The 72,089-nt window shown below is 38.7% G+C and overlaps 2 pseudogenes; one reads left to right on the top strand and one right to left on the bottom strand.

Moving 5' to 3' along the window:
* The first annotated feature begins 47,900 nt into the window (after positions 1–47,900).
* LOC124964258 (rho GTPase-activating protein 29-like) lies at positions 47,901–51,656 on the top strand (annotated as a pseudogene).
* A 2,600-nt stretch (positions 51,657–54,256) lies between these two features.
* Positions 54,257–55,308, bottom strand: LOC124961501 (growth arrest-specific protein 7-like; annotated as a pseudogene).
* Between the last annotated feature and the right edge of the window lie 16,781 nt (positions 55,309–72,089).

The following is a 72,089-nucleotide window of genomic DNA, read 5'->3' as shown; positions in this document are numbered from 1 at the left end:
AGAATTGTCTTGTTGAACCATTGGTCCCTGGCAACAGCACAGGACCCTTGGGAGATGCTGACATGCAGTATAGAAAGTGGCCAACTGACCTGTGCAGAAGATTTTTAGGAAACGTTCATTTGGGGAGTAGCAGGCCTGCCTGTGTGTCCTGAAAGGTGCTGCCTCCCTCTGTTCTCTTCCCTGCCAGGTATGTAGGAAACAACCCTGTTTTGGTGTCTCCTGATAGTTCCGCCCCAAGGGAATGGCATTCCATGACATATTACAAAATGTCCTTTTTTTGACCTTCAGAGGTACAATGTGTCCATATTTCTTGTAACTACCATGAAATTTATACCCAGCTCTTTATCTTCCAGACTCTCTTATACACTGATATCTTCATCTCACGGTCAGGGATTGAGTGCTTCCATGTGCCACTGACTGTGCTGGGTGTCGGGATGATAATACAGAAAAGAAGCAGCCCTCCCCCAGGTTCAAAGGCATTCTAGCCCTGTGGGGAGTTAGAGAGATGCGTGAATCAGTGCTGAGCTAGGAGGGAGAATTGAAGTTGTCTGGGCCATGGATTGGGAGCACAGAGGTGAACTGGGGCACCCCACCTGGGAGGGAGTACTAGGCTGTGCCACACCAACTCGGGCTTTGGTGTGCAGTCCTTGATGATAATAGCTGCCACTTACTAGGCACCACTGTCCCTGGCATAAAGTGCCAGGTACTTACATTACTTGTCCACCTACTTTAATTCTGATGACCATTCCATGAGGAGGTTGTTACGGGAACTAGTCCGTGGACCACTTTCAGAAGAGTGCCTGACTTAGGGGAAGAGGTTCAGAGCTCAAGAACCCAGAGTCCAAGCCTATGTTGGGCAAATTTCCAAGGAAGCCCCCAAAGTGGTTCGAGTTTCCAGCACAGCAGAGTGGATAGGTTAAAAGTGGTTGGTTCACACAACAGGGTCCCGGGGCACAGACAGAGGCTTGGATGTCAGCACCCCGAGTGTGGGTAAGCAGGCGGCTGGCTCCTTGGTTTTTCTGCAGGGGCTTCTCCAGCAGATGGCTGCCTGTGGGAATGGAGACTGAAAGACACAGTAGAATGACCTGCTTGGCGTCTGTCCCTCCTTCCTGCATCTGGAGGCTGGAAAGGTAAAGTGCACCTTTCTCAACTCCTTCCCTGGTGTTGGGTGTGGTGAGAGTTCCCCATTCAGATGTCCTCACCAAAGACTCCAAGTCAGAACCGAGTGAAAGGGGACCCAGGTGGGGTCGCCTGTGTTTCGGAGTTGCTGAGGCAGAGCTGGCACTGATCATGACGACTCCTGGTCCCGGCTTGTGGTTAGGGTGATGGGACCTTGGTGCCAGCAGTGTTGTGGGTGCCACTCCTGGGGGCCTAACCCAGAGCCCCTCCCCAGGGCCTTCTATCTCTTTTGGGATCACCCAATTTCCTGTCACCTTTTACTGCTCAACCTAACTAGAGCTGATTTCCCCTGTCTTTTAAAAAATCAGATCTCAATGTGAAATCTACTTTGTAAATATGAACATGGGAAAGGTACCTGATCTTTCTGAGCCTTGGTTTCCTCACCTATAAAATGTCTTCTGAAACCACTTTCTGTAGTGCAGGGTTGCATAGACACCATATGCAAAGTGCCTGTCCTATGGCAGCTGCTATAGACAGAAATCTGCATGGATTTTGTAGAAACCGAATTCCAATCATGACCATGCTGCTTACCAGCTGTGTAATCATTTAAAACTTTCTGAGGCTCTGGTAAATGCAGCTTATAAAGTATCTAGGACCGCATGGTCTTTGGGTGTTTGGGTGAGGACTCGAGAGCTAATATATAGACAGATGCCCAGAACGAAGCTTCTCTGGCACATAGTAGGCTCTTCTCAAATGTTAATTCCCTTTCTTCTCTTCTCTCCAATTCACGGTAGATAAGGAGGATAGTTGGAAAGAAACAAATTAGGTAAACAGTTAAAAAGGATGCAATTGCACAACCAGCCATGTGCTTCCTGATAGGAGACGGACACGTTTTTCTCTCCAGAATACAGGAAATAAAGTTATCTCTGCCATTTCACCCGGTGTTTCTGTGTGCGCTGGAGACTGTTCTGTTCACACCTATTTCCTGCCACTAACTGTCCTTTCTTCTGCTTTCTGGAGTCATGGCTTTGCTCTGTTTCATAAGATAGGACTGTCACTCTGGGTCCCTGGGGACTGCCAAATGAGATAGGAGTGGACTGGGGCTGGAGATGCCCTCTGAAAGCAGGAGAAAGTGTCAGTGAGGTGGAAAAGCAGAGGAAAGCGTGTCACTGGGCCCGTCCTACATGTGTTGGCTGGTTTGCTGACGGGGTTGTAGGAGCCTAGTGTTGCATATGGAAGAGTGTGGTCAGGTGCAGATAGGAGAGAGTGCGAGCTAGAGAAGTGTTGATAGAATAGGGGAACGACTGGTTAGTTAAAAATTATGCTTTAGACACCATTCTTTCTGTGAGACATACTGCTTGGCAAGAGAAGTAATGGATGGAAGGGATGGAATCCACTATAAAAGCCATCATGAACATTTATGTTGGGTTCTGCCTCTTGGGTACACCTGAAACTCCTGTGAGCATTAGAGGGAAGGACAGTGGTTTTGTTTAGTTTTTGTTGTTGTTACTTGTTTTGTTTTGTTATTTTGTATTTTAGCTTCTAGAACCTAGCGATGGTGACTGGCCCGGTAACTGACACACCATCTGTAATTTATTGGAGATGGGCCTCTCGTGGGGACTCCAGGCTATTTGACCAACATTTGTTGAGTGGCTGCTATGTTCCCGTGTCCTGTTAGAACCCGGGATATGGAGATAACTCGTTGGTCCCTGCACGCAGGGCACTTATGTACCAGAGGCAGAGGCAGGCCTCCAGCTGGTAGTAACTGCGTGTCTACTCTGTTCCTGCATTACTAGCTTCTGGGGACATAATGGGGAGCATTACCTGGCTCCTACTTTTCATGATCTTATAGGCTGGTGGGTGTGTGAGTGGGGAAGAAACTGTCAGAGTGCAGACTATTGCAGCATGGGGGCTTCAAGCTAGGGTGGGTAGAAGCACTAGGTGCTTTGGAATATGAGGGCAGTGGGGGTCTGGGGAGCTGTCCCAGAGCAAAGTGTTGGGATAAGAAGGGAAGAAAGGGAGCTATCCAGGTGATGGTGGGGGTGGGGGCTTTAATTGTGTGTGATTCAGTCACTGATGGTGGGAAGAGGGCACACGGGGCAGAGAAAGCTGGCACAAAAAAGGGCCTGAGGGCTCGAGAGACAGGCCAGTTCAGTACTGCTGGAGGGCAGGGTTAGCCAGAGGGAGAGGTGAGAAGGGAAGTTTGAAGCAAGTTGGGGCTGGATCTTGCAAAAACTTGTTTGTCATGCTAAGTAAAGAACTTGAACTCCATTCAGACAGGCAACAGGAAATCAGGTAGGTGTTTTAAAATTTAGATTTAATTAATTTATTCCAAAAGCACTTTTTGGATATTAACTGCATATAGGTACTAGATTCTGGAAATCTGATGGTTTGTCAAAAAATTCTTGCCAGGTGGATTTCATGGTCCAATGAGAGAGATAAATGAAATAGACTAATTGTTTTCCAAAAAATAATGATGTATTAAGGTAATACTTATGTAATTAAAATACATTTAAAAATCATCATACTTTAAACAGTCACACCAATAAATACACAGCTGTGGTGTAGGGCAGGTTCTGCAGCGGGTGCCCTGAGAACACTGGAGGTAAAGCCCATCATAAAGGCTGAGGGTAATAGTCACATGGTGTGCTTGCTGTGCAGCTGTCATCACGCTTCATGCAGAATATGCCATTTAATCTTCCAAGCAATCAGATGAACGCATATTATCTCCATGCAGGGATGTATGGCTGCCTCCAAAGCAAGTACAACTCATAGATGTTGATTACCACCTTTTGGTATTAGCAGCTGCAAAAGACTGAATAATGTCCCCTCTCCCCCAATATGTCCACATCCTAATCCCTGAAACCTGTGAAAGTCACATTACAGGGCAAAAAGGACTTGGAAGACATAATCAAGTTGAGAACCTCGAGATGGGGAAATGAGGCTGGATTCAGCGGGTGGGTCCAAAATAATCACAAGAATTCTTTTTTAAAAAAAATTTTTTTTATTTTTTTATTTTTTACAGACTGCATTTTGATTCATTGTACACAAATGGGGTACATCATTTTGTTTCTATGGTTGTATACGACGTAGATTCATACAATTTGTGTAATCACACATATATATAGGGTAATGATGTCTGTCTCATTCCACCATTTTTCATATCCGCCCCTCATTTCCTTCTACATAATCTAAAGTTCCTCCATTCTTCTTTCATCCCCCACCTCCATTATACATCATAATCCACTTATCAGGGAAAACATTTGGCCTTTGGTTTTTAATAAATAGGTCAAGGAACTGGACAGACACTTTACAGAAGAAGACATACAGGCAATTAATAAATAAATGAAAAAGTGTTCAACATCTCTAGTAATTAGAGAAATGCAAATTAAAACAACTCTAAGATTTCATCTTAGTTCGATTAGAATGGCTATTATCAAGAACACAAACAATAATAGATGTTGGTGTGGATGTGGGGAAAAAGGCACACTTTTACATTGCTGGTGGAGTTGCAAATTGGTGCAGCCGCTCTGGAAAGCAGTGTGGAGAATCCTCAGAAAACTTGGAATGGACCCAGCATTTGACCCAGTTATCCCACTCCTCAATTTATTCCCAAAGGACTTAAAATTAGCATACTACAGAAACGCAGCCACATCAATGTTTATAGCAGCTCAATTTACAATAGCTAGATTGTGGAACCAACCTAGATGCTCTTCAACAGATGAATGGATATGAGTCTCATTGGCAAGGTAGGGAAGAGTCATCTGAGGGTTTTGAGGACGGAAGTGACATAAGCATGCAATGTTCAATGAAGAATTCTCTCTGTGGTTGGGTTTGGTGAGTCAATGGGCAAGGAAACCAGTTCTGAGGCTTTCCCTGGAGTCCACCCCATAAAATGTAAGTCTGAACCAGGCTGGTGGCAGTGAGAAGGGAAAGGGGAGGCTCCCTGCTACAAATAACGCCACGATAAACATTCTGGCACACCAGCAGTTCTCAAAGCGTGGCCTGGGGATCTTTGCAGTGTCCTTGGACCATTTTCCGGGAGTCCTCAAGGTCAGAACTATGTTTTACTCTCATCCTCTCACAGTGCACAGTGGAGTTTTTCAGAAGTCACATGATATGTGAAACCATTATGAACTCAATTCAAAAAGAAGTGTCAGGGGTGGGGACATAAATCAGTTGGTAGAGTGCTTGCCTAGCATGCACAGGCCCTGGATTCAATTCCCAGCACTGTAAAAAAAAAAAAAAAAAAAAAAAGAAGAGGAAAAAAGTCAGTGCTCTTCTACCAAGACAGATGAGCAAAATTTGAAAAAAAAGTATATGTATATATATATATATATATATATATACACACACATGTATATGTATACATATATATATGATTTACAATTTTTTTCCACAAAAGTATTATGTATACTAATACATAATGACTTCACATTTTTTTCTTTTTCTTTTTTCCAGTACTAGGGATGGAACCCAGGACCTTGCATGTGCTAGGCAAGCACTTTACCACTGAGCTACATCCCCAGCCTGTTTCATTTTTACTTTGAAAAAGGGTCTCACTAAGTTGCCCAGGCTCAAACTTGGGATCATCCTGCTTTAGTCTCCTGAATTGTGAGCACCACCATACCCAGCCAACATTGCTATTTTTAGATGGGTATATATTATAATATTTGTCAATAGTTATTTCTAGTGTGGTAAATATTGATGGATAGAACCCACCTGAAGAATAGTTCTTTGGGATCTTCAATAACTTCTTGGAGTATAAGGGGGTTGTGAAACCAAAGGGTTGGTATCTGCTGTGGCGTACACATCTTGAGGCATGTTGCTGTTTATTTGAAAAGAGTTCCTAGAGTTTAATAAAGCCTTGGTTGTTTTTTAATCCTGCAATGGGCAAAGCAGATGCCACCCTTCCCAATTCACAGTTGAAGCTCAGCAGGATCTCAGGATGTACACAGATGCACTCACCCCTCAAAAGGGGAATAAGGGCAGAAGGCTTTGCATTTGCCCCCAGATCCTGGACTTTCCCCAGTGCCTGGTGAGAAGGGGTCAGTCTGCTGGAAGGAGGTCTGGGGAGGATCATCCTCAGGCTGCCACCATCCTCCTGCTGCTCTGGAGGACCTGGGAGCCTGTGCGGCTTCAGGCTGGTGCTTCCCAATCTTTGCTCAGAGCTCCCTCTGGAGGCTGAGAGCCAGCTCTGCACCATTCTTGCCTCATTTTTACTGGTCCAGTGGAACTGACAGCCCCGAAGAAGTTTAAAACTCTTGGCTGCCTGACACCTTCCAGCAGTTGATGGACAGGCAGCAAGTATAAGCTCCATTTCCATAGGAAGAGTCTGTAGAACAGAGAAGCAGAATGTTTTAGTGGCCAAACCACTAACGTGACCTGAATCTTGGTCCAGGGTTGGTTCACAAGTAGGAGTGGGGTCCTTTGACCCAACGATGGCTTTCAGTTATTCAAAAGAAAAAGAGCCCACAGCTATTTAGCCACAAGAATTCTTCACTCTTTAGCAGCATAGGTGTGAATCACCCTCACATCTCGCGTCAGGGAAGGGACTTGGGTCAGGGCTTTCTGTGCATTCACAGGGTTGGCTCATCCTGAATCTGACTTTAGCCTGGGTGTTTGCAACTATAGCGCTCACTGATTCTGTCCTATAGCAAGTGCATTTTTGAAGATGTCTCTAAAATTAATCCACGGATTAAGCAAAACTAATAAGCTGACATTGACAGAAGCATGTGTCAGGCACAAGGCCAAGAGCGATGCATATATGTAGGCTTTTTATATAATCTACATCATAAAAGGTAGGGAGTGCCATCATTCCTACTTTACTGAGACCCAGAAAGCTAAAATAAATGGCCAACATTATATAGCAACTATATAACAGAACGAGAGCTCAAAACCAAGCAGTCTGGCTCCACGGCCACAACACTGTACATAGCCCTGATTGTAAAAGTTTGCATTTTTTGAGGCTTTGCTGGGTCTTGGAGCTTTACATACATTATCTCATTTAATACTTGCAGTGACTCCATAAAGTAGGTATTATCATTTTGGTTTTATAAGGACACTTATTCTCAGGTCATTCAGCTACTGAGTGACAGAACTAAGATTTGATCCTGGGACTTCAAAGCCTGTGCTCTTTGTTATTAGTCAGAGTCATTTTGTGCCAAGAAAAGAGAAAGATGATCAATAGAGTCTTCAAAGAGCTTTTATAGTATCCTTGTGGGATAATAATAGTTGCTGACATTTACTGAGCTCTGTTCTAAGTCTTTACATGTATGAACTCAATTAATCCTCACAAGAACCCAACTAGATAGATCTGATTTTTACCCCATTTTGTAGATGAAGAAAGCACCCTCTGAGGAATGGAGATAAAGAAATTGTTGGTAGAGTTGGAATTCAAACCCGGAAAGCAGCCATCCAAGACTGCTACACTTGAAAATCACAGCCTCACCTCAAATCTAAGGACTAAGGGAGGAATTCAGCACATTTCCTCAAATAGTTCTCTGAAACTCTCTTGCCAATAATTCCATCATTCTCTCCCACTAACAGAACCCACTCTGATTGATACTTTATTGGTACTGGAGAACTAGATTGACAGATTCAGATATGCTGTCCTGATCGCATCAGAAAAAAGCGATATGATTAATGAAAACATTTCTGCCTTGGGAATAGGGGAAACAGCAGCATGTGTCATGTGTCTACTATCTCTGGAGTGGGCTCTGTCCTAAGAAGGGTAAGGTGCTGGTCCTGAGAGCAGGTGCCACTAGTGCCAATATGAATGCACAGGTCCAAGGAGGCTTCCGTGGCTGGGAACGTGGATGTTCTTGGGAAAAGAAGGCACATACTAAGTCAGACCGGCCAGGCTTAGAGAAAAAGGGATTTCAGATGGGTTAGCTTTTCATCACTGTGACCAAAATACTGTCAAGAATAACTTGAGGAAAAGTTTATTTTGGTTTCAGAGGTTCAGTCTATGGTCAGGTGACTCCATTGCTCTGGGTCCAAGGTGAGGCAGAATATTATGGCAGAAGGGTATGGCAGAGGAAAGTTGCTCAGTTCATGATAGCCAGGAAGTAGAGAGGAAATGCAAGAAGCCAGGGACAAAATATATAATCCCCAAGGCATGACCCAAGTCACCCACTTCTTCAAGTCGTGCCCCACCTACCTACAGTTACCACCCAGAATTTCATTCAAATTATTAATTCAGATGAATGAACCCATTGCTTAGATCACAGCTCTCATAATCCAATCATTTCACAGCTTGCATTGACACGTGAGCTTTTTGGGGGGACACCTCATATCCAAACCCTAACACCAGATAAGAGGCACTAGCGTATAGGGCACCAAAGTGAGCTTGTCACATTGGGGAAGGATGGCAGGGACCTGGAGGAAAAGCAAGGAGCAGATGATATCTTGGTCACAAAGTCATGGCAGATAAGCCTTAAGTCCCAGGATGGGATAAGACAAAGACCAACCAAGTACACCAGCTAGGGATTCTTTTGAGCTTCCAGGTTCACTCCTTAGGAAATAAAAGCAATAGTGTCTTTTCATTGGGCCTGCACCCTGGGAACAGAAACATCATGCCAATCTCTCATGGATCCTTCCCTCTGCTTTCGCACACACGTGCTTTGCTCTGTCCTCTCCCTGAAAACTTTCTTCACATCTTAGCCTACTCTTTAGAATGAGGTGGCCCCTGGCTCCCAGGCTCTCTTGCCATAATTCCAACCACAGAGTTCAACTAGATGTTGGTTCTAATTTTGGGAAACATGAATTTTATTGGCCCTTTTCTTATCAATTGTCTACACTAGATAAAGGAAAGTCAGGAAGGTTGTACCAACACACATTGAAGCCTCAGTCCTAGGGATGTGGGATGGGATCAGGATGTTCCCAGGAACAGGGATTAAGAATTGGTTTGTGGGCCATGATAACTATGGATCTGAAGACAGAGTACTGGAAAATGGCAACAGCAATCAGGTATCAGAGAAGAGAGCTAAGAAAGGAAACACAGAAAGATTTGCTAGGCAATTAGGCAGAAAACCGAGAGAGAGACGTCATGAAGACCAAGAGGAAAAAGAGTGTATTTAAGAAGGAGGGAGACATGAAGGGTCCAATATTATAGAGCAGTCAAGAAGTATTAAGAGTTTACTTGCAGACCCTGAAAATGACCTAGGTGGAACTGGCATTATTCAGAATTTGGCGTTTATTAGTCCAGAAACAGAATCCCCACCCTTGATTTTTGCTGGGATAACACATAAGATCTTCCTTTTTTTTTTTTTTTTTTGGCGGTGCCAGGGATTGAACCCAGGGCCTTGTGCTTGCAAGGCAAGCACTCTACCGATTGAGCTACATCCCCAGCCCCACATAAGATCTTATCTTAGTTTAGATTATATAATCTGATATGTATTTTCAAAATAATTTTAGAAAAATGGAGAGAAGGAATCCAAAAGGCCATTAGATATGAGAAGATGAGCTCAACCTTATTTGTAAACAGATAAATGCAATTGAAAACCACAACACAATCTAATTATGTACCTACCAGCTTCATAAAAATTAAAAAGTCTGAAAATTCTAAGAGTTGGAAAAATATGGAACAATGGGAATAATTTCCAAAACTGCTGGTGGGTAACAAATTGGCAGAGCCAGAAAATTGCTAATCTGCCTTACATTCAAGAGGGCCATTACCATAGAACATACAAGGTCACCATGCCCTCTGCAATAGTGCAAGGAAGTAGTTTGCTTTAGAAAACTACTTGCAAATTTTTAGTTAGGAAGAAGAGTCACACATCTTATCACACGGTGGTCTCACTTTTAATTATATAGCTAGAGCAGTTTGTGCATATGTGCACAGGATACAAGTTCAAAAATGTGCATAGCATGATTATATGTGATAAACCTGATATGGACTGAATGTTTTGACCTATCCCCAAATTTATAAGTGGAAGCCCTAACCTCCAAAGGGATGGTGTTAGGAGGAGGGGACGGTGGGGAAAAATTGGGATTAGATGAGGTCATAAGAATGGACTCTACACAACAGGATTAATCACTTTGCAAGGAGAGAAAGATCCCAGTGTTGTGGCACACGCCTGTAATCCCCACGGCTCTGGAGGCTGACGCAGGAGGATCTCGAGTTCAAACCCAGCAATTTATTGAGGCACTAAGCAACTCAGCAAGACCCTATCTCTAAATAACACAAGAAAGGGTTGGGGATATGGCTCAGTGGTTAAGTGCTCCTGGGTTCTATCCCCAGTACTTAAAAAAAAAAAAAAAAAAGAGAGAGAGAGAGAGGAGTTAGGAGAGCTCTCTGTCTTATAGGTAAGGACACACAAAGGAGACAGCAATCTGCAAACCAGGAAGAGGGCTCTCACCAGAACCCAATCTGCCAGCATCTATCTTGATTTTTGACCCTCCAGCCTCCAGAACTTTGAGAAATTAGAGTCTGTTCTTTAAGTCATCCAGTCTATGGTATTTCATTATAGATGCCCAAACCAAGACAAGACCCAACCCATAAACAATTGCTTGCCGATCAAAAGTAAAATGGAAAGACAAAACCACTGTGCATTCATAATGGGATGCCTGATAGCAAAGAAAATGGACCAAATATAGTTACCAGGCAATACAGATATGGCTCACAGACATAATGAGGCTGGTATGGGGGAAGGGTTCACTGAGGTTCCTCGGGGATTGGCGGTGTTCTGTTTCTTGATTTGGGTAGTGCTCACAGGGACCTTGTTTCTAATTTTTCCTTAAGGTATAATTTTATATTTTATGTACTCTTCCGTATTTATGTTATATATTTAAAGAATAAAAAGGGGTGGGGATAAAGTGGGAGTTTATGAGTATGAACATACATATTTTGTTGTCCTCTTCCAGAACCCAGCTGAAAATGTGTATCCATATTTTCCATAGACTCACAAGGCCAGGAGGGCGAGAGGAAAAGATGAGTGAATGAATGGCAAACAGCTCAGCAGACCCAGAGAAGCAGAATCTTAAACTGGGAATGAGAAGAGTTGAGAGCAAACTTTATTTTTACTGTGGAATCTTGAAAAAACTCAAGGATTTGTGGTACCTGGAGTGTTGGGAAATAGGCTTAAGTACAGGTTAATGTAAGAAAGATTTGCTGACAGCTACTTAAGATTCTTAGGCTCTCTTGCTCTCTCCCCAGGGCTACTGGATTACTGTAGCTTCCTTCTCCAAGGAAGGTTGGAGGTTCATTTTCTGAAGAAGGCAAAACATGGGGTTTCTGGATCTGAAGCCCAGGGCACAGGAGAGGATAGGACATCAAAACAGTCACAGAAGGACTATTGACTTGGAATGTTGAGGCCCTTGCCCAGTACTCTGACCACAGTCCAAAAAATTTGCCTGGCAGGCCCTTACCATTAATGTCTGGCAATGGGAAGAATCCCTTCTGGGAAATCTGACCATCCCAAATTAAAAGAACTGAAGATATGGATTCCAGGAACTTCCTATCAAATGGTGCAAGCAGAAACCCAAAGAGTGAAACCCAAAGTCAATAAAACCACACCCAGAACTCCCAGCTAGCTTTCATTCCCTTAATCTCTCAATCTCTCGCTCCCTTGCCAAGAGAGTGTGCACTCACTTTCTCTGCTGGAAAGGCTTTATTATGGAGGCTTTCAACTCAATCAGAAGAGATCCTGGTGTAGTGGACCCCCAGGGACCACACTCAGCCTCAACAGCCACCAACCCTCGCAAGCGCGTTTCTCCTCTGCCCTCATCCACCCTGCAACCCTCACTCCACGCTGCTGTGAACAATTTCCCAGAGCTCATATAATTTCATCTTCAAATATTTCTCTATGAATTTCTACAATATAAAGACTATGCATTTAAAATATAAACACAATATTACTATCAACCTAAAAAATTACTTGTCATCACCAAATACCTAGTTGATACTCATGTTGCCTTGATTTTTCTCTGAATGTTTTCTCTGAATGCAGTTTGTTAACTTAAACTGGGATTTAAGTTGAAGATTTAGGACTTGATTAATATGCATTCTGAATTTTTTTTAAAATTTCTAAAACTCCCATTTCTATTTATTTGTTTATTGGTACTGGGGATTGAACCCAGGGGTGTTTTCCTGCATATACTGTCAACGCACAATACACTGTAGTAATTAATTTTTATAGACTATTTTTTGTCTTTTTAAGAGGTAGAGAGAAGAAAGGAGAGTTTATAGAAAGTATGTTATAGTAAACTTCCTATTTACCTTTTCTGGTTCTTTCTCTTATTCAAGTTACAATCTGGAATCATTCATTTCTTTATTGTAATTTAGCTTTGTTCCCACCTACCTTGTTTGTACTGATTTTGTCAAATATTATATATTTTTATTTTAAAGCTCCAAAACACCATTTATGTAGATGGATAAATAGTAGATAGAAAAGTTATATATAATTGGCCTTTAAATCGGTTAAGAAAAAAGATGCAATATGCATTTATAATGTTCTTTATCATTACATGAATATAATTCCCAGTACCCTGTTTGTTTTGGTCTGGATTGAAATTACTGTATGAGATCTTTTTAATTCAACCTAAAGAAACTCTCAGTATTTCTTTTAAGTATAGTCTTCTAGCAACAAATTCTGCCAGTTTGCTGTTCTTGTTTATTTGGGATTGTGCTTATTTCACCTTTATTTTTGAAGGGTAGTTGTGCTAAACATGAGTTTTGGGTGGCCTTTTCTTTTTCTTTCAGCACTTTGTCATCCCACTTTGATTCAGCCTACGCTCTCTGCTAAAACTGAGTTGAGAAACCAGTTGCTGATGTTATTGGGGTTTCTTTCCACATGACATTTACTTTAACCTATCTACTTTCAAGATTCTCATTCTCTCTCTTCCTCCCCCACCTCCTTAGTGTGCTCTCTCTCTCTCTCTCTTTCTCTCTCTCTCTCTTGCTTTCTATATTTTCACTGTGGTGTGTACTTGTGTGAATCTCTGCTTTTGTCCTATACGCAGTTCACTGAGTTTTTAGAGTTCATAGGTTTATGATTTTCAAACATAGGATCATTTCATCCATTATTTGAATATTTTTCTGCTGCATTTCTCAGCCCATTGCAATGAAAAATGGTGAAGGTTAAATATAAAATATGACAAGAAAGGATAATTCATGACAGCTCCAAACAGAAGCAGAATACATTTTAAAAATTCTTAAAGGAGCTAGACTGGTGAAAAAAGGTGTAACATGTTAATAGTTTGTATAAATAAACTGTCATGCTAGTTATAAAACATGCCAGTAATTAAGTAAATATGATCTATGAAAACAAATAATGTTAAGAAATTTTCCCAAATGTTCATATGTTTTTGTATCTTGAAAAGAGAGAAAAGGAATTATTTGAGACCTATAAGCTAAAGGTGAAATACAAATTATGAGAGGAGTGTTACTCTCATAAACACTCCTCTTGACCAGCTAACACTTTTCAGAAAACGCAAACATAAGGAATTTGAAAATAAATTTATTGAAAATTTAATGAAAAGAAGATGAAAATTAGAAATGTGCCAGTTTTGAAATGATCAAAAGTTCTAAGGCAGGGTTTTAATTTTTCTAAGCTTTTAAATGTAATATAATTATAATCAGATGAAGAAATGATTTATTCTCAATTTTCTAAAGAGTCATATTAAAAGGATTGAAGGTCGTATGTAAATGTAATGATATGGTAGTCCTTTGGTGCTTGGTATTACTTTTCTTATTTAATTCAGCTTAACAAACATGTAATGGACTTCTAATATGTTTCTGGCACCATCTAAGGAATGTGAAAAAGATAGAGAAGGTCCTGAGCAAACAGCTCACACCTTAAGAGTATACACTGATAAGATAATAAATCTACCATAGTAAATGTTGTGAATGTAGTAATAAAATCAAACTCAAGGAACAATATCTTGAGTTAATACGTATGGCTGTCATTGATATTTAGGGATACTTCATAAAAAAAGCAATATGTGAACTGCGCTAAGAAGAATAAATACAATTTGGCCAAGGAAAGAACGACCTATTTAAATAAGGAGAGAAATATATTCAAAGAGACAAAATCTTGCTGTCAATAGAAGATTGTCTCTTTGGCTAGTAAGGATAATGTTGTAGCTGACAAAATCTGTGAGATAAAGACAGAGGATTTTTGTTATTAATTATGGCATTTACAGGAAAGTTAGCTTAATAGAGGAATAAGATACATTTTTCAACTGTAGCATGGCTCAGGATAAGAGATATAGATAAGTGGTGGGCAAGAAGGTGAGGGAATTTATGGTCTCTATTTTCCCAGTGAAATAAGATTAAGAGTGAAGAACTGGTTGAGTTTGGGCTTCCATTAATCACTAAAGAATTAAACTAGTCATTGTGCCAAATGGGAAAGAAAACAGGTGGAACACATGTGAAGTCCTTCTCCATTAGTGGTAAGGGTCCAGTAAAAGTTTCTAACAATACATATGTGATGGAATTTACTTCTGTGATTTCCTCCAGATGTGCTCAGTGGCTTAGCTGTAGAAGTTAAGAGATGGGGGAATGACATAGGTGAGTTTTCCAGACCAGTGCAATAAAAGGAATGGAGGCTTCTTTGGTCACGTGTGTTTTTTACTCCTAATGGATCTGTAGTTTAAAAGAGAATCCAAGGCATTAATTTACAACCTGATAAGGAGGACTATGGTAGATTCTACTGTGAAGGTGTTGGATGAGGACTCTGGAAAAAAGCTGGAGTGCTCTGACCCTTGGAGGCAGTAGAGCCCCCTGGTGGTGAGTCAAGTGTGCCTTCAGCTCCTGTCTTGAGTTGGTTTGTAGAGGATGTGGCACCATTCAAATCCTTAAGTAAAGATTAAACAGAGAAGAGGAAGACATGTAACTAGCTTATTGAGGACGATTATTGAGAAGATATGTACCTAGTCCATGTGGAGAGGATAACAAAGTTTCCTGTAACCACTTTAGTAGGAATAAAATGAGCATCACTATATCCTCCTGGCTCATTTCAGAGGAAGAGAATTCCTGTGCTCTGGATTGTCCTGCCAAGAGGAGTTGGCCCATCCTTAAAATAAATCTCCCCTTGTTTTATCTTACCAGAATATAAGACATTGATATTTTTATCCACACCTTTAACTTCAACTATTACCAATATGCTTATGATTCCCAAAGCTAAAATTCTTCTGGAACTCTAGTACCGAATTTAAGAGTGTATATTACTCTACAGAGTATTCTAGGTTATTTCCTCAAACTCAGAATGTTTTGATGGTACATATGTTTGCAAATGGGTCACTCCATCTGTTTTTGTATTGTTCATTAAAAGGCAGTACTCTTCATCTATTCACTCACATCTATTCAGTCATCCTTCTGATTTATTTTTCTCTCCCAAATTCTAATCGACAAGTCTTATCTATCTCTTGCTACCACCACTGTTTCTACAGCCTCCTTGCCAGTATTTGGGAAGGTATTTGTCATTTCCATGCTGTCCTCCCTTCCTTCCACTTCTCACACATTCACAGGGTGAAATGCAAAAACATTCTGAAGTGCAAAACAAAGAATGCTTTGTGCTCAGTAGCTCATAATGTCCAGTACAATAAACTCAAAATTCCTTACTATGATCCTTCACTATCTGCTCCCTTTGCATTTTTCTTTTGTTTTTGAGACTTTCTGTCACGTCATGGAATCAACCAGTGGTCTTGCTTAAAGGGAAAAACAAACAGACAGAGATTCCTCAACTCATGGAGTTCCATTCTATTGAGAGGGAGAAGAAAGTAAGCAAACATTAACAATAGCAGTAATTTCTATGGCGAACACAGAGCAAGTTTAGGAGTATTGGAGTTTAGGTTATGGGGGAGATTGCAATTTTAGATGGGGGTGTTAGGTGAGATGTCATAGGTGATGTTTGTGCAAGGACTTGAAGTCCATTAAATTGCAACTCATAATTCTCCTACTTTCCACTCTTTTCCTGTAACACTCCTCGCCTCCTAAAATGTATATAAAATACTTATTTATTATGCTTATATGCTCCAAAAAGTGAATGATAAGGTTCACAAAATTTACATATGTGCCTCATTCGTTGATTCCTAAATTCCAGCACCTAGTAGTCTCTGATTGAATATTTGATGACTGTATGTATTGCCCTTAATTGGACCTCAGTCACATTTGAAGAAATGTGGCATAATTAAAACAAATCAAGGCATTATCTAGATTGATATGTTGTGAAAACAGCTTACCATATAATCCTTTGTTTCAGATTCTTTGGTTCCATGTATCAGGTTAACAACAGTGTGGAAAACCTGAAGCAAGAGCAGCTGGAACAACATATGTAGCTTTGCTCCCTGCTGGTACAGAGGCTAGAACCAATACAGAGGCAGAAGCAAAAACATCCAGGACTATACAAACATCCTAACAGCACAATTTACTTTATCGGGAACACTTGGAATATGGCTATCATTCAAAATATTAGAGGGCCAAGCATTTACTTTTCTAATGTGAATCTAATTGACTGTAACATTGGAACAGAATTTCAAGGCAAAACATCAGATTTACCTTTAAGTTTGCTCAGGCATATATATTTTTAAACCTTTCTCTCTTTTAGTGATATTTCAGGTTATTATTTATTGATAGCTAATTACATGCCAAACATATTTTCATATTTAATCTCATGATATGTCTATAAGGTGGATCTTATTACCTCTATTTTATGGTTGAGAAAACAAGGAAGAAAAAGGTAAAATAAGTTGCTTGAAAATCACATAGTAAATGATACAGGAGGGATTTAAAGCTGCACCTGCCAATTCAAAACTCAGGTTTTAACCATGTTTTATATTTCTTCCCTTTAACTTATAAAAGGAACGTTATTGTATAAAATCATTGAGCAGGATTGTTTTCTATTTAGCATTCTAGAACTGAAAGTAATGTGATTGCATTTAAAAGGGAGCACACTTGGCTTATTGCTGAAAGTTCTGTATTTTTCAGGAAATTAGAACAACTTCTCATCAAGTTTGAGAAAATTGTAAATTTAAAAGTTCAAGAATTTCTATTTCTTTTTAACTTAGTTTCTTTTATAATAAAATGATGAACACAAATCATAAACCCTTCAAATGATGAATTAAAAAAAAGAAGAAAATAAAATTGTCAAACATGCGACCACCCAGAGACAACCATTTAGTGGGAAATGCTTCTTTATCTTTCTGTGCTTGTACACAAATATGTCCCTTTGTACACATTCAGATAAATAGCTGAGTTTGTGGCCTTTTCAAATGAAAATTTTGTTTAATTTTGCTGTCATTTTTCATATTGATACAAACTCAATGGCTAACAGGGAAAAATTTTAGAAATTCTAACATTGAAGTTATCTTTCTTAAAGGTTTTTGTTTTTCCCTTGAGGAGCGACAGTCACACTTCCAAACTTGCTTCTTTGTATATAAGGAAAAGTTAGTAAATCACTAGGCAGAGAAGGTGATGATCCTCAGCTGTGGCTTCTGTGTGTACCCATTGAATTCAACTTGATGTCCTTGAAGATTGTTCATGCCACAAATAACTGTTTTCTAGTTACTCATAGCAGCATCAATGGTGGGGATCAAAATTAAAAAGTTATGTTTGACATTTTCAAAGGATGAGAAAAATTTAGACTTCTATGGATAATACTCAAACACATGGGTAATAACTATCTGCTACTTAGAGACAATTAGGTATATATCCATCTACCTTAGTGAGGCCTCTTAATGGAGAAACCAGACTTTCCTTTCAAGTAAAATGTTTGGTTGTATGTTTTTACCTAACTTCAGGGACCTACTTTCATGGTATGCTCACTCAGTATGTGTTTTTACCATGTAATCTGTTGATCAGATCTTCTCTTTCCAGTCCTTGTCTCATTCATGGGATCATCCTCCAAAGAGATAAAATATGTCCACCCTTTATGAAGATTGATATATAGGTAAATGTTTAACATTTGGCTCTCTAGAGGAAAATAATCTGCATCTATAACATTTGCCAATGTCTTTGGTGTAAATTCTACCATCACAGCATATTTCATACTATCACATTATTGAATGTAGACATGGAAGAAAGGCACAGTAATATGTGGTTCTATGGAATTTCTACCAAGCAGAAAAATAGACCTTAATAATCTCAGGATCACAGACAGTATAATGTAATGAAGTGATTAGGAAGTGATGAGCTCTGAAAGCTTATTACTTTTGTTTATAATATAATTTATTTTATATTTAATTTCTTGTAATTTAATTGTTCAATAATGTGTCTCATGTTTCTTGAAAACTTAGCAGTTTCTTTGTATAAGCTGGTAGGAGTCAGTTTTAGTGCTCCACTATGTTACAGCTTCTTGAAATTGCACCCAATATTTTAGCAAATCAATCCAAATATATTCACTGAGTTACTGTGATATGGTAAGAACTGTATAGAATACTCCTAGGAATAATTAGGAATAATTCTGAAATTATTAGGCTGGATGGGAATTCATAAAATCAGGAGACATAAAAGAGCAGTTCATATACATTTTTGTTACCCACAGTTGTTAACAGCATGCCAAAGTTATCGGAAATTTTTCTACTAATGTATTATTTCATTTTCTTTAAGATACATATCCAAATTTCTAGTTTTCAAGGAATAAATGATACCTAAACTCAACCTATTTGAGGAATAAAATTAGTAAATCCTTTTCTCTTTGTATTAATTTATGGTGGAAAGCATATATTTTATTTGTGTTGATATTATGTAATATCTTTCAATTGTGTTTTATTATCATGTGTTTACCATACTTATAAAGAAAAGTCAAAGAGAAGGGGAGAGAGAAAAGGAGGGAGAGAGACAGAGAAAGAAAAAGAAAGAGAAATATTGTGGTTCATACTGATTTTATTTCTAGGACCCAAAGCAAATTATTGATTAAAAATTAGTGAGGAATTAAATTACGGACTTGAAATCACCATGAAATGATGTTTAATACACTGTATGTATTAATATAGAAAAGTGAGTACAATAGCTATTAAAAATTGCATCAAGGAACATTGTAGTTAAAATACATTAGTTACTACATTGTTAGCATTATAATCTTGATATATTCAGCAATTATTTCAAATGAACATTTGATACTTTATAAATAAGAGAAAAATGTAACATTATGATGTGCTTAACTCTTTTCTATCATAGTTATTTCTTTAGTTATGTAGTAAATGAATATTAGGTGTCAGACTATAGGCTGCCTTCTGAGACTCCAATATGTCCTTTATCAGAGAGACTATATTATCTGCATTTGGAGGTTTAACTCTGGGTATACTTTGTGGCCATTACGTTCAAACAAGGAAAGCAAAGGTTTGGAGGCCAGCGGATCAGGATTCAGTGTGATTCCCTCTGCTATGTTCCAGTTGCAGTACTGGGACTTTTGCATTTTTACCTAACTTCCTTCCATCTATCTTTGTCCCAGACATGGTACGTCTTCCCACTAAGTCTAGTTCTTGTCGTGATTTTCTGTTTAACAACTTTATTACTTCAGATCTGCTTTTCTCTCTGGCCCTTGAGGTGTCAATGATATTGATAGACTGAATATCAGAACTTCTTTCTATCCATTAATTTATTATTTATTCAGTATCTTCAATGTCAGTCTTTGCTAAAGACTAAACACATATTGGTAAGTGAAATTAATTTACAACATTTGCCTCTCTTGGGTCAGATTTATTCCTTTTGCAATCCAGATTGTTTATACCAGAGATGATTATTATAGGTTAATTAGAAATTATGGTAGCAGTTGCATGCACACTCCATGATAACTGGAAAAACCCCTGCACCAGTGTTTCCATGTTTGATTATATATTGTTTTATAGTATCTTTAAAGAGTTATTAAAAGCATGCAACTAAGTTGAAAAACATGTATTTTCTCAACTTGACTTTAGCACTTCCTTTTATTTAGCCCTAACATAATTGATTAGAATCATTAGTTTGGTAAATATTTTGACAGTGAATCAGCAAAAATATGCACTTCAGATTTCTTTCCACTAAATAAATGTATTTGGTTGCATTAAGACAAAGAATTCTTGAGGCAACATTTTTAAAATTCATTTTTATTGTAAACAAATGGGATACATCTTGTTTCTCTGTTTGTACATGGAGTAGAGGCACACCATTTGTGTAATCATACATTTACCAGGGGTAATAATTTTGATTCATTCTGTAATTTTTTTCCTTACCCCCACCCCTCCCACCCCTCTTATCCCTCTATACAGTCCCTCCTTCCTCCATTCTTGTCCCCCTCCTACCCCCCATTATGTGTCATCATCCACTTATCAGCGAGATCATTTGTCCTTTGTTTTTTTGAGATTGGCTTATCTCACTTAGCATGATATTCTCCAATTTCATTCATTTGCCTGCAAATGCCATCATTTTATTATTTTTTTGTGGCTGAGTAACATTCCATTATATATATATACCACAGTTTCTTTATCCATTCATCAAAAGAGGGGCATCTAGTTTGGTTCCACAATCTGGCTATTGTGAATTGAGCAGCTATGAACATTGTTGTGGCTGTATCTCTGTAGTATGCTGATTTTAAGTCCTTTGGGTATAGGCCAAGGAGTGGGATAGCTGGGTCAAATGGTGGTTCCATTCCAAGTTTTCTAAGGAATCTCCACACTGCTTTCCAGAGCAGCTGCACTAATTTGCAGCCCCACCAGCAATGTATGAGTGTGCCTTTTTCCCCACATCCTTGCCAACACCTATTGTTGCTAGTATTCTTGATAATTGCCATTCTAATTGGGGCAAGATGGAATCTTAGGGTAGTTTTGATTTGCATTTCTCTTATTACTAAAGATGTTGAACATTTTTTCATGTATCTGTTGATTGCTTGTAGATCTTCTTTGGTGAAGTGTCTGTTCATTTCCTTAGCCCATTTGTTGATTGGGTTATTTGTATTCTTGGTGTAGTTTTTTGAGTTCTTTATATTTTCTGGAAATTAGTGCTCTATTTGAAGTATTAGTGGCAAAGATTTTCTCCCACTCTGTAGGCTCTCTCTTCGCATTGCTGATAGTTTCCTTTGCTGAGAGAAAGCTATTTAGTTTGAATATATCCCAGTTGTTGATTCTTGCTTTTATTTCTTGTGCTATGGGAGTCCTGTTAAGGAAGTCTGATCCTAAGCCGACATGTTGAAGATTTGGACCTACTTTTTCTTCTTTAAGATTCAGGGTCTCTGGTCTGATTCCAAGGTCCTTGATCCATTTTGAGTTGAGCAGGGTGAGAGATAGGGGCTTTGCTTCTTTCTGTGGCATATGGATTTCCAGTTTTCCCAGCACCATTTGTTGAAGAGGCTATTTTTTCTCCATTGCATATTTTTGGCCCCTTTGTCTAGTATGAGAAAATTGTATTTATTTGGGTTTGTGTCCATGTCCTCTATTCTGTACCATTGATCTACCTGTCTATTTTGGTACCAATACCATGCCGTTTTTGTTACTATTGCTTTGTAGTAGAGTTGAAGGTCTGGTATTGCGATACCCCCTGCTTCACTCTTCCTGCTAAGGATTGCTTTAGCTATTCTGGGTTTCTTATCCTTCCAGATGAATTTCATGATTGCTTGCTCTATTTCTGTAAGATACATCATTGGGATTTTAATTGGAATTGCATTGAATCTGTATAGCACTTTAGGTAGTATGGCCATTTTGACAATATTAACTCTGCCTATCCAAGAACATGGGAGATCTTTCCATCTTCTAAGGTTTTCTTTAATTTCTTTCTTTAGTGTTCTGTAGTTCTCATTGTAGAGGTCTTTCACCTCTTTTCTTAGATTGATTCCCAAGTATTTTATTTTATTTTTTGAAGTTCTTGTGAATGGGGTAGTTTTCCTAACTTCTCCTTCTAAAGATTCATCACTTATGTACAAAAATGCATTGGATTTATGAGCACTGATCTTATATCCTGCTACTTTACCGAATTCACTTATGAGTTCTAAAAGTTTTCTGGTGGAATTTCCGGGTTCCTCTAAATATATAATCATGTCATCAGCAAATAAGGATAGTTTGAGTTCTTCTTTTCCTATTCGCATCCCTTTAATTTCCTTGGTCTATCTAATTGCTCTGGCTAGAGTTTTGAGGACAATGTTGAATAGAAGTGGTGAAAGAGGGCATCCCTGCCTTGTTCCAGTTTTTAGGGGGAATGCTTTCAGTTTTTCACCATTTAGAATGATATTGGCCATGGGCTTAGCATAGATGGCCTTTACAATGTTAAGGAATGTTCCCACTATCCCTATTTTTTCTAGTGTTTTGAGTATGAAGAGATGCTGTATTTTATCAAATGCTTTTTCTGCATCTATCGAAATAATCATCTGATTCTTGACTTTAAGTCCATTGATATGGTGAATTACATTTATTGATTTCCGAATGTTGAACCAAACTTGCATCCCTGGGATAAAACCCACTTGATCGTGGTGCACTATCTTTTTAATATATTTTTGTATGCGATTTACTAAGATTTTGTTGAGAATTTTTGCGTCGATGTTCATTAAGGATATTGGTCTGAAATTTTCTTTCTTCAATGTATCTCTGTCTGGTTTAGGTATCAGGGTGATATTGGCTTCATAGAATGAGTTTGGGAGGGTTTCCTCCTCTTCTATTTCATGAAATACTTTGAGAAGTATTGGAATGAGCTCTTCTTTAAAGGCTTTATAGAACTCGGCTGAGAACCCATCTGGTCCTAGACTTTTCTTTGTTGGTAGGCTTTTGGTGACTTCTTCTATTTTATTACTTGAAATTGATCTATTTAAATTGTGTATGTCTTCCTGGTTCAGTTTAGGTAATTCATATGTCTCTAGAAACCTGTTGATGTCTTCAAGATTTTCTATTTTGTTGGAGTGTAGATTTTCAAAATAGCTTCTAATTATGTTTTGTATTTCACTCGTGTCTGTTGTGATATTTCCTTGTTCATTCTGAATTTTAGTAATTTGGGTTTTCTCTCTCCTTTTCTTTGTTAGTGTGGCTAAGGGTTTATCAATTTTGTTTATTTTTTCAAAGAACCAACTTGTTTGTTGATTTTTTTCTATTGTTTCTTTTGTTTCAATTTCGTTGATTTCTGATTTTAACTATTTCCTGTCTTTTACTACTTTTTTTGTTGCTCTGTTCTTCTTTTTCTAGGGCTTTGAGCCGTAGTGTTAGGTCATTTATTTATTGATTTTTTTCTTGTTTTATTGAATGCACTCCATGAAATAAATTTTCCTCTAAGTACTGCTTTCATAGTGTCCCAGAGATTTTGATATGATGTTTCTTTGTTCTCATTTACCTCTAAGAATTTTTTAATTTCCTTCCTGATGTCTTCTGTTATCCATTCATCTTACAATAGCGTATTATTTAATCTCCAGGTGTTGGAGTAGTTTCTGTTTTTTACTCTGTCATTTATTTTTAATTTTAATCCATTATGATCTGATAGAATACAAGGTAGTGTCTCTATCTTCTTGTACTTGCTAACATTAGCTTTGTGGCATAAAATCTGGTCCATTTTAGAGAAGGATCCATGTGCTGCTGAGAAGAAAGTGTATTTGCTCTTCGTTGGATGGTATATTCTATAAATGTCTGTTAAGTTGAAATTATTGATTGTGTTATTGAGATCTATGGTTTCTTTGTTCAATTTTTGTTTGGAGGATCTGTCCAGTGGTGACAGAGGTGTGTTAAAATCACCTAGTGTTATTGTGTTGTGGTCTATTTGATTTCTGGCATTGAGAAGGATTTGTTTGACGTATATGGATGAGCCACTGTTTGGGGCATAGATATTTATGATTGTTATGTCTTGCTGATTTATGCTTCCTTTAAGCAGTATGAAATGTCCTTCTTTATCCCTTCTGACTACCTTTGGCTTGAAGTCCACATTATCTGATATGAGGATGGATTCTCCGGCTTTTTTGCTGTGTCCTTGTGCATGGTATGTTTTTCCCCATCCTTTCACCTTTAGTCTATGTGTATCTCTTTCTATGAGATGAGTCTCTTGCAGGCGGCAAATTGTTGGATCTTTCTTTTTAATCCATTCTGCCAGTTTATGTCTTTTTATTGATGAGTTCAGGTCATTAACATTCAGGGTTATTATTGAGATATGATTTGTATTCCCGGTCATCTGGCTCTTTTTTTTTTTTTTTTTTTTGACATGACTTGGTTTCTCCTTTATTTGGCTATTCCTTTAGGCTAGTTCCTCCCTTTGCTGATTTACATCATTGTTTTTCATCTCTTCCTCATGGAATAGTTTGCTGAGAATGTTCTGTAATTCCAGCTTTCTTTTTGTAAATTCTTTAGCTTTTGTTTATCATGGAAGGATTTTATTTCATCGTCAAACTGAAGGTAAGTTTTACAGGGTATAAGATTCTTGGTTGGCATCCATTTTCTTTCAGGGCTTGAAAAATGTTGTTCCAGGCCCTTCTAGCTTTTAGTGTCTGGATTGAAAAATCTGCTGATATCTGTGTTGGTTTCCCCCTGAATGTAATTTGATTCTTTTCTCTCGCAGCCTTTAAAATTCTGTCTTTATTTTGTATGTTAGGTATTTTCATTATAATGTGCCTTGGTGTGGGTCTGTTGTAATTTTGTATATTTGGAGTCCTATAAGCCTCTTGTATTTGATTTTCCATTTCATTCTTCAGATTTGAGAAATTTTCTGATATTATTTCATTGAATAGATTGTTCATTCCTTTGGTTTGTTTCTCTAAGCCTTCTTCAATCCTAATAATTTTTAAATTTGGCCTTTTCATGATATCCCATAATTCTTATAGATTCTATTCATGATTTCTTACCATCTTCTTTGTTTGGTCAACTTTGTTTTCAAGATTAAATATTTTTTCTTCATTATCTGAGATTCTGTCTTCCAGGTGTTCTATCCTATTGGTTATGTTTTCTATGGAGTTTTTAACTTGGTTTATTGTTTCCTTCATTTCAAGGATTTGTTTGGTTTTTTTCAATATCTCTAACTCTTTATTGAAACGATCTTTTGCTTCCTGTATTTGCTCTTTTAACTGTCGATTGGTGCGATCATTCAATGCCTGCATTTTCTCTTACATCTCATCATTTGCTTCCCTGATCATTTTAATTATGTACATTCTGAACTCCCTTTCTGACATTTCTTCTGCCATGCTGTCATTGGATTTTATTGCTATACTGTCTAGGTTTGTTTGGGGCATTTTCTTCCCTTGTTTTCTCATATTGCTCAGGTATCTACCCCTCTAGTAGTGGAACTCTGGAATATTGCAGATTTTCTGTATTGACTAATATTGTGTCTGTAGATTTCCAATAACTCACCTCTTAGCCTTCAGTAGCCTGAAGTCTTGGAGGAACTTGATAATGCGGTGGTCCACTAGGAAGCTGCCTCTCTAGGGATGGTGGCCTTCAGGTGGGGTATATTCCCTCTCAGTGGGCAGAGGCACCTCCACTTTTGACTGATGGTCAGCCAAAGGGGGACTAGACTGCAGAGTGGGGCATGTCTGGTCTGGGCCTGTGTCTCTGGTTCTACTGCCCTCATGAGAAAACTTCGCCCAGCGGGGAAGACTCACTCGGTGGGGAAGTTTCGCTGGGCAGCTCTCCTCTGAGAAGTTCCCTTTGGTCCAGAACTACCACCTGTACTGGGAAACTCTCCTCTCCGATGTTCCCAGGGGTCCTGACCTATCGCCTGGGTTGGGGAGCCTGTCCCTGTGAGGGATTCCCTCTCTGAGTGGCCCTCCTCTGCTATTTTCCCTGGGGACTGGAGCTACCGCCCGGGTCTCAGACCCTCACTCTGCGTTGCAACCTCCTGCTGTGCCGCCCTCCTCTGCAATGCTCCCGGTTGACTGGGTTCTCGGCTCCAGCAGGGGAGTCTCACTGGTCCACTCTACTCCCGAAGTTCCCTGCGTTTCGGGACAACTGCCCCATCTGGGGAGCTTGACTAGTGGGAGAGACTCACCCAGTGGCTCTGAGTTGGTCCCAAGTCTCTCAATACCTCCTCTTCTTGGCTCCTGGGTCTTGTGAAAGGGCCTCTAGCCTCCTGTAGGTGTCTCAGAAAGGGAGCTGCCCTTCCAGTGGTGATGGCCATGGCCTCAGGAGTAATTCAAAATGCCTGCACCAGCCTATAAAGAAGCCTCTGGCTAGCTCCGCAAAGCAGACGGGCTGGCTAGCCTGCTGGCTTGCTTCGGCATGGCGACAGACCTTGTCGTGGTGGTCAGGCAGGGTTGCTCAGTGATGGCGTCTGTCTTTGGCCTGGTGGTTGGGTGGATTGGCTGCCCGCACCTAACTCCACAAGGCAGGCGGCTTGGGTGCCCGTCTGCTACCTCTGCGATGAAGGTGGCCTGACTCACCCGTCAGCTCACTCCACAACTGCTACCGACCCTTGAGGCAGCATTTTAAGAACTACTAACCTCATTAGAAGGAATTACGTCTAATATAGGCTTTTTTTTTTTTTTTGGAAACTGTATTTAATATGTAACCTAGGTCAGTGATCAGCAGACAGGCCAAAGTCAGGGCCAAATCTGATACCTGGCATGATTTGGTTTGGCCCTTGAGCTAAAAATCCTTTTTATATTTTTATAAGGATTTTTAAAAAAATAAATAAGTAAAGATATGTGAGTGAGACCATATATGGATCTCAAAACCTAAATTATTTACTATTTTGGCCTTTATAGAAAAAGTTTGTTGACACCTAATAGAGACTTTGAATAAAGATACTTACTCAACAATTCAGATAATTTGTATATACAAATGATGATAAAACTATTTTTAAATTCATATTAGGTACAGTAATGTATGTTTGGAAGTTTACAAATGCAGAGTTATTGAAAATAAGAAAAAAGAGAATAATTTCCTTAAATTCCTTACTGATTATTTTTGTAAATAAAATGTGCATGTAATATCTGTGCATTTTTGTAACTAGCCAAACTATACACCTACTGGCACTTAAATAAAATATTACATCCTCTGAGCCCTTGAGGAATTTCAAAAACTATTATTGTTTTCCTTGGAAATTTTTATCATGGTAAGTCAATCTAAATATGACCTATTCATGCCATATCTTTCCTTTCATCTTCATTTATAAAATATTGATAGTTTAAATGTTTTTAATGAATATTTCATTTATTTTTGTGACTTACAGAATGTGTTTTAGGGCCTAGAGAATCATTAATAATGTAAGGGACTGCCTTGCTTTCCTGCAAAAGTATAATACAGCATATGGGTCTCACCACAAGCATTTAAATTCAGCCAACTCTGTTTTCTTTTTTCTTTTTTTTTTTTTTATTTATTTTTTTATTTATTTTTTTTTATTTATTTTTTTACGTTTACATAGGGTAATGATGTTTCTTTTTTTTTTCCCTTCCCCCCCACCCCTCCCACCCTTTTCCCTTTATACAGTCCTTCTTTCCTTCATTCTTACTGCTCTCCTTAGCCTAACTCTAAACCTAACCCTAAACCTAATGCTAACCCCTCCCACCCCCATTATATGTCCTCATCCGCTTATCAGCGAGATCATTCGTCCTTTAGTTTTTTGAGATTGGCTTATCTCACTTAGCATGATATTCTCCAATTTCGACCATTTGCCTACAAATGCCATAATTTTATCATTCTTCATTGCGGAGTAATATTCCATTGTATAAATATGCCACAGTTTCTTTATCCATTCATCAACTGAAGGGCATCTAGGTTGGTTCCACAATCTGGCTATGGTGAATTGAGCAGCAATGAACATTGATGTGGCTGTATCTCTGTAGTATGCTGATTTTAAGTCCTTTGGGTATAGACCAAGGAGTGGGATAGCTGGGTCAAATGGTGTTTCCATTCCAAGCTTTCTGAGGAATCTCCACACTGCTTTCCAGAGTGGCTGCACTAATTTGCAACCCCACCAGCAATGTATGAGTGTTCCTTTTTCACCACATCCTCGCCAACACCTATTGTTGCTTGTGTTCTTGATAATCGCCATTCTAATTGGGGTGAGATGAAATCTTAGGGTAGTTTTGATTTGCATTTCTCTTATTACTAGGGATGTTGAACATTTTTTCATATATCTGTTGATTACTTGTACATCTTCTTCTGTGAAATGTCTGTTCATTTCCTTAGCCCATTTGTTGACTGGATTATTTGTATTCTTCGTGTAGAGTTTTTTGAGTTCTTTATAGATTCTGGAAATTAGCGCTCTATCTGAGGTATGGTTGGCAAAAATATTCTCCCACTCTGTAGGCTCTCTCTTCACATTTCTGATAGTTTCCTTTGCGGAGAGAAAGCTTTTTAGTTTGAATCTATCCCAGTTGTTGATTCTTGCTTTTATTTCTTGTGCTATGGGAGTCCTGTTAAGGAAGTCTGATCCTAAGCCAACAAGTTGAAGATTTGGACCTACTTTTTCTTCTATAAGATGCAGGGTCTCTGGTCTGATTCCAAGGTCCTTGATCCATTTAGAGTTGAGTTTTGTGTAGGGTGAGAGATAGGGGTTTAATTTCATTCTATTGCATATGGTTTTCCAGTTTTCCCAGCACCATTTGTTGAAGAGGCTATCTTTTCTCCATTGCATATTTTTGGCCCCTTTGTCTAGTATGAGAAAATTGTATTTATTTGGGTTTGTGTCCATGTCCTCTATTCTGTACCATTGATCTACCTGTCTATTTTGGTACCAATACCATGCTGTTTTTGTTACTATTGCTTTGTAGTAGAGTTGAAGATCTGGTATTGCAATACCTCCTGCTTCGCTCTTGCTACTGAGGATTGCTTTAGCTATTCTAGGTTTTTTATTCTTCCAGATGAATTTCATAATTGCTTGCTCTATTTCTGCAAGGTACATCATTGGGATTTTAATTGGAATTGCATTGAATCTGTATAGCACTTTAGGTAGTATAGCCATTTTGACGATATTAATTCTGCCTATCCAGGAACATGGGAGATCTTTCCATCTTCTAAGGTTTTCTTTAATTTCTTTCTTTAGTGTTCTGTAGTTCTCATTGTAGAGGTCTTTCACCTCTTTTGTGAGATTGATTCCCAAGTATTTTATTTTTTTAGATGCTATTGTGAATGGGGTAGTTTTCCTAATTTCTCTTTCTGAAGATTCATCACTTATGTATAAAAATGCATTGGATTTATGAGCATTGATCTTGTAACCTGCTACTTTACTGAATTCACTTATGATTTCTAAAAGTTTTCTGGTGGAATTTCCAGGTTCCTCTAAATATATAATCATGTCATCAGCGAACAGGGATAGTTTGAGTTCTTCTTTTCCTATTCGTATCCCTTTAATTTCTTTGGTCTGTCTAATTGCTCTGGCTAGAGTTTCAAGGACGATATTGAAAAGAGGGCATCCCTGCCTTGTTCCAGTTTTTAGGGGGAATGCTTTCAGTTTTTCACCATTTAGAATGATATTAGCCATGGGCTTAGCATAGATTGCCTTTATAATGTTTAGGAATGTTCCCACTACCCCAATTTTTTCTAGTGTTTTGAGCATGAAGGGATGCTGTATTTTATCGAATGCTTTTTCTGCATCTATTGAAATAATCATGTGATTCTTAACTTTAAGTCTGTTGATATGGTGAATGACATTTATTGATTTCCGAATGTTGAACCAACCTTGCATCCCTGGGATAAAACCCACTTGATCGTGGTGCACTATCTTTTTAATATATATTTGTATGCGATTTGCTAAAATTTTGTTGAGAATTTTTGCATCGATGTTCATTAAGGATATTGGTCTGAAATTTTCCTTCCTTGATGTGTCTCTGTCTGGTTTAGGTATCAGGGTGATATTGGCTTCATAGAACGAGTTTGGGAGGGTTCCCTCCTCTTCTATTTCATGGAATAGTTTGAGGAGTATTGGAATGAGCTCTTCTTTAAAGGTTTTGTAGAACTCGGCTGAGAACCCATCTGGTCCTGGACTTTTCTTTGTTGGTAGGCTTTTGATGACCTCTTCTATTTCATTGCTTGAAATTGGTTTATTTAGGTTGTGTATGTCCTCCTCGTTCAGTTTAGGTAATTCATATGTCTCTAGAAATTTGTTGATGTCTTCGAGGTTTTCTGTTTTGTTGGAGTATAGATTTTCGAAATAGCTTCTAATTATGTTTTGTATTTCACTCGTGTCTGTTGTGATGTTTCCTTGTTCATTCCGAATTTTAGTAATTTGAGTTTTCTCCCTCTTTCTCTTTGTTAGTGTGGCTAAGGGTTTATCAATTTTATTTATTTTTTCAAAGAACCAACTATTTATTTTGTTAATTTTTCCAATTGTTTCTTTTGTTTCGATTTCGTTGATTTCGGCTCTGATTTTAACTATTTCCTTTCTTCTACTACTTTTGGTATTGGTCTGCTCTTCTTTTTCTAGCGCTTTGAGCTGTAGTGTTAAGTCGTTTATTTGTTGATTTCTACTTCTTTTTTTGAATGCACCCCATGAAATAAATCTTCCTCTAAGTACTGCTTTCATAGTGTCCCAGAGATTTTGATATGATGTGTCTTTGTTCTCGTTTACTTCTAAGAATTTTTTTATTTCCCTCCTGATGTCTTCTGTTATCCATTCATCGTATAATAGTGTATTATTTAGTCTCCAAGTATTGGAGAAGTTTCTGTTTTTTATTCTGTCATTTATTTCTAATTTCAATCCATTATGATCTGATAGAGTACAAGGTAGTATCTCTATCTTCTTGTATTTGCTAACAGTAGCTTTGTGGCATAAAATATGGTCTATTTTAGAGAAGGATCCATGTGCTGTTGAGAAGAAAGTGTATTCGTTCTTTGTTGGATGGTATATTCTATATATGTCTGTTAAGTCTAAATTGCTGATTGTGTTGTTGAGATCTATAGTTTCTTTATTCAATTTTTGTTTGGACGATCTATCCAGTGGTGAGAGAGGTGTGTTAAAATCGCCTAGTATTATTGTGTTGTGGTCTATTTGAATTCTGTAATTGAGAAGGATTTGTTTGACGTACGTGGATGAGCCAATGTTCGGGGCATAGATATTTATGATTGTTATGTCTTGCTGATTTATGCTTCCCTTAAGCAGCATGTAATGTCCTTCTTTATCCCTTCTGACTAGTTTTGGTTTGAAGTCCACATTATCTGAGATGAGGATGGATACTCCAGCTTTTTTGCTGTGTCCGTGTGCATGGTATGTTTTTCCCCATCCTTTCACCTTTAGTCTATGGGTGTCTCTTTCTATGAGGTGAGTCTCTTGCAGGCAGCATATTGTTGGATTTTTCTTTTTAATCCAATCTGCCAGTCTGTGTCTTTTGATTGATGAATTCAGGCCATTAACATTCAGGCTTATTATTGTGATATGATTTGTATTCCCAGTCAATTGACTCATATTTGTTTTTGACATGATTTGGTTTCTCCTTTATTTGGCTATTCCTTTAGGCTAGCGCCTCCTGTTGCTGATTTGCATCGTTGTTTTTCATCTCTTCCTCATGGAATATTTTGCTGAGAATGTTCTGTAATGCTGGCTTTCTTTTTGTAAATTCCTTTAGCTTTTGTTTATCATGGAAGGATCTTATTTCATCGTCAAATTTGAAGGTAAGTTTTGCTGGGTATAAGATTCTTGGTTGGCATCCGTTTTCTTTCAGGGCTTGGTAAATGTTGTTCCAGGCCCTTCTGGCTTTTAGGGTCTGGATTGAAAAATCTGCTGATATTCTTATTGGTTTCCCTCTGAATGTAATTTGATTCTTTTCTCTCGCGGCCTTTAAAATTCTGTCTTTATTTTGTATGTTAGGTATTTTCATAATAATGTGCCTTGGTGTGGGTCTGTTGTAATTTTGTATGTTTGGAGTTCTATAAGCCTCTTGTATTTGGTTTTCCATTTCATTCTTCAGATTTGGGAAATTTTCTGATATTATTTCATTGAATAGATTGTTCATTCCTTTGGTTTGTTTCTCTAAGCCTTCCTCAATCCCAATAATTCTTAAATTTGGCCTTTTCATGATATCCCATAATTCTTGTAGATTCTGTTCATGATTTCTTACCATCTTTTCTGTTTGGCCAACTTTGCTTTCAAGATTAAATAATTTGTCTTCAATGTCTGAGGTTCTGTCTTCCAGGTGCTCCATTCTATTGGTTATGCTTTCTATGGAGTTTTTAACTTGGTTTATTGTTTCCTTCATTTCAAGTATTTCAGTTTGGTTTTTTTTCAGTATCTCTAACTCTTTATTGAAATGATCTCTTGCTTCCCGTATTTGGTCTTTTAACTGTTGATTGGTGCGATCATTTAATGCCTGCATTTGCTCTTTCATCTCCTCCTTCAATGCCTGCATTTGCTCTTTCATCTCCTCATTTGCTTCCCTGATCGTTTTAATTACGTACATTCTGAACTCCCTTTCTGACATTTCTTCTGCTGTGCTGTCATTGGGTTTTATTGATGTAGTATCTAGGTTTGTTTGGGACATTTTCTTCCCTTGTTTTCTCATATTGGTCAGTTGTCAGTGGGACCCTGAGATATTGCAGTTTTCCGCTATTGGCTTATAGCGTCCCAGTAGATTTCCAGTGTATCACCTCCCAGCCTTCAGTAGCCTGATGTCTTGGAGGAATCTGATAAAGCAGCGTATCCGAAGAAAACTGCCCCTAGCCCCCTACTGGTTCCACGATCTGGAACTGGCTCTGTGCTGAAATGCTCTCACTGTGGGCCTGCACCGTGCAGCTGACCGTGTGGGAGGAGCTCACTGCCGGAGTGTGGAAGGCTACCTTGGGAAGACTCTAGCTGCCCTGCCCGGCTCCAATAAGCCACCTCTATCTGGGCCTGCCCCCCGGGCCGAGCTTTACCCAGTGGGCAGACTCACCCGTGGCTCTATTTCAGTCCGAGTCTCTCAATGCCTCCCCTTCTTAACTCCTGGGTTCTGGAGCGACAGGGGGTGCAGTCTCCCTCTAGGCCGCCATCTTGGATCACCCCGAGAAGAGAGCCTGCAGCCGGAGTGGGCAGAGCCGCCTGAAGAGGTGTCTGGCTGCCCTGCCCTGATCCCAGAGGCTGTTTGCGGATCGAGGCTCTCCGTTGGTTCGGGGGCTTGTGGCTGGTTCTATGTAGAAAGTCTCTCACTGGGCGGTCAGCTCCGAGAGGCTAGCCTTGAACGGCACCTCCCACCGCAGGGGTCCAGACTACTTGGGGAAGTCTCTGGCTGCCCTGTCTGTACCCTGAATCTGCTTGCGTGCCAGAGTACGCTGAGCTGCACTGGCTCCGGGACTCGGAGCTTGTTCTGGTCAGAAAGGCTCTCACCAGCGGGCCAGTTCCGTTCCGAGAACCTGGAGAAGCTGGCTGTGTGGGCGGGGCCCACCGCCGGAGTGCGCAGGGCTGCCTGTGGATGACTCTAGCTGCCCTGCCCGGCTCCGATAAGCCACCTCTATCTGGGCCTGCCCCCCGGGCCGAGCTTTACCCAGTGGGCAGACTCACCCATGGCTCTATTTCAGTCCGAGTCTCTCAATGACTCCCCTTCTTAACTCCTGGGTTCTGGAGCGACAGGGGGTGCAGTCTCCCTCTAGGCCATCATCTTGGATCGCCCCAAGAAGAGAGCCTCCAACTCTGTTTTCTGACACAGCCAGATGTGGTAGGGAATTCCAAAACTCAAGAACTCTTAATAGAAAATATCTACTCTTGAGGTTACTAAAACACAAATCTTCACAAGAATTTTAAAACATCTAACCATTGTCAAGTCCTCTTCAGCATAGTCTAATATGAAGAAATCAAAATGTAGTCAATCTTACAGAATTGTTACTTTGTAAACTTGCCAGAATCTGTGTAATATCTCTACCAGCCAATGTTGAGGTCAATTGCTAATGTGCAGTGTTCTTTCATTTGTAAAAGATAGCCTGATAGTGACTATTCAGTCTAGGGTTATTATGAAAAACATACGAGATAATTTTCTAATAATTATGCTATCATTTTGCAATGAAAGAAAATGAATCTATAAGAAGGTAAGAGAATAATATTGTTTTATGAATACATATTGGAGTATTTAGAGGTAAAATATCTTTAGATTAGCTGCATTTTCTCAAACATGTCAGAAAAAAGACCACATAAATACACAGACATTCCCATACTCTGTGTGTGTGTGTGTGTGTGTGCACATTTGCCATTTTGAACCTTATGTGCATAGCTTGTACCATCCTCATGACCCACATATGCACAGCTGGTCAAGATGGACTTATAGTTCCCCTCAACTTAACTCAACTTTAGACAGATTTCTTTCTGAGTATTGACCCCTGAATTCACTTTTTTTAGAGCTCCAACTTGAGAAATCTTACAATTGCAATTTCTTTTTTGCTTCTTTGATATGTAAATCATTTAGCTCTTGATGGTTTTGCAATTCATGAAAAGTCATTCTCAGGACCAGGCACCCATCTCTTTGAAATGTAGTTCAAGAAGCATAACTCCTCCATGCCCCAGTCTCTGTGGGAGGGCAGAATCCAAACTTAAACATGCATTAGTGAACAGATGGCCTAATCAGGTTGACCAGCCTCCACCATAATGTTTTCTAATACTATCCCACTGGCTCACTGCAGCATTTAAAAGTACTCTCCTTAAGGAAGTTGAATTCAATCTCCACTTTCCCTCTCTCTCTCTCTCTCTCTCTCTCTCTCTCTCTCTCTCTCTCTTTCTCTCTCTCTCTCAGTGCAATAGTCTTGAATTAAGACTTCTTTGATTATGTAATTTCATCAGTGCCAATTTTCTTTGACAACACCCAAACACCAATGAATACATAGATAACATAATAATACAGAATGAAAAGAATGATTAAGCAAATATTCTCACATTAACTTTGGGGTAAGTGGAGTGAAAGATCAACAAGAATTTATATTATTTGAAACTTTTCTATATGTTTAGAATTATTTTAAAATAAAAAGTGAAATAATCGTACACAAATGTTCATGAGATGTTCCATAAAGTCTAGGAAACTATTCAAGTGAAAAATTAAAATACAAAATTCCAAAAGCCAATAACCATATCAACCTGAGATATCTCTGTCAACACCATAGATTGGTAAGAAAAGCACTGAGAAATAATTATGGTTTGACATTACACAAAAATAATTATTCTCAAGAGGCTGGAGGAAAATTCAGTTCTTTTATACAAAGGTAAAATTTCTTTCATCTTGAAGGTCAATTAGCAATGTAAACTATTTTAAATATTTTACATGAAAATCAAAGGTAGAGATCAAAGGACCATGAAGACTTAGAATTAGAGTTCTTCTTAGCAGTTATGTGGTCTAGTCACACACTTAAAGAGTAATTTGTTCTGTGATATCCCCAGGGTGTAACCGTCTCATTCCTGTGTGATTACTCTGAGTAGCAAGCATCTTGCCCATTTCAATTTTGGTCTTCTTTTTAGTAAAAAGAAATCATGTCTTTTAATAATTTTTCTCCATTAAATTTTTTCTCCCATCATCTGAAATAGCTTGAAATTAGTATACTTTTAAATATTGAAAACATCTTTCATCTACCCTCTCAGGCTAAATATTTTAAGTAGTCCTCCTTCAACTGCTTTAGCTTCTTCCTTATAGAATACAATTTTTACATTACTATAACCTTGGGGAAAGTTCAGACCAACACCTAAGGAGGTGGCCAAAGGGTGGTAGTAGTACCCAGCTTCCAGATTCAAAGGGTACAGCAGACTCAGAGGTCATGGTGACAGGCCAGTTATAGTATTGATGGTTCAAAATGGCAGTTGTGATGTTGTCCTCAAACCTATTGCTTGGAAAGACTCTGGATCCTCAAATCCTCTTAGCTTCCCTTGTTACCACACATTTCACAGGTTTCATCTTCCAACCTCTTCAGCAAATCTTTCAGTACATACCAGTCAAATACAGTTTCTTTTCCTCTGACCCAAAACCCTGACCAACATTGATGTTTCTTTTCGACTAATGACCTGGCTAAGGAACATGTATTCTGATATGGATCTGGTCAAACCGCCATAATCTCCCTTAAACCACTCATGGAATTGCCATTGGTATATTTATTTAAATGGTTTGTTTCTAATTTCATCTTATATCTTGGAAAACTACATTTTGCGGTGTTTTCAGTCACAACCTCAATGCACCACAGAAATTTAGGGCTAAAACTAGAAACATTGTATTCTTGTCCTCTGATTACTGTGGGAGAAAGAAAAGTTAAGTTAGCAATCTTAAGTGAGTGCCTATAGTTGAATGGACAGTAAGGAAGGAAACCAGGTGCGGTGACTGTTGGGCTTTAAACTAAGGACATAATTAGATAAAGAGGAGTCTGAAATTCTATTATCAAACTGAACTCAGAACTAGAGGAGTAACTGAAATGAAATGGAGCAAATATCTGAAAGTACTTTTGATAAATTCATTTGTTCTATTCTCTTTTTTAATTCACATTGCTGTTCTCATCAAAAGTAATATATCCTAAGGCATTATTGATTCCAGGAATATTTCTAATATGAAAGTGAGGTTGCTAGATGACTTTCAGGAAATTCCATGATGTGTTCATATTTGAAGCATATGCAAAATAATAAGCAAATGTAAAACCAGAAGAAAAAAATCATACTAATAATCATTAAAGCTGATGGACTAATGGTATTTCATCTACTTATCAGTAGTTATGGTTATTTTACATATATGTGAACATCTATATTTATTTCACATAATAACAATTCGTACCAAAGTTCCTTTATGCAGTGAGGATTTTATTGTTGTGTTGCTTAGCACATTATGGTAAATATATTAAATTTTTCTTTTTAAAATGAAATAAGCCTACATATAAACTTTTCCAAAATATCAAATATTATTTAAGACATTATAATAAAGTTATGATTTTTAAAAAGTTGTTAAAATCTCAAACATCAAAATGAAGAAATTTCATACCACTTTGCAATAATGTGTGTGATGAGTAATAAATCAAAATACTTTGTGAAGATGTCAGACTCAAAAGAAGAAGTATAAAGTTAGAAAATTATACTGTACTTAGGTATGCAATTAGAAATACATGTAAAGGTTGGCAGCTCAGAGGATAAGGGAAAAGTCAGTTGTTACTACATGAGAATTAAACTGGCCAGAAATGGATAGTCACCAGATGTACCAGTGCAAATGTGGACAGTCTTCAGGCCATAGGAAAATACAGGGGTCAGTAAGAACTTGATCAATGGGAACCATATTTTCATGACTGTTAATTAGACATTTTGACATTAAATAGATTATTTAGCAACAGTTTACTTCATGCGGCAAATCATATACAAGTGGTAACAATTAAACAATTAGATTTGATTTTGAGAAATTAATTTGGTGATTTTTCAAACATTAAAAAATTCCAATAGAAAATTAAAACATATCATAACAAATTGTTTTTAATAGGTATTTCAAAAATAATATTAAAAAGATGGTCAACCAAAGAATTTGCATATAATACCTGTCTATTATTGACCACATTTAAGTATTTAAAATATAATAATATAGTATTTAAAACATAATAATATAATGTGAATATTATTCACATTTGAAATTTATTATATTATGCTGTGGTCAACATACTTCAGTGATGCAGCCATATCATTGTTTACAGCAGATCAATTCACCATAGCTAAAATATGGAACCAACCTAGATGCCCTTCAACTGATGAATGGATGAAGAAAATGTGGTGTGTGTGTGTGTGTATGTATATATATATATATATTATATACATGATATATATATGATATATGATATATACATATATATGATATATGATATACACATGATATATATAATGATATATATATATTTATACATACAATGGAATATTACTCAGCTTTAAAGAAAAATGAAATTATGGCATTTGCTGGCAAATGGATAGAGTTAGAGGATATCATGCTAAGTGAAATAAGCCAAACCCCAAAAACCAATGGTCAAATGTTTTCTCTGATATGCAGATGTTAATTCACAATAAGGGCTGTGGGTAGGGAAGAATAGATTTACTTTATTTTAAGTAGAGGGGAGTGAAGGGAGGGGAAGGTGTTGGGAGTAGGAAGGACAATAGAGTGAAACAGACATTATTATCTCATATACATATATGACTATATAACCAATGTGACCCTATAATATGTATAATCAGAAAATTAAGAAATTACACTCCATTTATGTATGATCTCCCAAAATGTATAAATGTATTCTGCTGGCATGTACAACAAATGAGAACAAATAAAAAAATTATAAAAAATAAATGTAAATATTAGAGCATTTAAGTCAATTTTGGCATGTAATAAAGAACAATGCACCTCCCATGATCAAAGTCTTAGTCTTTGTTCATAGAAAAGTTTTGAGTTACTTGATAGTATTTATGAATACATATGGAAAGATGCTTTGCCTCATCTTTAACTAAAGCTTAAAACCAAATCCAAAAATATATTTTGAGTTTTGCATGACTACTAGACACAGAGATGAATATAATAAAATGCATTTAGAAAGATTCTTCCCTACAGTGCTTGTTAAAATATTGTGTTTATCTTTTTAATGGACACTATTAACTAATCTCTCCCTGTTTTCTAGATGAAATATTTTTGATAGATGAAGTAATGTTCTTTTTTTCTAACCTATCTTTTCTTCTAAACAAGAATCTCTGTGCTCTTGGTTCTTTGAAAGTTTCTAAAGGTCATTGTAAGTGACAATGGAAAGCAGTGTTTACCTATTGGAAAAAAAAAAAAAGCAGTTGGCAAAATTTTAAATGCGCCCTATTTGTAAGCCAGGATACATTAGAACGTGTCATGAATGAATGAAAATCTACTTATGGGTAAAATATTAAGGCCCTGATCTCATGCCTGTTTTTAGTATCTTGTGTTGACACACTTACATCTGTAATTGGCTGAAATTGCTTGTGGTTGGCAATTATCATGCCTGTCTTAGATTAAAAAAAATCAAATTATCAATAGATGTACTTCTGGTCTCAAAAAGTCATAGTAGACACAGCCAGCTTCTCCAGGTTCTCGGAACGGAACTGGCCCGCTAGTGAGAGCCTTTCTGAACAGAGCAGGCTCCGAGTCCCGGAGCCGCTGCAGTGCAGTGTACTCCTGCAAAGAACCAGCGGAGAGCCTCGATCTGCAATCAGCCTCAGGGATAAGGGCAGGGCAGCCGGAGACCTCTTCAGGCGGCTCTGCCCACTCCGGCTGCGGGCTCTCTTCACGGGGCGATCCAAGATGGCGGCCTAGAGGGAGACTGCACCTCCAGTCGCTCCAGAACCCAGGAGTTAAGAAGGGGAGGCATTGAGAGACTCGGACTGAAGTGGAGCCACGGGTGAGTCTGCCCACTGGGTAAAGCTCGGCCCGGGTGGCAGGCCCAGATAGAGGTGGCTTATCGGAGCCGGGCAGGGCAGCTAGAGTCATCCACAGGCAGTCCTGCGCACTCCGGCGGTGGGCCCCGCCCACACAGCCAGCTTCTCCAGGTTCTCGGAACGGAACTGGCCCGCTAGTGAAAGCCTTTCTGAACAGAGCAGGCTCCGAGTCCCGGAGCTGCTGCAGTGCAGTGTACTCCTGCAAAGAACCAGCGGAGAGCCTCGATCTGCAATCAGCCTCAGGGATAAGGGCAGGGCAGCCGGAGACCTCTTCAGGCGGCTCTGCCCACTCCGGCTGCGGGCTCTCTTCACGGGGAGATCCAAGATGGCGGCCTAGAGGGAGACTGCACCCCCGGTCGCTCCAGAACCCAGGAGCTAAGAGGGGGAGGCACAGAGAGACTCGGACTGAAATAGAGCCACGGGTGAGTCTGCCCACTGGGTAAAGCTCAACCCGGGTGGCAGGCCCAGATAGAGGTGGCTTAGCAGAGCCGGGCAGGGCAGCTTGAGTCTTCCCAAGGTAGTCTTCCACACTCCGGCAGTGGGCTCTTCCCACACGGCCAGCTGCACGGTGCAGGCCCACAGTGAGAGCATTTCCGCACAGAGCCAGTTCCAAAACGTGGAACCAGTAGGGGGCTAGGGGCAGTATTCTTCGAATGAGCTGCTTTATCAGATTCCTCCAAGACATCAGGCTACTGAAGGCTGGGAGGTGATACACTGGAAATCTACTGGGACACTATAAGCCAATAGTGGAAAACTGCAATATCTCAAGGTCCCACTGACAACTGACCATTATGAGAAAACAAGGGAAGAAAATGTCCCAAACAAACCTAGATACTACATCAATAAAACCCAATGACAGCACAGCAGAAGAAATGTCAGAAAGGGAGTTCAGAATGTACGTAATTAAAACGATCAGGGAAGCTAATGAGGAGATGAAAGAGCAAATGCAGGCATTGAAGGAGGAGATGAAAGAGCAAATGCAGGCATTAAATGATCACACCAATCAACAGTTAAAAGACCAAATACGGGAAGCAAGAGATCATTTCAATAAAGAGTTAGAGATACTGAAAAAAAACCAAACTGAAATCCTTGAAATGAAGGAAACAATAAACCAAGTTAAAAACTCCATAGAAAGCATAACCAATAGGATAGAACACCTGGAAGACAGAACCTCAGACATTGAAGACAAAATATTTAACCTTGAAAACAAAGTTGAACAAACAGAGAAGATGGTAAGAAATCATGAACAGAATCTCCAAGAACTATGGGATATCATGAAAAGGCCAAATTTGAGAATTATTGGGATTGAGGAAGGCTTAGAGAAACAACCAAAGGAATGAACAATCTATTCAATGAAATAATAACAGAAAATTTCCCAAATCTGAAGAATGAAATGGAAAACCAAGTACAAGAGGCTTATAGAACTCCAAACATACAAAATTACAACAGACCCACACCATAATATATTTCAATTATGAAATATATTTCATAATATTTTCATTATTATGAAAATACCTAACATACAAAATAAAGACAGAATTTTAAAGGCCGCGAGAGAAAAGAATCAAATTACATTCAGAGGGAAACCAATAAGAATATCAGCAGATTTTTCAATCCAGACCCTAAAAGCTAGAAGGGCCTGGAACAACATATACCAAGCCCTGAAAGAAAATGGATGCCAACCAAGAATCTTATACCCAGCAAAACTTACCTTCAAATTTGACGATGAAATAAGATCCTTCCATGATAAACAAAAGCTAAAGGAATTTACAAAAAGAAAGCTAGCATTACAGAACATTCTCAGCAAAATATTCCATGAGGAAGAGATGAAAAACAACGATGCAAATCAGCAACAGGAGGCGCTAGCCTAAAGGAATAGCCAAATAAAGGAGAAACCAAATCATGTCAAAAACAAATATGAGTCAATTGACTGGGAATACAAATCATATCACAATAATAACCCTGAATGTTAATGGCCTGAACTCATCAATCAAAAGACACAGACTGGCAGATTGGATTAAAAAGAAAAATCCAACAATATGCTGCCTGCAAGAGACTCATCTCATAGAAAGAGACACCCATAGACTAAAGGTGAAAGGATGGGGAAAAACATACCATGCACACGGACACAGCAAAAAAGCTGGAGTATCCATCCTCATCTCAGATAATGTGGACTTCAAACCAAAACTAGTCAGAAGGGATAAAGAAGGACATTACATGCTGCTTAAGGGAAGCATAAATCAGCAAGACATAACAATCATAAATATCTATGCCCCGAACATTGGCTCATCCACGTACGTCAAACAAATCCTTCTCAATTCCAGAAATCAAATAGACCACAACACAATAATACTAGGCGATTTTAACACACCTCTCTCACCACTGGATAGATCGTCCAAACAAAAATTGAATAAAGAAACTATAGATCTCAACAACACAATCAGCAATTTAGACTTAACGGACATATATAGAATATACCATCCAACAAAGAATGAATACACTTTCTTCTCAGCAGCACATGGATCCTTCTCTAAAATAGACCATATTTTATGCCACAAAGCTACTGTTAGTAAATACAAGAAGATAGAGATACTACCTTGTACTCTATCAGATCATAATGGATTGAAATTAGAAATAAATGACAGAATAAAAAACAGAAACTTCTCCAATACCTGGAGACTAAATAATACACTATTATATGATGAATGGATAACAGAAGACATCAGGAGGGAAATAAAAAAATTCTTAGAAGTAAACGAGAACAAAGACACATCATATCAAAATCTCTGGGACACTATGAAAGCAGTACTTAGAGGAAGATTTATTTCATGGGGTGCATTCAAAAAAAGAAGTAGAAATCAACAAATAAACGAGTTAACACTACAGCTCAAAGCACTAGAAAAAGAAGAGCAGACCAATACCAAAAGTAGTAGAAGACAGGAAATAGTTAAAATCAGAGCCGAAATCAACGAAATCGAAACAAAAGAAACAATCGGAAAAATTAATAAAATAAATAGTTGGTTCTTTGAAAAAATAAATAAAATTGATAAACCCTTAGCCACACTAACAAAGAGAAAGAGGGAGAAAACTCAAATTACTAAAATTCGGAATGAACAAGGAAACATCACAACAGACACGAGTGAAATACAAAACATAATTAGAAGCTATTTCGAAAATCTATACTCCAACAAAACAGAAAACCTTGAAGACATCAACAAATTTCTAGAGACATATGAACTACCTAAACTGAACGAGGAGGACATACACAACTTAAATAAACCAATTTCAAGCAATGAAATAGAAGAGGTCATCAAAAGCCTACCAACAAAGAAAAGTCCAGGACCAGATGGGTTCTCAGCCGAGTTCTACAAAACCTTTAAAGAAGAGCTCATTCCAATACTCCTCAAACTATTCCATGAAATAGAAGAGGAGGGAACCCTACCAAACTCGTTCTATGAAGCCAATATCACCCTGATACCTAAACCAGACAGAGACACATCAAGGAAAGAAAATTTCAGACCAATATCCTTAATGAACATCGATGCAAAAATTCTCAACAAAATTTTAGCAAATCGCATACAAATATATATTAAAAAGATAGTGCACCACGATCAAGTGGGTTTTATCCCAGGGATGCAAGGTTGGTTCAACATTCGGAAATCAATAAATGTCATTCACCATATCAACAGACTTAAAGTTAAGAATCACATGATTATTTCAATAGATGCAGAAAAAGCATTTGATAAAATACAGCATCCCTTCATGCTCAAAACACTAGACAAAATTGGGGTAGTGGGAACATTCCTAAACATTATAAAGGCCATCTACGCTAAACCCATGGCTAATATCATTCTAAATGGTGAAAAACTGAAAGCGTTCCCCCTAAAAACTGGAACAAGGCAGGGATGCCCTCTTTCACCGCTTCTATTCAACATCGTCCTTGAGACTCTAGCCAGAGCAATCAGACAAACCAAAGAAATTAAAGGGATACGAATAGGAAAAGAAGAACTCAAACTATCCCTGTTCGCTGATGACATGATTATATATTTAGAGGAACCTGGAAATTCCACCAGAAAACTTTTAGAACTCATAAGTGAATTCAGTAAAGTAGCAGGTTACAAGATCAATGCTCATAAATCCAATGCATTTTTATACATAAGTGATGAATCTTCAGAAAGAGAAATTAGGAAAACTACCCCATTCACAATAGCATCGAAAAAAATAAAATACTTGGGAATCAATCTCACAAAAGAGGTGAAAGACCTCTACAATGAGAACTACAGAACACTAAAGAAAGAAATTCAAGAAAACCTTAGAAGATGGAAAGATCTCCCATGTTCCTGGATAGGCAGAATTAATATCGTCAAAATGGCTATACTACCTAAAGTTCTATACAGATTCAATGCAATTCCAATTAAAATCCCAATGATGTACCTCGCAGAAATAGAGCAAGGAATTATGAAATTCATCTGGAAGAATAAAAAACCTAGAATAGCTAAAGCAATCCTCAGTAGCAAGAGCGAAGCAGGGGGTATTGCAATACCAGATCTTCAACTCTACTACAAAGCAATAGTAACAAAAACGGCATGGTATTGGTACTAAAATAGACAGGTAGATCAATGGTACAGAATAGAGGACATGGACACAAACCCAAATAAATACAATTTTCTCATACTAGACAAAGGTTCCAACAATATGCAATGGAGAAAAGATAGCCTCTTCAACAAATGGTGCTGGGAAAACTGGAAAACTATATGCAATAGAATGAAACTAAACCCCTATCTCTCACCCTACACAAAACTCAACTCAAAATGGATCAAGGACCTCGGAATCAGACCAGAGACCCTGCATCTTATAGAAGAAAAAGTAGGTCCAAATCTTCAACTTGTTGGCTCAGGATCAGATTTCCTTAACAGGACTCCCATAGCACAAGAAATAAAAGCAAGAATCAACAACTGGGATAGATTCAAACTAAAAAGCTTTCTCTCAGCAAAGGAAACTATCAGAAATGTGAAGAGAGAGCCTACAGAGTGGGAGAATATCTTTGCCAACCATACCTCAGATAGAGCGCTAATTTCCAGAATCTATAAAGAACTCAAAAAACTCTACACGAAGAATACAAATAATCCAATCAACAAATGGGCTAAGGAAATGAACAGACACTTCACAGAAGAAGATGTACAAGTAATCACCAGATATATGAAAAAATGTTCAACATCCCTAGTAATAAGGGAAATGCAAATCAAAACTACCCTAAGATTTCATCTCACCCCAATTAGAATGGCGATTATCAAGAATACAAGCAACAATAGGTGTTGGCGAGGATGTGGTGAAAAAGGAACACTCATACATTGCTGGTGGGGTTGCAAATTAGTGCAACCACTCTGGAAAGCAGTATGGAGATTCCTCAGAAAGCTTGGAATGGAAACACCATTTGACCCAGCTATCCCACTCCTTGGCCTATACCCAAAGGACTTAAAATCAGCATACTACAGAGATACAGCCACATCAATGTTCATTGCTGCTCAATTCACCATAGCCAGATTGTGGAACCAACCTAGATGCCCTTCAGTTGATGAATGGATAAAGAAACTGTGGCATATTTATACAATGGAATATTACTCCGCAATGAAGAATGATAAAATTATGGCATTTGTAGGCAAATGGTCGAAATTGGAGAATATCATGCTAAGTGAGATAAGCCAATCTCAAAAAACTAAAGGACGAATGATCTCGCTGATAAGCGGATGAGGACATATAATGGGGGGTGGGACGGGCTAGCATTAGGTTTAGGGTTAGGTTTAGAGTTAGGCTAAGGAGAGCAGTAAGAATGAAGGAAAGAAGGACTGTGTAGAGGGAAAAGAGGGGTGGGAGGGGTGGGAGGGGTGGGAGGGGTGGGGGGGAGGGGAAAAATAAACATCATTACCCTATGTAAACGTAAAAAAAAAAAAAAAAAAAAAAAGTCATAGTAAAAGCTAAAGTAATACAATAAGTTTTTTATTTTAGTCTAAATAATGGGAAATGCCCTCTTAGAGTTCAAATACATGAAAGAAAAGTATATAAATCAGATTATTATTTTTTTACATAAAAAGAGGGCTACTATGTTTTTCTCTGTTCACACAGTGTGAATGATTGTCCTCTGGTATTTTACAATAAAGTAAGTATTACATATTTTGATGATTTTTTATGCCAGAAATATTTCACAGTTTCCTAAGATTCCATCTCATAGATAACTTTAACCCTCTGATAGACTGTTTTGGTATCACACACAAGTAATCTGTACATATTTTTTTATTTTCTTGCATACTATGTTAGTAATTTATCCACTGGTACCCTTGAGATATAAAAATATTTTGTTATTATTTCAAATCATATGTCTGTAATTATTATTTAGGCCGAGCATTCTTCTACTGACAATCCCCATGTATTAAACTTCTCAATATCTTTTTCAGAGACTGTCATGGCATCTAATTTGGTCATAAGTTCTATTCATTTATTTGCTTTAAAACTTATTTTTCAGAAGCTGATTTTGTGGCTACTTTTATCAGTGAATTTCCAAGGATGAAAAATAATACTTTCACATAGTCCTCTCTAAAAATTTGATCATTGTTGTTTGCATTTCTGATTGTTTTTGCTTTCTAAATGTTAAGGCTTAGCTACAATTGAGTAGATTGACAGAGTTATCAAGACTGTTCCATTTTCTTTGTGAAACAGTTTTTAGAACAGCCATAGTATAATTTTAGAATGGAATCATGTAACTTTTAATAGTTGTCTTCTCCATTTGATGTTACTATCTCTTTCTAGAATTCTACTTTGCTATAAATATTATTACTCTGATTTTATTATTTTGTTAGTGTTTTATTTAACTTATTTCTTTCTAGTCCTTTATGTACAACTATTATGGGTCACTTAGCTTCAGGTTTATTCCTCTTAAAAAGCCCATGTTTGGGTTGGGGATATAGCTTAATTGGTAGAGTGCTTGCCTTGCATGCACAAGGCCCTGGGTTCAATCCCCAGAACCACAAAGAAAAAAAAAAAAAAAAGCCCATGTTAGAGTTTGTTTAGTTTGATTGTAGTAAAATTAGTTGTTTTAAATTCAAGGTAATCCATGTTCTTTTAAAAAATAAATTTGAGCCATTCATATTTGCAGAATAACATACACTAGAATTATTGAATTTTATATTTAAAATTAATATATTTGTGTATGATTAATATGAATATGTTTTTCTACTTTTATATAATTATATTCTTTCTGGGAGAAAAATGAATAAACTCTGTTAAATACAAATGAGCAGATGACAATTTAAAAACAAAACTGATGACTTGTATTAGTCTGTTTTCTTTAAGTATAGGAAAAGACCTGAGGATGGGAATTTAATAAAGAAGAGGTTTGTTTATTTACCTCACAGAAGATTAAGGACATGGTACCTGCCCTGGTGACTATCTCACCGTGGCTGTCTCCACAAACGGTGAGCGTCTGAGTAAAGGGGAAGATCATATGGCAAGACAAGAAAGTAGAGGTGGCGGGTGGGTAGGCAGGTCTTGCTCATTTTGTAACAGTCATCTCTGTAGAACTAATTCAGGGTCCCACAAGATATGACTTGCTCGTTAATCCATTTGAGACCAGTGCCTCCAAAGACCTAACATCCTCCAAGGAGGCCCACCTCTTGAAGGGCCCGGACCTCTTAAGATCACCACCCTGGGGACCAAGCTTCAACGCATGAATGAATCCTGGGGAGAATAAATCACATTCAAACCAAAGCACAAGGGTGTTTGCAAAAACTTTGTAGTATTCTCTCTCTTTATATAGTTTTCTCTATACTTGAATGGTTTCACACGTTATGAGCCCAAGTTTCCTAAGATCAAATCTAGAATGATTCTTCCCAATATTCCTTTAAGATGCTGGCATGTAATTTGGGGTCTGCCATTAGATATACAACAGCAGGCTTTAATTTGGAGGAAGTCTATGTGAGGAAATACTTATTCAGGGAATTACATTTTGCTGTTGCTGGGAGTGACAGCAGCTCTCTTTCTTTCTAGGTAGCACAGTTTCTAGTTGTATTTCATGCATTTCTTAGGTAGCATTGTCCTCATGGAACCAGTTTTAAAGCCTTGTTTTAGGTCTCTTTATGGAAGTTTATTTGCAGGTCTGTTTCTCTTAGCTCTCCCCAAAATTCTTTTAAGTAACTCAAATCATTTTATAAAATATTCTTCTCGGTAAATCTTACAAATCAAATATCAACTTTAAAATGAAGTAACAACTGTAATGTAGTATATTTTATTTTACGAAGGGGATTGGGGGAGGAGGAGACAACAGGGCTTAATGAGAGTAATAAAGTCTTTTATTCCATCGACACAGTGCAGTAGAATCACCCTTCAGAAGTTCTATGACAGTGTTTTTAAAAGAAACCATGTGACATAAAAAACTGATTTTAGGCGGCGGGCGCGTGGCGTCCGGTGCGGCGGTGGTGGTGACTGCAGGGCTGGGTGTCCGCCGGCCCTGCGTCGGGGAGGGGACCGCGAGCTCCCGTGCTTGGCAACGGCAGCGTTGCCCTGAGCATTGGGCGGACGTGGGTGCTCAGGACGCGGGAGGCAACGCTGTGGATTTTAGTATTTCTGAATCTTAAAGTTGAGAATGATTGCTTACAACCAGGAAAAGTCGAAGAAGGAAATGCGTTTGGGTACCAGGCCAACTTTCTACTGATGTTACAGCTTCGGAAATGGTGCTGAAGTCCGTAAGTTCCAACTCCAGTTTTGATCCGGACTACATCCAGGAGTTGGCGAATGAGATCCAGAAGTTCTACCTTGTGTTACGATTTTGAGAGAAGCGATTCTTTCGTACTTTTAAAGAAGGCCCTCATATACGTCTGAATGAGCTTCTCAGTGTTTTCAAGTGTATGATGAGCACGCATCAGAACCTCAATTCTGCTGATCTTCAAAATGCAGAAATGCTTAGTGCAAAAGCAAAAGCTGTGAATTTTACACAAGTTAATGAAGGGAACAAAAAACATCAATTCTGAGAAGTGTTTTCTTCCATGGAAACTTTGTCATTTACCTTTGGGAATAGCCTTACAGACTTCCTTAGGGGAGATGTAGGCAATGACTCCTTGTTAGGACTGCCTGTTTCTCTGGCAAAGAAGTCTTTTGCAAACATTTCTGAGGACTCAGTACAATCATCCAGTGAAAACAGGGAAAATTTTCTCCTATCTAATTAGACTGTGTGCTAGTAAGAAACACTGTTGAGGGCTGGGGAGATAGCTCAGTTGGTAGAGTGCTTGCCTTGCAAGCACAAGGCCCTGGGTTCAATCCCCAGCACACACACACACACAAAAAAAAGAAACACTGACATATGCTAAAACATACAAAGAACATAGTGTCATGGGTTGAACAAAAACTTCACTTGGTTGGAGTCCATCAGAAAGATTGTAAAGTTGGCAGAGGCAAGTAGAGCTAACATTGGACTACAGGAGTTTATGCCGCTACAGTCTCTATTTACCAGTGCTCTCCTCAATGACATAAAACATAATCACCTTTTACAACAAACAATTCCAAGCCAACAAATTTGTACAGCTTCTACTGGGGAGGAGAAATGAAATGGAGAAACAAAGGAAAGAAATAAAGGGACTTTGGAAACAGGAACAAAATAAAATGCTCGAAACAAACTGCTCTCAAAAAGACAAAATTGTTATGCATGCAATGTCAAGATGAGTATGAAAAAGCAAAATCTTCCATGTTTCCTGTAGAGGAGGCGCATCAGTGCTCAAGTGGTAGATTAGCAAAAAATCTCAATAAGAAACTAGGAAAAAAAGTGAAGGCTGGAAGATAAAGCTCTTCAAAAAGTAGAAACAGCACATGAACTCTACAAAGTTTGTGAAACAAATGTTGAAGAAAGATGCAATGATCTAGAAAATACCCAAAGAGAAATTTTAGCACAACTCAGGACACTTGGGTTCCAGTGTGATCTTACCCTTAAAGCTGTAATAGTTAACCTCTTCCAGATGCAGCCCCTGCAGGTGGCCTTCCTTGCATTGAGTTCCCGGTCTCTCTCTGATAATGCCAACCTTTGTGATCCAGGCCAAGAGTACAGTGAATTTGTGAAGGCTACAAATTCAGCTGAAGAAGAAAAAGTTGATGGATATGTAAATAAGCCATTAACTAATAGTTCCCAGACATCTAGATTTGACCCTGCTGACTCTATAGAGGATGTTGTACACCCTCCTCATACTTATAATAAAATTGAAGAGGACAGATGCTCTAAAGTGCAGACCTAACAGGTTCTTCTTTGATAAGAGCCGGGGCATTTGGGATGTTTAGTGACTGAGAGGCCTAGAGGAGCAGTGAACCTACATCTTTGGATTCAGAATGTGTAAGTCTAGGAGACATTCATCAAAAACTTCCACAAACTCCATCCAGTGGAACCATGTCTTCTGCAGATGATTTAGATGAAAGAGAGCCACCTTCCCTTCCAGAAGCGGGACCATATTCCCTTGGAGAATTTAAGAAAATATTGACATCCAAAGCAGCTGTCACTCACCAGTTCCGACAATCGAGATTCCCCACAAAATGCAGAGATTGTGAAGGCTTTGTAGTATTCCAAGATGTTGAATGTGAAGAGCGTCTCCTTGTTTGTCATCAAAAAATGTTTGGAAAACTTAGTGATTATCTGTGGTCATCAGAAACTTCTGGGAAAAATACACTTATTTGGAGCAGAATTCACAAACGTTGCAAAGAAAGAGCCAGATGGCATTCCTTTTATACTCAAAATATGTGTTTCAGAGATTGAAAATACAGCCTTGTTTACAGGGAATTTATTGTGTTAGTGGAAACAAAACAAAAACTGAAAAACTGTGTCAAGCTTTGGAGAATGGAATGCACTTGGTAGACATTTCAAAATTTAATTCATATGACATCTGTGACGTCTTAAAATTATACCTTCGACAGTTCCCAGAATTACTTATTTTATTCTAATTATACAAGGAATTTATAGACCTTGCAAAAGAGATCCAACATGTTAATGAAGAACAAGAAACCAAAAAGGATAACCCCGAGGATAAAAAAATATCCAAATATGTGTCTAGAAATAAACGGAATTCTTCTAAAAAGCAAGGAGTTTCTAAGACAATTGCCAACATCAAATTTTAACAGTCTTCATTACCTCATTGTACTTCTTAAGCAGGTAGTAGATCATGCAGAGGAAACCAAGATGAACACCAAAAACTGGGGAGTGATATTTGGACCCAGTCTCATTAGACCAAGACCCACAACTGCTCCTGTCACCATCTCCTCCCTTGCTGAATATTCCAATCAGGCACTGTTGGTAGAGTTCCTCATTACTTACTCACAGAAGATCTTCCATGGGTCCCTACAGCCTCAAGATGTTCTGAGTAGTGCAGGTGTTGTTACCCCTCAGGTTGAGCAAAGCTGTCCTACAAAACCTCGTTATCATCAGAAGAAAGAGAAACAGAACATTCCATGAAGTCACTATATTTTTCTTCAAAGGAAGATATCCACACTGTGGATAGTGAAAGCAAAAATTTAGAATCAACTACATCATTTGGAAAAATGTGATACATGTCTCATTGATAACAAAGAACTTGAATCATCATCCCAAAAGATGGACAATATTTGTAAAACCAGTAAGCCACTTATTTTGAAATCAGATAGAGCAACAAACGATATGCAGAGGCATAAACCAAGGACCAAGATTAGACCTGTAAGTTTGCCTGTAGATAGGTTACTTCTTGCAAGCCCCCCTCGTGAGAGAAACAGCAGAAATGTGGGAAATGTTCGTGCAGACAAGTTTTGCAAGAATCCTATCTTTGAAGGACTTAATAGAAAAGATAGCCCTACTACTGTTTGTTCCTAATTTAATGGCTTTGATCAGCAGATTCTACCAAAAACTCAGGGAAAACAATGTGAACAAAACAACTGCCAAGACTGCAGTGATTGTGCCTAGTGCACTCCAGGAAAAAGCGACAATGAGCGTCAGCGTCAGTGGTGACCATTCTAACAGTGCCACACAACCCAATAAATCAGGCCAGCCAGGTCAACAAGAGAGGCATCAGAGCACCCAGAACACTGTAGCTCCAGCATTGGTTAACATTTTACAAATGATGTACCCCCACCAGCAATGTCAGGGGGACTGAGGAGAGATCATTTCACCTTCAGCAGCAGTGCCTCCTGGCACAGCTCATACTCCCCTGAGTCAGATGGAGAAATCAGTTCCAGATGGGGACAGCACATGAGCTTGTCCTTTGCAGCTGGGTGGTCAGCCTAAAGAGAATTCTGAGGAGCATGACCTGCCCGATGTGACTCTAACATGCCAGACCCAGGCTAAAAATGAATGCAACAGTTTGAAGACCTTGAAGATGAAATCCCATGATTTGTGTGAGGTTGTCAAAATTCAGCTTTTCTTTTTATTGTTCTGTTTTATGGTATTGTGTTTATTTTCTGAAAGAATGTTTTGACAGGACCCCTTTTGTATGAGATTGCCAAAGTGTGTACTTTGCTGTTTGCTGTTGTATCTTATTTGCTAGTCATATTGCATGGTAGTGTTTTAATAGGGCCACATTTGTGCCTCACTGGAATTATCTTTAAATTCTGTGTTTTTGAAGTTGTGCATAAAATAGGTATCATAATTTTAAAACTTCAAATTATTTTCCCCATAAAATGGTCCATTTAAATGCATCCCTCATATATGATATAGTTCTCAACAAATCTGCAGTGTGGATATCCTATTGATGCAAGGGAATTTTTAAACTAAAAAAGCAAAACACAACTAAAACAGTTCAAAGACTATGAACTTATTAACATAAATATCAGAAAGTTCTAATGCAATTCTATAATGATCAAAATTGTATTAGAAAAAACATATGCACACCCAATAAAGATTTTTCAGGCACCTGCATTCAGAAATGTTTTATAAATAAGCACTTCATTTCACTCTAAAAAATAAAGCTAATTTTCCCCAACTGTGAAATGAAGTGCTTATTTTTAAAATGTTTCTTAATGCACTTGCATTCTTTCAAAAGCATTCATTCAAAAACTTACATATATGCTGTGAACACACAAGTGGTCAAAGATGCACTATAAAATTGTATGGGAAAAAGCATATTCATACTCAATAATGATTTTTCAGGTACTTGCATTCAGAAACAGTTTATAAATAATCACTTAGTATAACTGCAAAAAATAAAGCTGATTTTCCCTAATGACAAAACTAAGTGTTTATTTATAAAATGTTTCTGAATGCAAGTGCCTGAAAAATCTTTATTGGGTGTGAATATGTTTTTTTCTCATACGATTTTATAGTGCACCTTTGACCTTCTTTTTTTTTTTTTTTTTTTTTGCTTTGCTTTAGTATATTGGACATCTTTCTACTATAAACTATGAGAAAGCAATTCCAATTAATGGAAGAGATGCCGAGAGATTCAAGATTAATGTTATCCACTATTAGCATGTAAAACTGAGGGAAAGATCAGTGAATTGTGCTTATAGAATTCTGCCCCCATGGGAGATGGAAGGGTCAATCCAAAGTCACTGATGGAAACATGAAGAAAGATGGAAACTCAGAGCATGAGTTTCTGGCTAGAATTTGTTCCTTGCTTATTATGTCAATTTTTTCTCCCAGTCCCCCAGGCTGATTCTCTAGGTTAACATGGTGATCATGTTTGCAGTAGTAGAGAAAGGAAGTGACGGACTGAACCCAGTGGCAGTGTTGAAAATCTTCCCAAATCACACGTGGCCCAGGCTTCTCCAGGGAAGATGGACAGAGGGAAAGGAGGTGCTGGCACCAAGGGAGGGCTTAGCATAGGGCTCTGGAAAGTTCAGAGGAGCTGGAGGTCCAGGTGGTGGGACACACCTGGATAGCAAAGAACTCCTATGGCCATGAAAGTCTACAGTGCCCATACAAGGGACAGCAGTCCAAACCCCCTCATGCATAAGCAGATGGAGCCATATGGGGAATGACAAAGGGACTTGTCCTAATCTGTCTCTCATGTGGGACTGACCCAGCCCCATTAAGCCCATGGTGGGCAGCCTGGGAGAGTGGTGGTCAAGGTAGCCCAGTGTTGGACAGGACGCCATGGCAGACAGATCCCATCTGGTTTCTTAGGTGAGCTGGTATCCATCCCTCAAAGTCTTTGGACATGCACAGAATTGAAGGTGGTCTTGCTGGATGAGAATGTTGGAAAGCTCCCTCTAGTGAGACTGGACAGGGGTGGCAGGGTGGGGACTGCCTTGAGAAAGCAGCTGAGGCATGAATGGATTGGGATTTCCAGAGACTTCAGAGATGATGCCTGGTCTGATAAGAACCATGATTCAATGCTCCAACTTGGGGCTAATTTGCCGAATGAGGTAGTTCCATCCTGACCTCTCTAGGCAGGGTTGGTCTGGGAAGACAGAAAACAGGCCTTCCCAAGACTCATGGGGATGAAAAGTGGCCAAGAAAAGCTAGATTTGGGCTCCCAGAATACGATGAGAAAAATAGAGGGCTGTAAAGGATTCTAGGTGCAGGCTGAGCTGATGGCGCCTTCTATTCATGAGTCTGATCCTGACATTGGCTTGGAGGCAGAGGCGGCCCTCCCTTGATCTTCCAAAGCCCCTAAGGAGATAAAGGGACCAGTTGGAGGGTGGGCCTTTGGGCACCCAAGGGCACAAGTGTGACGGCCACCCCTATGGAACTCAGCAGGGACCAAAAAGTTCCAGCCTCAGTTTGTTCTCAGAGCAACAAGCATGGCATGGGGCTTAGGGGGGTTCAGTCTTGGAGACAAGGGCAGGGTTGCAGGTCTGTCTTCTTGGCCTGGGAATATTTGGGATCCCCCAGCTGGGCCATCCAGATCACCCTTCTGGAATTGCCAGCTCTCTCCTCTCTCCTCAGTGGACAGGAGAGTGGGTGGGAAGGCAGCTTCACCCAGCAGGAGATACCATCTCCTCTCCGTGGGACACCCAGCCCCTCTCTTGGGCAGGACCCCTAGGGCCACACAGGCATGTCTAGATCTCCATGTCTACAGGGCAAATGTTGCCTGTTTTGTGCTCTCTGACCCACAGCTCTCTGTCTTTGGCCGGGTCCACTTTTCGAAGCAGTTAGTTCACTTTTCGAAGCAGTTGGTCCACGGGCTGAACTGTGCTTTGGTTGAACATGTCTGTCTCGTGCTGCAGCTGTGTGTACTGGCACAAATGTTGCTGGAACATCTCCACCCTCTCCACTTTCAGCCGCTCCAGCTCTAAAGTGGTGGTCACCATCTCTTCAAACCACCTGGACTGGGCCTGGTTGTAGAGGCCCACACAGCGCATGAGGTCATCACCAGCCTGTGTGGACTTCCTCCGTGCCTTCTTTTTTTTTATTTTTTATTTATTTATTTTTTTTGCGGTACTGGGGATCGAACTCAGGGCCTTGTGCTTGCAAGGCAAGCACTCTACCAGCTGAGCTATCTCCCCAGCCCCCTCCGTGCCTTCTTGATGTCCTCCTCCGTCTTCTTGCTCAGCTTGATCTCCAGCTGCTGGGTCTTCATCTCCAGGTCTCTCTGCTGCTCTACGAGGGTTTTCCAGGCCTTCTCCACCAATGCATAGCAACTGGCGAGTTGCTTGCGGAGGTCAGCGATATGGTGGTGACGCTTTTTCATGTCTTTCTTGAAGTTCTCACGAAAGTTCATTAGGGGCTTCTCTACCTCGCTGTGAAGCTTGGTGGAGAACTTGAGATGAACTTCTGCTTAATCTGCCAGGCTCTTCTTCACCTGAGCCCATGCTTCTCCCAGGGAGCCTTCCTCCTGTGCAGCCAAGGAGTTCTGAGAGAGCTTAGCCAAGTTCTTTGCATATTCTTCTTCAATCTTTATCCTCTCTTGGACAAATTCAGACATTTCTTTCTGCATTGGTTTGCCCTTCAGTTGCTTTTGGAACAGCAGTTCAAACCCTGCCATGGTACCATTGCCTTGGGGGTCTTTCTTATCAGCCCAGAAGTAGTCACAGTAGCTCCACTCAGTTGGCTTCAGCAGCTACTGTTCAGGCATCGTGTCTGGGTGAGGGAATGTCACACAATTTATCATCTTCTCTGTGTGGTCACCTTTATTTTCAAAATTGTATATTTTTTCTTCATTGCCTGAAGTTCTGTCTTCCAAGTGGTCTCCTCCATTGGTGCTACTTTCCATTGAATTTTTATTTTGGTTTATTGATTCCTTCATTTCAAAGATTTCTTCTAGATTTCTTCTCAGGATCTTTATCTCTTTCTTTAAGATATCTTCCTTCTCCTGAAACATAGCTCTGATTTCACTCTTTATATCCTCCTTAAAGTCGTGAAGCAGTTTTACTAAGTATATTCTGAACTCTTTCTCTGACATTTCTTCTACTGGTTTGTCAATGGAGTCTATAATTGTAGCATCCTGGTTTGTTTGGAATGCTTTATTCCCTTTTTTTTTTTTCATTTTGTTTGTGTGTCTTCCCATCTAGCTGTGGGGATCTGAGGTAGTACAGTTTCTACCCTGTAGATTTATAGTGTCCCTGTAGGTTTCCAGTGCCTCACAAATCTGGATTTCAGTTTCCGCAGGCTCCGCCACGCCAGTCCCAAGAAGGCTCCTGGATCGCGGGTGATCCCATCTTTGACCATTTGTGTGTTCATAGTATGTATGTAAGCTTTTATTTTTCAATTGGCAATTGACTTAACTCTTTAATATTTACATAATGGCTCAAAGGCTTGCAAATCTGTATTTAATTGCATTCTAATTGTCAGTTTTTACACATGGGAGTCAAATTGTACAAAGAAAAATGCACTTAAACCTATTTTTAAATTATATAGTTTAGTTACATTTTATTTGGCTTTAGGTGGTTTTAATACATCTGGTAGTTTTTTACCCCTTAGCTTCATCTGTACGAATTTTTAATTTACAACAGTTCCAAACTTTTTGCTATTTTCTATAATGGTCTTAAGAAATGCCTGCTTCAGAAGTTTTTATTTTCAATGCATTTTCTCTTGATCTTGTGTGGGTTTTGTTAAAACCATTCCTTTTCTATGAAATGTTTTGACTTATAAATCATTTTATGTACTTTTTCTACCTGGACTATTGACCATTGAAAAATGTATATTTCATTAGAATAAAGCAAAAATGTATTTAAGTTCATTTTTAGAGTAGAGTTCAGTAAGGCTCATTGTTCAGAATTTGAGAGAGGGGATAGATGATAGGATCTGTTTTATTTATACAATATTATTCCTGTTACTTTTGGGGTTTCATAATTTTGTCTAAAACAGGATATAAAAGGGACAAAAATAAAATAGTCTCTTTTTGTAGGTGTGGAAAAAAACTTGTTTTAATAAAATATTCTTCTTAAATTCAAAATCCTGTGTCCACATACCACTTTTGATCTTTAATTCTAGCAGCTGAATCAAGTCATCTTGAGGAGACCAACACTGAAACCATACACACAGGAGCCATTTTAAAGCAGCTTCATCTAAAACTGCTTGACTCTGCTGTGCTAAACAAATTAATGGTTTGTAACCATCTTCTGAAGAGGATAAGAGGTGGCCTAAATTTGAAGATTTCAAGACATTTTATGGGTTATGTTTCTATTAAGTCAAGTTTCCCTATGTTAAGAACTGGAACATGTTTCTAGACATTCGCTATGATAAGCCTAGTGAGCTGGAGTGAGAAACACTGGCAGCCCAGCTCCCCATTGCCACAAATTTGGTGACTTCCCTTCTACATTCAACAGAGGGCATTTGGGTACTTATCCGGGGTGAGAAAAACTGGGTTGAAGTACCATCTAGTCAATCTTCAACTTCTGTCTTCCAGCCATTCCAGTTGTTGTCCTTTGGTGTTAGTTAGGTGATCTTTTACCACTTTGGAGTCATTAGATCAAAGATTCTACTTGGGCTTTGCAATAGAAGTATTTTAAGCTGCAATGGATAATATATCAGAGCTATCCACAAGGTTTAGCCTAATACAATTTTTACATTGGGATTTGAAGTCAAAATCCACACTTACAGTGAAATAGTAGGTTCCCTTGTTTTGTCCGGCACTCTCCTGTGGATATCCATTTAGGAAAGTCATTGGAAATGGTAGCTCAGGAATAGCAGAACTGGACTGATTCTGAGCCACAGGCTAAGAACTAAGTACACTACCACCATTCTCAACAAAAACTCCATCAGCTTGAATTTTACAATAGCAAATGATCTAGGTGTTTTCTAGGTAACAGAAATAGTTACGAGTTGTGTTGTACATATTACTTATGTAGAAATTTCTTATGTGCCTTTTATTGTGTCATGATCACTCTGTAAATTTTTCAGCAATGGTTCAAGGAGATTTTTCATTTTTGTTTTAATCCCACACATCTGTGTGATGCTGGAAATACCTACATAATTTTTCTTTAATTTCATTCCTACTTTATCATTTCTAATCTAGTAAGACTTTCCGTATTACTTCAAACACACACACACACACACACACACACACACACACAGAGATATATTTATTTATTTATTTTTACCAATAGCTTTTATAGATTGTGATTTTATTTTTAATGTATAACCAGTAAATATAATCAGATCAAGAATAATACAGTTATTATTATACAGTAATTACTGTATAATACTGTAATAATACAGTTATTATTATTATTCTACAGTTTTGATGCACAGTTCTCTGAATTTTGACATGTGATGATACAACCCTCATCACAATTCCAATAGAGAACATTTGCATCAGCCACCAAAACGCCATAGCCTTGCTCAGTTGTGGTTGATACTACCCATAACTCGGTAACTGTTGACTTCTTCTGTGTCCCTACAGATTTGTCTTTTCAAATTTTCATATAAATGAAATACACACACACACACACACACACATGTGTATGACTTTTTTTTTTTTTTTGCTACTGGGGATTGAACTCAGGGGTACTCAACCAGAGAGCCACATCTCCAGCCCTATTTTGTATTTTATTCAGAGACAGGTTCTCACTGAGTTGCTTAGTGACTTGCCATTCTGAGGCTGGCTTTGAACTTGAGACCCTCCTGTCTCAGCCTCTCAAGTGCCTGGGATTATAGGCGTGGGCCACTGTGTCTGGCCTATAACTAACTTCTTGAGGCTGAATTCTTTTACTTAGAATAATGCACTTAAGGTTCACCCATACTACTGAATACATTAATAATTTGTTCCTTTTTCTTGATAGTCTTCCATTGTTTAGATATGCCATAGTTTGCTTATAAGCTCACCAGCTGACAGAGGTTAGTTTATAACCATATGTGGTGATTATGAATAAAGTCTTTAAACACACTCACAGGAGTTTAAAATGTAATTTTTTCTCTTCTATAAATGTTTAGATTTAGGATTTCTCAGTCATGTTGCAAGTACATGCTTAGTTCTATAAAGAACTGTCATATTTTCCAAGGTGGTTGTATCATTCTGTATTTACACAAGCAGCACATGAAAATTCCAGTGGCTCTGCTTTCTTGCCAGCATTTAGTATTATCATTTAACAGTGTCATTCAAATAGTTATATACTGCTATTCCTTTCAGGTTTATTTGAATTTTTCTCATGTCTTAATAATGTTGAGTGTCTATATGTGTACTTATACTTCCTTTGATAAGAAGTCTGTTTGTTGGGGCTGGGGTTGTGTTGGGGCTGGGGCTGTAGCTCAGTGGTAGAGGGCTTGCCTAGCATGTGTGAGGCACTGGGTTCTATCCTCAGCACCAAATAAAAATAAATAAAATAAAATAAAAGGCATTATGTCCATCTACAACTAAAAAATATTTTTGAAAAAGAAGTCTTTTTGCTACTTATTGGCCATTTGTTTTCTGATCATAGTGTTTTGACCTTAAACTATTTATTCTGGATTTCAGATATTTGTCTCATATGAAATTTATAAATATTGTAAATCAAACTTCGGGGTGCTTTTTCAACCTTAACAGTGACTTTCAAGCAAAAGTTGTAATTATAATAATCTAATTTCTCATTTATTCTTCTATTATGCTTCTTGTACCTAACAACCTTTTGTATAAACTCAGAACTTCTTTTTTGTGTTTTCTACTAGATGTCTTATAGTACTGGTTTTTATAATGAGATCAAGGATTCATTTGGACAAGTCTTTCATGTGTTCAGATTCTTTTGCTTTTGTTGATTGTTTTATTTACTTTGTTTTGTACATAGACATCCAATTGTCCCAGCACCATTTGTTGAAAACAATTCCTTCTATACCAAATTGGTTTTTTTCATTAAAAATCAGCTCATCATAGTTGGAAGGATAACACCCTTCAGCCTAATCTAAGTTATTGCTGGCTTCTGTTGAAACACAGACACAGCTGTTTGTTTATATATTGTCTCAGACTTTCTCACTACAGTGAGAGAGTTGTATAATTTCAAAAAAGCCCACATAATCAACAGTGTAGATGTTTATATCTGTTCCTTTATAGACAATATTTGCCAATATCTATTATTACAGGCTGAATTTTGTCCCCTCCAAATTCATTTCTTTAAGTGTTTACTCCCAGCACCTTAGTATGTAACTCTTTGGAGACAAGATTTTTAAAAAGGTTAATAAAGTTAAATGAGGTCATGGACCATTGTCTTACCTGAGTGGTGTTCTAATAAGAGGAAGAGACCTGAGGGAAATGCCAACTCAGAGAAAAGTCCACTTGAAGACACAGTGATAGGGTGGTCACCTGCAGTTAAGGGCAGAGGTCTTGGAGAAACCAAACCTGGCCATCATCATGAACCTAGACTTTTAGCCTCTAGAACTCTGAAAAAATAAGCTTCTGTTTTTTCTGCTAACCTTCCAGTGAGGGGTATTCTGTTATGGCAACTTGCTTTCTAACATACTTATTATTTTTATTTTGAGGCAGGTGCCAAGGCTGGCCTCCAACCAATGATCCTCCTGCCTCAGTTTCCCATGTTGCTGGGATTATAGGCCTGTGCCACCATGCCTAGCTTAATATTTAGTTTAAAATTTTCTTTTTCAATTTTAGGAAAGTTTTCTGCATTTTGGTTTTCATTATTTTTTTGTTTCATTGCTCTGGTTTTCTTCTTTAGAACCCTTATTTTCTGTAACTTGAATATTCTTTGTCTATTTTCTTTCTTTCCTGCAAGTCCTTATTCTCTTTATAACATGTTTATTACTTTTCATTTTCTATTTCTCTCCAGACATTTTGCCTTTGGTTTACTCATTCTCATTGTCCTTGGAGTTAGCCTTCATTCCTGAGATTATTTTTCTTTTATTTCTAGTTCTTTTTATGAATTATTTTTCTTTCTAAATTATTTTTCTTTGTAATCTTCCTTTTCCTGAATCATCCTATTTTTTAGTTTTTTTCACTTTGACTTACGTTGTTTTTCATAATTTCTATGACTGGTTACTATCTAATTTGGGGCTTCTTTTCAAGTATTAGATTACAGTTTTCACTGTTCAGTGGTGTTTCTTGATGTTCTCCCCAATAGCCTGTAATGATATTATTCTGGTTATTCTCTTTTTTCTTATAACAGTGTTGTTATATTTGACCACAGTTCCTCCTTATTGCCCATTTTTTGGGGAAATGAGTTTCCCTCTACTTTTAGGAGAAAACCATGACAAGAGAGCTTTTCTAGGTTCTTGGGTGTAGAGTTCTCTTTTGTTGATTTCACAAAGTAGTTTTTGAAATATGACCACATGCTTTCTGAACTCCTTATCCTTGCTGTCCTTCCCACCTTTGACCTCTTATATTTTTATGTTTTATTTATTTTTTTATTAAAATATTTTTTATTTTTATGGACACATTTTGATTCATGGTACACAAATGGGGTACAACTTTTCATTTCTATGATTGTACACAATGTATATTCATGCCATTCATGTAATCATACATATATATAGGGTAATACTGTCTGTTTCATTCTACTCTTTTTCCATTCTCACCCCCTCCCACCCCTTTTTCCTCTACACCATCCAAAGTTCCTTCATTCTTCTCTTCCCCCCACCATCCCTCTTCGTTATATATTGTCATGCATTTATCAGAGAAAACATTCGGCCTTTGGTTTTTGGGCTTGACTTACTTCATTTAGCATGATATTTTCCAACTTCATCCATTTACCAGCAAATACCATAATTTTATTATTCTTTATAGCTGAGTAATATTCCATTGTGTATATATACCCCAGTTTCTTTATCCATTCATCTGTTGAAGGGCGTCTAGTTTGGTTCCACAATCTACCTATTGTGAATTGAGCAGCTATGAACATTGACGTGGCTGCAACACTGTAGTATGCTGATTTTAAGTCCTTTGGGTATAGGAGTGGGATAGCTGGGTCAAATGGTGGGTTCATTCCAAGCTTTCTGAGGAATCTCCATACTATTTTCCAGAGGGACTGTACCAATTTGCAATTCCACCAGCAATGTATGAGTGTGCCTTTTTCCCCACATCCATGCCAACACTTATTATTGCTTGTGTTCTTGATAATAGCCATTCTAATCGGAGTTAGATGAAATCTTAAGGTGGTTTTAATTTGCATTTCTCTAATTACTAGGGATAATGAGCACTTTTTCATATATTTGTTGATCACCTGTATATTTTCTTCTGTGAAGTGTTTGCCCAGTTCCTTAGCCCATTTATTGATTGGGTTCTTTGTATTTTGGGTGTAAAGTTTTTTAAATTCTTTATAAACTTTGGAGATGAGTGCTCTGTCTGAAGTGTGTGTGGAAAAGATTTTCTCCCACTCTGTAGGCTCTCTTTTCACATTGTTGATTGTTTCCTGTGCTGAGAAAAAACTTTTTAGTTTGAATCTATCCCATTTATTGATTCTTGCTTTTATTTCTTGCGCTATGGGGGTCTTCTTAAGGAAGTCTGGTCCTAACCCAACATGATGGAGATTCGGGCCTACTTTTTCTTCTATTTGGTGAAGGGTCTCAGATCTAATTCCTAGATCCTTGATCCATTTTGAGTTGAGTTTTGTACAGGGTGAGAGATAGGGGTTTAGTTTCATTTTACTGCATATGGATTTCCAGTTTTCCCAGCACCATTTGTTCAAGAGGCTATCTTTTCTCCATTGTAAGTTTTTGGCACCCTTGTCTAGTATGAGGTTACTGTACTTATGTGGGTGTGTCTCCATTCTATAGTAGAGTTTAAGATCTGGTATAGTGATACCTCCTGCATCACTCTTCCTGCCCAGGATTGCTTTGGCTATTCTGGGTCTTTTTTCTTCCAGATAAATTTCATGATTACTTTCTGTTTCTATGACAAATGTCATAGGGATTTTAATTGGAATTGCGTTAAATCTATATAGCGCCTTTGGAAGTATGGCCATTTTGACAATATTAATTCTACCTATCCAACCAAGAACATGGGAGATCTTTCTATCTTCTAAGGTCTTCCTCAATTTCTTTCTTCAATGTTTTGTAGTTTTAATTGTAGAGATCTTTTACCTCTTTGGTTAGATTGATTCCCAAGTATTTTATTTTTTTGAGGCTATTGCAAATGGAGTTGTTTTCCTCATTTCCCTTTCAGATGTTTCATCACTTATGTATAAAAATGCTTTAGATTTATGCATATAATTTTATAACCTGCTATTTTGCTGAGGTCATTGATGAGGTCTAGAAGTTTTCTGGAAGAGGTTTTTGGATCCTCTAAATATAGAATCATGTCATCAGCAAATAGTGACAGCTTAAGTTCCTCTTTTCCTATTCATATCCCTTTAATTTCTTTAGTCTGTCCAATTGCTCTGGCTAGTATTTCAAGGACAATGTTGAATAGAGGTGGTGAAAGAGGACATCCCTGTCTTGTTCCCATTTTTAAAGGGAATGGTTTCAGTTTTTCTCCATTAAGAATGATGTTGGCCGTGGGCTTAGTATAAATAGCCTTTTCAATGTTCAGGTATGTTCCGACTATCTCTATTTTTTCTAGTGTTTTGAGCTTGCAGGGGTGTTGTATTTGACGCTTTTTCTGTGTCAATTGAAATAACCATATGATTCTTATCCTTAAGTCTATTGACATGATTGATTATGTTTATTGATTTACGGATGTCAAACCCTCCTTGTATTCCAGGGATGAACTCCACTTGATTGTGGTGCACAATTTTCTTAATATGTTTTTGGATATGGTTTGCCAGTATTTTGTTAAGGATCTTTGCATCTATCTTCATCAAGGATATTGGTCTAAAATTTTCTTTCCTTGATGTGTCTTCCTGGTTTGGGTATGATGGTGATATGAGCTTCATAGAATGAGTTCAGTAGGGTACCCTCCTTTTCTATTTCCTGGAATACTTTGAGAAGTATTGGAATGAGTTCTTCTTTGAAGGTCTTGTAGGACTCAGCTGAGAATCCGTCTGGTCCTGGGCTTTTCTTGGATGGTAGGCTTTTAATGGCTTCTTCTATTTCATTGCTTGATATTGATCTGTTTAAATTGTGTATGTCCTCCTGGTTCAGTTTGGGAGGAGCATATGTCTTTAGAAATTTGTCAATGTCTTAAGTATTTTCTATTTTGTTGGAATATAGATTTTCAAAGTAACTTCTCATTATGTTATGTATCTCAGTGGTGTCTGTCGTGATATTTCCTTTTTCATCATGACATTTAGTAATTTGAGTTTTCTCTTTTCTTCTCTTTGTTAGTGTGGCTAAGGGTTTGTCTATTTTGTTTACATTTTCAAAGAACCAACTTTTTGTTTCGTCAATTTTTTGAATTCTTTCTTTTGTTTCAATTTCATTGATTTCAGCTCTGATTTTAATTATTTCCTTTCTTCTACTACCTTTGCTGTTATTCTGTTCTTCTTTTTCTAGGCTTTGAGCTGTAATGTTAGGTCATTTAGTTGTTGACTTTTTATTCTTTTCTTGAATGCACTCCATGCAATGAATTTTCCTCTTAGTACTGCTTTCATAGTGTCCCAGAGATTTTGATATGTTGTATCATCATTCTCATTTACCTCTAAGAATTTTTTATCTCCTCCCTGATGTTTTCTGTTATCCATGTTTCATTCAATAGCATATTATTTAGTCTCCAGGTGTTGGAGTAATTTCTGTTTTTTTATTTTGTCATTAATTTCTAATTTCATTCCATTATGATCTGATAAAACAGAAGGCAATATCTCTTTTTTTGCATTTACTAAGGGCTGCTTTGTGGCATAACATATCGTCTATTTTCGAGAAGGTTCTATGCGCTACTGAGAAGAAAGTGAATTCGCTCGTTGATGGATGGAATATTCTATATATGACTATTAAGTCTAGGTTATTGATTGTGTTATTGAGTTCTATGGTTTCTTTGTTTGGTTTTTGTTTGGAAGATCTATCCAGTGGTGATAGCAGTGTGTTAAAGTCACCCAGAATTATTGTGTTGTGGTCCATTTGATTCCTGGAATTGAGAAGGATTTGTTTGATGTACATGGATGCACCGTTATTTGGGGCATAAATATTTACAATTGTTATGTCTTGCTGATTTATGATTCCCTTAAGCAGTATGAAATGTCCTTCTTTATCCCTTATGATTAACTTTGGCTTGAAGTTTACTTTATCTGAAATAAGGATGGAAATCCCCGCTTTTTTACTGAGTCTGTGTACGTGGTAGGTTTTCCCCATCTTTTCACCTTTAGTCTGTGGATGTCTTTTTCTATGAGATGTGTCTCTTGAAGGCAGCATATTGTTGGGTCTTTCTTTTTAATCCATTCTGCCAGTCTATGTCTTTTGATTGATGAGTTTAGGCCATTAATGTTATTAATGTTCAGGGTTATTATTGAGATATGATTTGTATTCCCAGTCATTTGGGTTTATTTTTGGTTTTTAACTTGGCTTGGAGAAACCAAGATTTTTCTTTAAGGTAGTTCCTCCCTTTGCTGACCTACATTGTTGTTTTTCATTTCCTCCTCATGGAATATTTTGTTGAGAATATTCTGTAGCACAGGCTTTCTATTCATAAATTCTTTTGACTTTTGTTTATCATGGAAGGATTTTATTTCATCTTCAAATCTGAAGGTAAGTTTTGCTAGGTATAGGATTCTTGGTTGGTAACCATGGTCTTTCAGAGCTTGAAATAAGTTGTTCTGGGCCCTTCTAGCTTTTAGAGTCTTGGCTGAGAAATCTGCTGATATCTGTATTGGTTTCCCCCTATATGTAATCTGATGCTTTTCTCTCACAGCCTTCAAAATCCTATCTTTATTTTGAATGTTAGACATTTTCATTATAATGTGCCTTGGTGTGGATCTGTTGTGATTTTGTGCATTTGGTGTTCTGTAAGCCTCTTGTAATTGATTTTCCATTTCATTATTCAGATTTGGGAAATTTTCTGATATTATTTCATTGAATAGGTTGTTCATTCCTTTGGTTTGTATCTCTGTGCCTTCCTCAATCCTGATAATTCTTAAATTTGGTCTTTTCATGATGTCCCATAGTTCTTGGAGATTCTGTTCATGATTTCTTACCATGTTCTCTGTTTGGTCAACTTTATTTTCAAGATTAAATATTTTGTCTTCATTGTCTGAGGTTCTGTCTTCCAAGTGGTCTAGTATTTTGGTGATGCTTTCCATTGAGTTTTTTATTTGGTTTATTATTTCCTTCATTTCAAGGATTTCTGCTTGGTTTTTGTTTTTGTTTTTTTGTTTTTTTGTTTTTTTGTTTTTTTTTAGAATCTCTATCTCTTTGTTGAAATGATCTTTTGCTTCCTGCAGTGGCTCTTTCATCTGCTTATTGGTATTATCATTCATTGCCTGCATTTGCTCTCTTAGCTCATCCTTTGCTTCACGAATCATCTTAATCATGTTTAATCTGAAGACCTTTTCTGACATTTCTTCTACCATACTGTCTTTGGATTCTATTAATATAGAATCTAGATTTGTTTGGATCATTTTCTTCCCTTGTTTTTTCATGTTGTTCATGTATCTTCCCCTCCAGCAGTGCAGATCTGGGGTATTGCAGTTTCCTCCCTATAGGCTTATAGTGACCCTATAGGTTTCCAAAACCTTTTCTTTAAGGGGGAGACCAATATTAGCAGTGCCCAGTTCAGACAGTGTGCAATCCTAGACCAAATAGCCCCTATGAGGACATTAACAATATTGTCATAATAAACAGATTGAATTCAATTATTATCTTCAGTATAACAAACAGATTTGCAATAAGGTCTGCAGTTTCTAATGGAGGACAAAGAGGATGTGGAGGGATGTAGAATGTAGCTGTTAATGGAATAAGAAAAGAATATTTAGAAGTTCTAGATAATAGAAAGAGTGAGAGTATAATCAAAAGAAGTTGGTTGTTAGCATGCAAAAAGGGAGAAAGAGACTCTGAGAGAACAGGTAAACAAAAGGAAAAGAGAGCAAGAAAAGTAAAGAAATAAAAACATAAGATTGTTCAATAAGGAGAAAAAAGAAAATCTACACTATAACAGTCATATAGTATTCAAACCTCCCAGTCTTCAGTAGCCTGATGTATGAGAGATACCTGACAATGAGCTTCAGGTCTCCAGCAGGCGTCTCAAGATGGGATTTGTCCCACCTAAAGATTGGAGCTATGGCTTCCAGGATAATCCAAGATGGCCGCTCTGGCTTCCAAATGCATTGGCAAATGGGGAGCTGCAGCTCAGGGTGTGAGCGTGATCAGCTGGAGGTCCTGGAGGTCAGGTGCAGTTGGTCAGGCAGGGGTCCTGGAGTTTGGGTGGTGTTGGTCTGATTGTGGGATCCTGGAGGCGGGGTGCAATCAGTTGGTCTGGGGGTCCTGTTGGCGGGAAGCAGTCAGTTGATGTGCAGGCCCCTGAGGCAGGGAGTGATCAGTCAGGCTGAGGGGTCCTGTAGACAGGGCTCAGTCAGTCCGTCCAGGGGTCCTACGGGGCCCGGCTGTTGTCTCAAAATAGCGGCAGCCACGTGTAACCAAACCTGCAGGTATTGTGACAGTGGACTTCCAGGCAACAGCAGGCAGCTGGTGCTCCACTGGTGGTCGGTGGTCAGTTTGCTGACTGCTGTCGGATGATCAGGAGGTGAACATCGGGTGGTGGATAATGGATAGGTGAAAGGCAGGCGATCAACCTCTTCTTTTGTTTGCCTACAAACGCTCCTACGTTGCACAGATTGGATTTGAGTCTTCAGTTTTAGATTTGTTCCTCAGAGTGGGTTTGCCCTTGTAAAATGTGCTGGTTGGTTGGTTTTGAGAGTTCACAGGGCCCGTGGGCCCTCGAGCCTGGTCAGACCTTCCCATGGTGTCCTCTGCTCACCCAGGACTGGGCCTTTCCTCAAACTCGAAGTGACTCATGGAACCTTCCAGTAGGTTCCTTTGGTGATCTGGGGTCCTTCAGTTCTTAGGGGTACCACAGGTTCCCTTTTTGTGTTAATACATAATATTGAGAAAGATAAGTGAAAAAAATATAGCCCAGCAGTTTCTAACATCTGGTAGGTGTCACCCAGGAGATTTTGGTTTTGCTAACCTAATTGCTGTGAATGTTTTGATGGTAGAATTCAAGATATTCCAAAACTGTTATACCATTGAATTGTACAATTTGGTAAACTTATTGAAAATTATTGAATTGTACCTTGAATGTGGGTAAATTTTATGATAAATAATTGATACCTCAATAAAGTTTTAAAAAAATTGTATCTTTTACCATCACTTTTGACACCTTTTGACATCTTCCCAGAGCCCTCCTTGCCCCTAACCAATGGGGATCACCAGTCTTCCCCCAACCCCCTTGCTGCCAGGCACAGGGGGAGGTTTCCAGCACTGGGGACTGGTTCTAGGCAGTGTGGTGTGATGGGAAGCCACTGGTGCTGTCTGTGGGACTGAGACATTGTGCTCATGGGGTGCTGTCCCACCACACCCTCCCTGTCACCCCTGCAACCCTGTGAGCCACAGTCTGGCCCTCTTTACTTCAAATAGGAAAGACCAGAGCAAACGGAAAGGGCCACTGAGAGGAAACAAACATTCGGGGAGAGGAAAAACAAATCTATTAAAAGTCTCTTCCCGACTTTTCCATCTTTCCTCATTTTGTTTCATTTTGCAACTCTGAATATCCCCTTCCAGATTTGCTTTGTAAAAAATACACTGATATGGACCAAAGTAGATGGCTTTCCTATTTTTTTTTTTTTTTTTTCCCTTGCAGTGCTGGGAATGAGGTGATCACCTGCAGGAACAGCGCCACCAAGTGGCCACTTTTGCAGAGGGAGGACCAGTCTCCACTGTTGACCCCACTGGTCTGCTTTTCTAACTCTGACTGGATGATAGGAAACCACACACATCCCTTCTGATAAAAACAAAATCTACAATGTGAAAAACAGCAAGTGTCAAAGAAGACAAGCTGAGTCACAGGACTTGGCATTAATCACAGCAATGTAGGTTGTGCTCATTTCACAAGAGCGGTGAATCCTGGACTGAAGGCAAGGAAGAGTTCAGCCTAGTGGTTAAGCCCTGGGAGCTGGAGTGAGAATGATTTTATTAAAATCCCTCTTCTCCACTAATTAGCTGTGTGGAGCTGAGCAAGTCTTTTATCCTCTGAGCCTCATCTTTCCTGCCTTGTTGCTTAGTTTGGAGGATTAAATAAGATAATACATACAAAGGATTTATTGTGGTGACAGGCATCAGCAAACTTTGGTTAAGTCCTAGGTTGGGTCTCCAAAGTTGTGAGCTAGCCTCTAGATTCTCTGCTGAGAAAGAAAAGCATCCATCCTTGTTGGTAGTCAGGGCTCTGGGTGGCAGACTTGTCCTTTACAAGACTTGGAAGAGTCCACACAGTTGGTACAAAAGAGCATTTCAGGGAAATGCCTGCAGAGGGCAGAATTGCAATGGAGAAATGACTGTCATGAACTGTCCCACACAATTGCGTCCATAAGCTGTTTTCACTGAAACAACTCTTCAGTTAAAAACAAAAAAACTTGCACAGTGTGACCAAACATTTCATGGAGATCATTGCTGACGGTGTGGATACGGTCATTCTGTGTTGCGGACACACACCTTTTGTCAGCCAGGAACCTAGTTTGGGGTGAGGCCATCTGAGCTGCCCGCTTGGAAAGCAAACCAGAAAGGACAGGGAAAGCAGCCGGAGGCCTTCTGTGGGCTACTGTGTTTGAAAGTTGCTGTCTCTGCAGGTCGTTTTGATCTTGCAGGCACGGAACATTCGGGTGCTCTTTGCAAAAAACCTTTTTCAGAGCTCATATTGCTGATGAACTGCCACTTCACAGGGGAGGTGAACAAAAGAATTTGGCTGGACATCTGGATGGGACATACCCCATGCCCCTCCCCCCACATGCCCGGTCACACACTTCACCTGCCTCCTGAACCCATTCTCCCTCCATCCTTTAGATCAGCGAATGACTTCACCATTACTGAGTCACAGCACTGAAATCCTGTGTGTCCTGGTCCTCCTCGCTGTCCTGCTCTTCCCTGCCTCCCTCTCTCTCCAGGATGGCCTGGAGTGTGAAATCTGATGGACCATCCTGGACCATCTATGTTTCATATACACCTTACACACACAACCTGAGGGTAATTTACACAACATTCTTAGTGCTCCTGTGTTTTGGATTACTAGCATTATATGAGGTTAGGTGTGGAATTTTCCACTTCTGACATCATATCAGCACTCAAAAAGTATTGAATTTGGGGGCATTTCTGACTTAGAGTTTTTGGTTTAGGGATCTTCGACCTGTCCTATTGCCACTTGCATAAGTATGGTACAGTACTGGACACTATTCTGATTACTTATATTCCCCCAAGACGGTCATACACCTGGCACACAGTAACCTCTTAATCAATAAAGTTAGCAATCATCATAATTGCAGTTGCAATTTGAATGAAAAATTCTGGATTATTTTAGGTAAACTAATATTTATTTCATCATGGCTCACGTGTGAGGAATGTGTTAAGGGATGATGCATGATGTGTGTGAGAGTGAGTGTGCATGTGGGTATCTGTGGTGTGGGGCATGTGTGTTGGGGTGTGTGGACAGGGAGTCTGATTCAACATTATCAATGAGGAAGCAAATATTTTAAATTATTCTTGGACTGAGTATTTCCATTTCTATTTGTCAGACCATTTCTTTTAAAGGTGCTGTTAGAATAATTATTACTCTCTAGGGGACTTTATTTTCTTTTTATAAAGTTAAGTAATCATGTGTGTGTAAAGTAGGTCAACAAAGAGGAGCTGTCTGGTTTTGCTGTCAAAGCAATTCTGTTTCTATTGTCATTTGCATGCCTTTTTAATTAAAAGTCCCTTCCAAGATCATGGAACAAGAACTGCACACTAGTGCCTAAAATTGCTGAATTAGTCACATCACCAAATGTCAAAAATGGCAGGTCACGAACATATACAGATAAAAAGATGATACATGTCCACATGACTTCATGACTTTAAGTGTTTCTGTGAAAACAGGTGGGACTGGAGCCTCCAATATTAATTCAGGAATCATACTACTGCTCAGGGCTTGGTGGGGGCCCTAGTAACTTGCCTGAATCAAGGGCTGAAACTGAACCATGCTGTGTGTGAGCCAGGTAGCCTGGTGCGCGTTTCAATTCTGGCTGTAACACTTGCTGAATGTCTTGGTCAAGTTTCTTAACTCTTCTGAGACTCAGTTTCCTTACACATTGGAAGAAATAACACAGTCCTACAATCTCTTATCTCTAATCCCCAAACCCAAAAGCTATGAAAACTGACATCCTTAACTCCTTTGGCAGTGAATCTGATTGCCTGAATTTATTTGGCCATAAAGTCTTGTCCTGAACTGACACCAGACTTTTTACAGTCCTTTAAAAAAAAATTGAACATGAATATACATGTTTTACTATGGAATTGTGAAAGTATTAGTTAGGGGGTACAGGTCCCAACCCTCCTGGAGGAAATACAAAATATATATAATATGGGTAAGATATTATTTCTCTAAAATTTGGAAATTTCTGGATTTCAAAATCCATCTGGTGGGAGGCTGAGGTGGGAGGGTTGCAAGTTCAAGGTCAGCTTGGGCACTTAGTGAGACACTGTCTCAGAATTAAAAAATAAAAAGGGCTGGAGATGTGGTTCAGTATAGAGCATCCCTCGGTTCAATTCCAGTACCAAAAAAAGTCTGGTCCTGAGGATTTCTGATCTGATCACGGACTGTGGACATACATTTCCTCACGGGATTGTAATGACAGCATGATATGCCACATGGAACACCTGTCACCCGGTTCATGTTGCTTCCCTCCATTTTCCCCTACCAGACCTTTTCTCAGGTGTGACTTCTTACTTGAGGCCTGCTCAGGGGCTCCTGAAGTTTCTTCTGCATTTTTGGCCCCTGTGGCTGTTTGCTTGGTTTGCTTGCTGGTCTGTAAACTCCTTCAGGGTAAGGACTTTGTCCCAGTATGAGAGGCACAAAGATCATGCTTACAAACACTTTAAAGATGAATCCAGCCATCAGTTATCAGGTCTCAGGTAGGGCTCCACCATGATAGGGGGATTTATGGTAGGGTGCAAAAAAGAGAAGGTGGGGAGTCTTGGAGAAGCCAGCAGAAGAGAGCTGCCCTGGGGAGGCAGTGGCAGGGACTCCCTACAGCCAGGGTTGCCAGGCGCTGTCCTGTTTTATGTCTAACTGCCAGAGAGGATAATCATTAACCCTCACTTCTATTCTTCCGTTCTGAAATTTAGGTCATAAATCATGTGAAATCCTACACAAGGAGTCTGGGGGAAATCTCAGGGAACAAGGATTCATGTGTGTGTGTGTGTGTGTGTGTGTGTGGCGGTGGGGTTGGGGGACTTCTCTGAAAAGAGAGAAACCAGTGGGCACGAGAGGTAGAGGGGACAGAGATGAGGTTGCTAGCAACAGAGTTGATTCCCTAACAGTGTTAAGAGCATAGGTTTGGAGTCAGACAGATGCAGGGTCAAATCCCAGCTCTGTAACTTATCAACTAGATAATGTAGCATAGTATGTCGAATGGTGGCCCCCACAAA

This window comes from Sciurus carolinensis, chromosome 1 (assembly GCF_902686445.1).
Source record: "Sciurus carolinensis chromosome 1, mSciCar1.2, whole genome shotgun sequence".
NCBI classification, from domain to species: Eukaryota; Metazoa; Chordata; class Mammalia; order Rodentia; family Sciuridae; genus Sciurus; species Sciurus carolinensis.
This window is presented reverse-complemented; position numbering and strand designations above follow the sequence as displayed.